Source organism: Equus asinus, chromosome 12 (assembly GCF_041296235.1).
Source record: "Equus asinus isolate D_3611 breed Donkey chromosome 12, EquAss-T2T_v2, whole genome shotgun sequence".
Lineage (NCBI taxonomy): Eukaryota > Metazoa > Chordata > Mammalia > Perissodactyla > Equidae > Equus > Equus asinus.
The window spans coordinates 30,250,142-30,322,230 of NC_091801.1; the positions used below are offsets into that span (position 1 = coordinate 30,250,142).

General features: G+C 38.9%; 1 protein-coding gene and 2 pseudogenes across 2 annotated transcripts; 2 read left to right on the forward strand and 1 right to left on the reverse strand.

The window, feature by feature from the left end:
- The first annotated feature begins 13,932 nt into the window (after positions 1-13,932).
- On the forward strand, positions 13,933-46,199 carry OPRK1 (opioid receptor kappa 1). Of its 2 annotated transcripts, XM_014838770.3 has the most exons (4): positions 13,933-14,218; positions 14,593-14,897; positions 30,772-31,124; positions 42,075-46,199. In XM_014838770.3, exons 2-4 carry the CDS (start codon positions 14,641-14,643, stop codon positions 42,605-42,607), a joined length of 1,143 nt encoding a protein of 380 aa, XP_014694256.1. In that variant the 5' UTR covers positions 13,933-14,218; positions 14,593-14,640; the 3' UTR covers positions 42,608-46,199. The 2 variants fall into 2 exon arrangements, with proteins under 2 accessions (XP_014694256.1, XP_044600083.1); XM_044744148.2 differs by lacking the exon at positions 14,593-14,897 and having other exon boundaries at positions 13,999-14,218; positions 42,075-46,183.
- On the forward strand, positions 23,693-26,224 carry LOC106829586 (glyceraldehyde-3-phosphate dehydrogenase pseudogene; annotated as a pseudogene).
- A 22,579-nt stretch (positions 46,200-68,778) lies between the features above and the next one.
- Positions 68,779-69,805, reverse strand: LOC106829581 (etoposide-induced protein 2.4 homolog pseudogene; annotated as a pseudogene).
- Positions 69,806-72,089: the final 2,284 nt, after the last annotated feature.

Consider the following 72,089-nt stretch of genomic DNA (forward strand, 5'->3'; position numbering starts at 1 on the left):
TTAAATTTTTTCCTTTACTCTTGGTCTGACTGGCTAAATTTTGTCAATTTTTACCTTTTCAAAGTGGCTTTATTGATTTTCTCTGTTGTTTTTAAAGTATATATTTTATTTGTGTTAGCTCTAATCTTTATTATTTCCTTCCCTCTGCTAATTTTGGTAGTTTGCTCTTCTTTTTCTTGTTTCCAAGATGGATATTTAGATTATTGATTTGAGATTTTTTTCTTTTTAAATAAATTCATTAAAAAAATAAATGCATTTAGAGTTATTTGTAATTTAATTCTATTCTTGTTTGAGAACTACTTTGTATGAGCCAACTATGGTTGGGAGTTAAGGGAGCAGGAATGGGCACCATTGCCTGGCTTCCACCATCCTCCTGATAAATGATTTTTGCAGCATGGAGCTATAGAAAATGGGATCTTCTGATTTTCAACGGCTACTCAATCCATCAGAAATTGCTCTTTCACTGCAAGGGTCTGGAGGAGATAGGAACAGCCACTCAGCTGTCAAGCCTGCTGGACCAGCTCTTTCACCAGACAGACACCTGTGTGTGCAGTGGAGGATGGAGAAGAGGAGCACCTGGAGAGGTGGGAGGAAGCAGTCCCTTTTTCAATAGTAGGGTTTTTCCACTATGTCAGACAATGTTTCCTGGTTTATATCTTTAAATATTTCTTCCATAAAACTGTTTTGTTTTTCTTCCTCAGTTGTCCATTTTTACATCTCTTGTCTATATAGCATTTATCTCTAATCTCCTTTTAAATAGATTTTATTTTCCCCTTTAGATTATTCATCAATGACTGATTTTTATTTTCCTGGAGTATCTAGTTGTATAAAATTCTTGTGGTGAAAGGATGATGTCAAGATAACAGTCCATTTTTCAGAAGTCACAGAGTCTCTGCCACAGAGAGAGACTTCTATAATCTGAAATGACATATTTTGTACCAAAAAAATTGGTCTAAAATTGTCAATCTTGAGAAATAGTCAGGGAAATTTATTGGGCTTTAAAAGATAATGAAAAAGTTCTATAGGCAGTTAAGAAAAATGACCAAGTCTTTATGAGAGAAACACAATTAAGCTGGCTTCATTTCTACATGGCAACATTTAATGCCAGAAGACAGTGAAATAATATTTACAAAATACTCAAGAAAAAAGTGTGAACCAAATTTTATATCCAGTCACACTATATTTCATGTATAATAACAAGGACAAATTTATTAGACTACGTAAGAGCTTAGAAAACATTGTTTTCCTGAACCCTTTCCAAGAAAATAATAGAGCGCAAACCTCAAGTAAATAAAAAAAAGTGTGGCTAAGGAAGCCAGAACAAAGGGAACAGGGGTGAGCACTGACAATATCTAATCATAAAACTAAGATGAAAGAAATGTGAGAGTTAATGTGACAGAATAGAATGGAAATTATGTGCGTTGGAAATGGAGAAATGATATGTGTAATAGTAATTGAGAGGAAAGGTAGAAAAAAAGAGGTGAGGTAGGATAACTTTGCTAATTGCTTAATCTGTAATGTCTAAGAATGAAAAGCTATCACATAAAGTTGAAAAATCAAGTTCTTAAATCTTAACCATTTGTCACAATCCAAAGGTGAACACTAAGAAATATAACATTATTAACTAAAACTGGGCAGGAGAAAGAGGAAAGAAACATGCTAACTTTTTTCTTACTTGTATAAGGAACTGTATTAATTTCTTTTGCTGCCGTAGAAAATTTAGTGACAAAACGACACAAATTTGTTCTCTTACAATTCTGGAGGTGAGAACTCCAAATTCAGTTTCACTTGGTTAATGTCAAGGTGTTGGCAGGGTTGCTTGCTTCTGGAGGCTCTGAGGGGAGAATCAATTCCTTTCCTTTCTTAGCTGCTAATGGCTGCCTGTATTCCTTGGCTGATAGTACCTCCTCCATCTTCAAAGCATGTTACTTCACTCTCCTTCTGTTGTCATATTGCTTCTCCTCTGACTTTGACTCCTCCTACCTCCTTCTTAGAAGGGTTCTTGTGATTACTTTGGGCCTACCCAGATAATCTGGGATAATTTCCTACTCAAAACCCTTAACGTAATCATACCTACAAAGTCCCTTTTGACATATAAGGTAATACTCGCAAGTACTAGAGATTAAGACATGGACATATTTGGGGGTCATTACTTAGCTTACCAAAGGAACAAATGCATATTTTATTAAGAAGCAGAAGATTAAGGTGATTTTATAAAATTGAAAATGTACAGTATTGGTCTTTATCTTTAGAAACATTGTTATGGATTGAATTATGTCCCCACAAATTTATAAGATGAAGCTCTAACCTACAGTGTGACTGTATCTGGAGACAGGGTCTTTAAGGAGATAATTAAAGTTGAATGAGGTCATAAGTGGGATCCTAATCCAATAGGACTGGTACACTTATAAGAAAAGAAGGAGATACCAGAGCTTTCTCTCTGTGACATGCATAGAGAAAAGGCCATGGGAGGACACAGCAAGAAAGTGGCCATCTATGAGCCAAAAAGAGATTCCTCACCAGAAACCAGCCCTGGGGCACCTTGATCTTCAGCTTCCCACCTCCAGAACTGTGAGAAAATAAACCTCTGTTGTTTAAGCCACCCCGTCTGTGGTATTTGGTTATGACAGCCCTAGCTGACTTATACAAACATATAACCCATCCTAAATATCAGAGGAATTACATACAAAAAGCAAGGAAAAGAAAGTAGCCTATATTATGAAAAATTGTAAAAGAAAACCGCACAAAAAATAGAAAACACAAAACAATATGACACAATTAAGTCCAAACATATCTAGTTAAAAAATATAAATGGGCCTAATTCACCTATAAATGTAAAAAGATTTTCAAGTTGAATTAAAAGGTAAATCTCAATTCTGTGCTATATATAAAGGACATTCCTAAACCGAAATAATTCAGAAAAGTTGCAAATAGAATGGTGAAAAATTACACTATACAAATGCAAATGAAATAAAAGCAGGAGAAATGATGTTGTGCTACCACAAAGTATTGAATTGTTGAATAGGAGCTACATGAATAATTCAACCAACACAGTATCAAACTTTAGTGATTTCAAAGAGACAAGCAATCAAGTGGCACAATTACAGCATCCAGGTGTCCAGGACATTAGCACATTGCCCAGGTCTTCTTGCACTGGACATACTCTCTGCCTACTCAAAAGGCAATATCTTGAAGTGGGCACATGGTCACCTTACTGGCAAAGGAGGGAGCATTTAAGTTATAAAAAAACCTCCATTTTATCTCAGATTTATGTAATTTATATGATATTTTCCAGAGAGCCATGGCTCATACATCCAAAGATTCTTAAGTTATTGACCACACACAATCCTAGACCAGGAACACTTTGCCAAAAATATTTAATAAATAAGAACATTCCTCCTAGTTGTTTCCATTAGTTTATTTTCTAAGGCATGTATTATGGCATGTTTATAGGTAAGTAGATTGGGTCGCCTGCCTCCTTTATTACCCTGGAGCATCCTCCAAAGCCTGTAACTGAAGAGAAATGGATTGCACGCCAGCTGCTTCACTCCTTCCTTCCTGGATGTTGCTATCAGGAAACATGTAAGGCAGCCCAGAAAGAACTAAGTTAATAATGTTAAAAAGTGAAATCCGCATGGAAAAATGAACAACTGTAATAGCTATGAGCAGCAAATGCATCAAAAAATAGGGCAGTAACATTTATGAAACAAAAATTAACAGAAGACAAAAGGAGAAACACTAAGAAACACAGTTGTGGTAAGGGAATTTAATTCACCTCTCATATAGCACATCAAGTGGACAGTAAATAAGTAAGAATATAAAGGATTAAAATTACGTGATTAAAAAGGTATATATGATTGACATTTACTGAAGTCTTATCCTTAAACTGGAGAAAATCTTTTTTTCCCCAAAAGCTCAAGGAACATTCACATATACCTTCTATTAAATCACAGAGACAAATTTCAATATATTCCAAAAAAGGAGAAAAAGGAGGAAAGATGAAAAAATTCAGACAAATTTACTTTTTATCTTTTAGTCATGACAATATTTAACAAATATTTGGGTAAGTAGTAAAATTTCTTTAAATTCAAAATTGATACGTTTCATTCAAAAATAAAGAAAGCTTCTGGAGCAAAGTTGTTTCACATGATATTTGCACATTATCTAAATATTCTTTGGAATATACTATACAATCTGTTTAAGTTGGGAAGGAGTAGGAAACAAAAAATGCATCCTACTTATATGTTTTATGAGACTATTTTGGCAATCCTCTTGAGGGAAGAAAACTATCTTTTTTCAATTTAATTATTTTTGAGGTATAATTGAACATGAAATTGCAAGATATTTAAAGTCCAGTGCAAGGATATACATGTTCATTGTGAAAGGATTCCACTTCATTGATTTAACACATTCATCACCTCACATTTTTACCTTTTTTTTGATAAGAACATTTAAGTTCTATTCTCTTAGCAAATTTTAATTATACAGCACAGTGTTATCAATATAGCGCCATGTTATACCTTAGACCCTCATATCTCACTCATCTTATAACTGAAAATTTGTACCTTTTTACCAACCTCTTCCTATTTCCCCTCCTCATAGTCCTTGACAACCACTTTTCTACTCTCTGTTTCTATGAGATTAATCTTTTTTTCTAGATTCTACATGTAAGTGTTATTATGCAGTATTTGTCTTTTATGTTTTCTTTATTTTACTTAGCATAACGCTTTCCAGGTTCATCCATGTTGCCACAAATGATAGGATTTCCTTTTTTTTTAAGGCTGAATAATATTCCACTGTATATATATAAACACACCACATTTTCTTTATCTATTCATCCATTCATGGACACTACAGTTTGTTTCCATACCTTGGCTATTGTGAATAATGCTGCAATGAACAAAGGGGTATAGATCATTCTTCAAGATATATATACCCAGAACTGGGATTTCTGTATCATATGGAAATTCTATTTGTAATTTCTTGAGGAACATCCATAATTTTTTCTATTGTGGTTTTACAATTTTACATTCCCGCAAACAGTGCACAGGATTCTTTTTTCTCCACATCAAGTTTAGTTGCAGATATACCTGCACACATGCATGATGACATAGAAACACACTTGCTGCATTGTTTGTGATAGCAGGAGATGAAAACAATTCAAATTTCTTTTTGTGAAAGACTTGTTACACAAACTCTGGTGCATCCATGAAATAGAATGCTCTGAAGAAGTTAAACAATTGTCAAAAGAATGAAAAACTATGTTTGATATAGAAATATCTCCAGTATGTACTCCTATATGAAAAACACATGATGCAGAACAATGAAATTTTTTCATGTAAAAATGTAGAGAAAGCAATGCAATTGTATTTTCATAAAGAAACACCAAAAAAAAATACAATAGAAACTCAAAAAAGTGATTTACTTACATGAGACGAAGGAACAGAATGGATAATACAGAGACAGGACAGGAGGGAGCAAATTTCTCGATACTTTCGTAAATAATTCTGCCTTTTGGTTCATGTGAATGTATTCTCAAAGCAAGTAACAATCTTTTTAAATCAATAAAAATAAATCTTAATCTACTTTGAACTATAAATTATATTTTCTTATGTTTAGCAACTAAACTTGAAAAATTGTACTATATTTATAATCGTGAGTGTTACTTTCACATGTGCTATATAATCCTGTTCATATCAATTATTTTCCTCAACCACATTGCAGGATTCACTTATTCAATATCTTTACATTGACAGTGGCATTGATCTACTTGCTTTAGTTGTATAAATATACCCCTTTTATAGGGGAGTTTAACATGCTAATATTGATGTAATTTTTCTAAATATTTTCCATTGTGACCATTTTTCTGTTTCATAAAATATGTTAACTAGGTCTTGCACAATAGACAATGACTCCACAATTCATACTCCAATATTAAAACAAACACTTGACATTCTTCTCACATTTTAATTTTACTCTTATGACTCATCTCTGCTTTCATTCAAACTAAAAACTTCTGCAATCTGGGGAGGTGAAAAGATCACTGGGTGGGATTCAAAAGAATGGTCCTATTCCTAGTTCTTCCACTTGTTAAATGATCGTGCTTAAGGGCTTCACTCTTTGGAGCCTGTTTTTTAATTATAGAATAGAGATAGTCAAGGTTATTCTGCATAAAGCACAAGGAAGTTATCATGACCAAGTGAGATATTATCACAGGAAGTACTTTGAAAAATTAAAGGCTTGTACAAATTTATACATTGTTATTGCCATCAGCACAAAGAGATGTGTTAATATGCTGCATAAATTTTGAAATCCGAAAGAAATAGTACCTTTGAAATAAAGCTAAGTTCAAGTTTTGCTGTATTATTGAAAATATTTATACGTCAGTTCCATTTTTATTTATTTTGATCTCTGTACAAAAAGGAATATGTTATAGCACCTACTCACTCTTCTGTTCAAATGTCCTTGCTTTCCCATTCTGTTAAAGGGGTGGGAAGAAATTGGGAATAAAATCAACTGAATTCACTTCTATGTCACCTGAAATATTCTTTCTTTCTTAGGGGAGATTATTCAAACATTCTGTATTCTTTTTTTGGCAGTTTGTAAAACTAAACTTTGATCTTATCTTTAAATATTATTCTTTGAGTGCCGTCTAAAGCTTTTAATTTTAATGGCACATGCTGTAAAAATGCTAGAAATTGGAGGAGATCTATATTTTAAAAGATGAAGGCATCAGAGACGTTATTATTGGATGTCATGAGCTATTGTGTCTTCTCCACTCAGAGGATTTTGTTTCTAGACTCTGAGTGGTAACTGAATAATTGTGAAATTTATTGCAAAACAAGCAAGATTTTTTAATTACTTAAATTATTTTAAATTTTTATAAATTTGAGCACATTATTTAAATGTTGATCATGTTTTTAAAATGGCTTTTCTGATTCAATTCCTAGAAATTAGAGATCTGAATTTTCTCCAACTACACTCCAAACTCATGTTTTCGAGTAGAGCAGAGGCAGCAAAGATGGACGTGGAGAAGCCTCCTCCTCCCTCTAGACCTATTTGGGGTGGATTGTATCAGAGATAGAGAAATGGGGTCAGGATATGTTTATGAGAAGGATCCCTAGGGGGGATACCCTTCTTCCTACTAGGCCTCTTCTAAGTCCAAAGAGGGGCACGTAAAGCCGGAGGAGGAAGGCATACTGCCCAGAACAGCAATCTTAGTAACAGTTAATGTAAGGTAATGATTTGTGCTGAGCTGGGAATAGGCAGCCCTATTGGTATGACAAAAACCAAACCAGACAAAGAGAAAGGAAAAAAAAATTTAAAGAATCTCTTAAAATTCTAATGTTTCTGCAAAAGGCTTTAGACAAAAAATTATGTGAAATATGATATCACTAGGAGCCAAATGAAAATTTTCAACTTCCTACAAATAACGCACACAGAGTCTAATTAGCTGAGAAACAATGTGTTTTTGATATGTGTGACCCCACAGCCTGGCAGGGTTGGATCAGCCAGCCATCTCTCTCCACACTAGCTAATGAGGACACTCTTTGGTCAATATCCTGCCTAGTCATGACCTACAGTGTGTGGAATTGACTATGTTTTAACCTCAGTGAACTCTTACTCAATGTTGATGATTAAAAGGGAGAGGGAACTTGTGCTTGGGGGCCTCCGTGTTGATGCTATTTTGTGGCACTGATGAATTGTTTCATCCATGCCAGACAACTCAAAGGCAAGCCCTTCCCCAGAAAATCAAGGCTGGGCAATACAGTATCTTTTTAGGTTCACTTAGGGCATTCAGGAAGATAGATGATCAAATGTAGAAGTGTAATCTTTCAAACTGAGCTTCAAGAAAGTCACTTCCTTCTCTGGGAATGTGGGTTAAGTGTGACCAGAGTGACATATGACTTTCTACTGCCGAGCTCCCTCCTTGTTGTGAGCACAACAGCAAAGATCCAGTATGAATCAGAGAATGTGGGTCCTGAGAGGAGACAGACCAACGCCTTATACGTGAACCTGAGAGAGTTTAAAGAAGGGATATTTCTAAAGTGTGGGAAGAGTTAAGGGAAACAAGCAAAGGACGAATTCAGTACCCCAGCAAGAGAAGCAGGAGGAGGACGTTCTTCTGCCCCTTGGCCTGAAGGGGCAAGAGGAAGGAAGAGTTCTTGGAGTTCTGAGAGGGAATCTGTACAGAGTGGGCTGCTGGGCAGGATCTGTGCCCTTCATCAAGGGATGTAGGCTGACCACCGAGCCCTAGTGGGAGGGCACTGAGACAAAAACAGGGCTTCATTCTCTGCCTGTCCTCAGATCTCTTGTTTGGGTGCCTCTCATACCTGGACCCAACTAGAACTTTCCAGACACAGAGCAGGGTAGAAAAGGTGGAGAGACAATGCACAGAGGCAAACAGAGAATATCCACATGGTTCTGGGGAAACAGGAAAGCTGGTGACCTCATGCCTCAGGACTGAGTCCTTGAGTCCAAAACATCACACAAGCTGAAATCCTGGGTATTTACCCCTCATCCCCAGAGTGCATCCAGACAGGGTAGCCCTTGTGTTTCCACAGTGTGATAAACAATGAGGAATGGCCTCAAGCAAAGCAGAAAAACGCAGACATCTTTCACACTAGCCACCTGACATAGCCCTTTCTCCCAGTGTGAAGAGTTCTTTCAGGAGCAGGCCCCATGGCCAAGTGATTAAGTTCACATGCTCCGCTTTGGTGGCCCAGAGTTTCACCAGTTCGGATCCTTGGTGAGGACATGGCACCACTCATCAGGCCATGCTGAGGCGGCATCCCACATGCCACAGCTGGAAGGACCCACAACTAAAAATATACACCCGTGTGCCAGGGGGCTTTGGGGAGAAAAAGGAAAAACAAAATCTTTAAAAAAAAAAGAGTACTTTCAACAGAGAACTCATATCAAGTGAGTCTTCAGACTTTCGTTATGTTTTATTGTCTGTTCATTTCTGTTCTAATGTACAAATATAAATCATAATTTTAATTACATATAATGCTGGAACCCCAGTGACTTTCTCTTTGTCAAATATCTTATTCTGTTGCATGGATACTGTTGATCACCTCTCCTTCCTGAAATTCTCTCTTCTCTTGATTTCTCTGAGTCTATTTCTCTTTCTCCTCCTTCAATTATGCCTATGATCAGTCTCCTTTGCTGGATCTCCATTAAGTGGTGTGTTTCTGCAGCATTTTCTCATCATCTTGATTTTCTTGCCATTCTTATTGTGGCACCCTTATTTCTTCCATGGCTTCAGCTGCCCTTTGCCTCTCCAACACTGAATCTCCCAGCATTAGATGGTCCTATATCACGTACACAAACAAATGCCTCACTGGTGCCTCAAACACAGCATCGCAAAACCTGAGCTCATTATGTTCTCCCTCCAGTTGCTGTAATTTCTCCTGTATTTCCTATTTCACTTAAAGAACCTTATTTCACTTGGTCACCCAAGCATAAGCCTAAAGTAGTTCTAGGCTCTTCTTCCTCTCTAATTTCCATATTCATTCAAATCACAACTTTTGCCAATTGAATTTCCTAAATGGTTCTCAAAACTATCATCTCCTCTCTATTTCCTCAGCAATTGTTTTGCTTTAGAGTTGAACCATCTCTTACCCAGACCATTACAATAACTTTACCACCGTTCTCTCTCCAAAGGCACCCTCCTCAAAGCCATCAACCACCACGACCACCGACAATCCACCCACAAGCCCAGCACATTCCCTCAGTCTGAGCCCAGTCGACCTTCTGACCCTCCACTTCCATCTCCCTCCGTCCTCCACCTAGCTCTCACCTTAGCACCATCAGTGCTGATAACACTGCAGGTGCAACCCAATGTGTCAGACTTTCCCGCCTTCGCTTCTGTGCTTCCATGACTTTTCTTCCTGGTAAAGTCTTGGTCAAATTTCAATCCCTTCCTTGACGTCTCCTTTTCTCTACTACCAGACATAATTCTGAACTCCTTTGGACTAATTCTGCTCATACGTCTTTAATGCCATTTATTGCTTTGTGTTGCCATAATTTCTCTCACTCTCCAACCTAGTGCCTAGCTTGGATCTGGCAGTGAATTTTCAAATCTGTGGATTCAGTTCAATCAAGGTTTTCAGTATAAGAAGTTTCCGGTTTAAGCCCCAGCTCCACGAGGATGGGAGTCCTCATTTTACTCCTGATTTATATAATAACGGAGCCATGCAACCTACCACAATGCCTTTTAGTGAGAGCGGTTCATCATGCTGATTCAGTATCGAACTCCTCACATCTTCTCTTGTGCCCTCCAATACATTCTACAAATTAGAGATAAGTGTAGTTTCCAAAATCCCAAGTCTGAGCATGCCACTCTCCTTCCTGAGATTCTTCAATCTCTTGACTGACTCTTGGGTTGAAATCCCAAATATTCAACATTTATTTGTTAGGGTTCAGCATGATCTAGGGCTTGACTACCATTTTATCTTGTCCATACTTCCCTTGGGCACCAGGCTCAGGCACCTTGGTCTCCCCTCACTTATACGAATGTGCCTACTCCTGCCCATCCATGTCCTTCATATACACTGTTCCTTGCCTGGAATGGTCCCTTTCTTTCTCTTTACCTGGAGAACTATGATACAGTCTTTAAATGTCAACTCCAATGTCACTTGGTCAGGAAGTACTTTCCTGATGCTTTTGTACTGAGTAAGCTTCCCTGACATCTGGTCTTCAGGCCCCTACAAACACGTGCAGGTTGTGTACCTGCAATAGCTCACAGGATGCCTTCATGCCAAAGACATGAAGGAGACTTGAATATTTATTATGGCAGTTTGTTGAAAGATATTAGTGAAGTGTCTTGAAGAAGGGGAGCCATTTTTTATGGTGCATAAGCTTGCTAAATTGGCTTCCTGCTACTCTGTTTTATTAAACACTTTTCCTACATAACACTTACCAGAGTTAACTGTATTCATTATTAACTATTCATAAGTTTTTTAAAAAATTTAGATTCTGTCACTCACACCAGATTATACATCCCCTTTGGCAAGGGATTGCCTTTACCTTGTTTATTGTTGCAATCTCAAGTCTTGTCTTCTCACTTGCCACTTGGGGACATTCAGCAATATCTGATGAGTGAGGTGATCTGGAGCTGGCTGCATTCTGGTTTTCTTGAGGCTTCATTGGCTGCACCTGGGGTCTTAAGCGAATGTAACCGCTCTCTTCACCTATGCTATATATTCGTTGCAGATTTATGTCTGTCATTAGAGACTTGAGAAAATGAGTTGATCACAATTTGCTGGTGGGTTTTCTGGCCTATATGACAGAAATGCCAAAGCACTCACCACCCAAGATGCTTTGTAGCATTAACCAATAAAAATCCTTGGAAACACATTTTCACTTTAAAAGTGCTTTACCTGTAGTTATAAGCATAGTGTCTGCATTGAGCAGAATGGCAGGTAAAGATGAAGGGCTAGTAAGTTTAACAACATGTGCTTTATATCAGTGTGTAATAGTACAGCACTTTAGTAGTTTATTTTTCCTTCCAATTTTATAGGCTTTTCTTCAATATTATGATAAAATCTCATACCCCTGACAAGCTGGCTCCACATAAGCAGCTTCTCTGGCTGTTTTCAGAGACACAGGCATGTTCCCCTGGCAACCAGAGCCACCTGAAGTCTCCTTAATGCTCTACCCATTCTGGCTTCACTTTATTTTGGTCATTAATTTGGTAAAAAAGAAAAAAATAGGAATACTCAGATAAAACAAAACTACTTTTATCATAATTAGTAATTTCTTGCCTTCAAAAGATTGTCTCAATCAGTAGAGATTTCTTACCAATGATCAGAATAATCATCTTATAGTTGACACATCCCCGGCTGAGTTCTGCATTCTGCTTTTGTTACAGAAGTATTTTCCCAGCAAACCTTTCACACACACTGTAGATATGCGAGAAAGACAGAGCAAGAGTTTGAATTATTGGAATTGTACCAACTTGGAAACTTCTTTAAAATTTTTACCTTTTTAAATCTTTACCTCAATCTTTTCAAGCAACACCTTTTTCTTTCTTCTTTTTTGTCCTTGCTAAATACCCCCTCCTATATTTGTTTTGTCTTCTGGGGGAGAGCAGCTCTACATTTGTTCCCTTACAGGAAATTGTTCTGTTCAATCAGCTTATGGCAAGAGCCAGAAACACCTACGTTTGAACCCAACTCTAACATCACCAGCTGTATGAGCCACATGTGTGCTAAATAAAAAGGTAACCAATGTGGTAGATGAGTGCAAAAGGAGGCTAAATACCGTAAACACCTTTCAAAAGTGTGTAGCACAGGCGCAGTTGTATCTTCAGTGCATGAACTCATAGATAAGCGAGTTCATTCATCTATCTACCTTTAGGTAGGTAATAGAAAGATAGATAGATGAATAATTCTGCACTTGCCAGGTACTTTCCTTTAACATACTGTTTTTACTTTATTTCTGACTTGGATACTGCTCAGTTTTTGTGAACTTCAAACAAAACATCTTGCTGGGCTGGTTGGGTGGTAGCCCGGGATCCCACCTGCAGGAAGTGAGCCCCAGACATCTAGAGAAGATTCCTTTGCCATTCTCCTAACAGAGAGGGGCTCTCATACTCATGGAGGGTCCAGCAGGTCTGATGTTTTGTAAAAGCAGATGTCATCTTCTAATGAAAGTCTGCAATCAGACTTAAAAGAAATATCAGACTTGATGATACTTATTTTCAAAACTCCTAAGGTGCCCAGAGTTGGAGGGATAATGTTGGGCAAAGGGAGCTTCCCTGTTGTTCTTCATATCACTGCTGAAGAGACTTGTGCATTTCCAGGCTCTGGTAAGACTCTTTGGGGGGGGTCACAGTATCTTGGAAGAGGTAGGGGCCTTCTTTTGTTGTCAGTGGATGGATGGAATCAGCTGGTATGGTACTGAGGGGTGGGCATGGATGCGAGCTGTGGAAAGCAGTGGAGGAGCCATATTTGTCTCAAAAAGTCAGTCAGTCCTTAGATAAGGAATCCACTCTGGAAATTCAGGCGGTTGGACTCCTGGCATCTGTCCTCCAATACGCAATTGGGAAAGGGGATCCCTTGCCCCCACCTCGATTGTCCCGCCCCCTCGCCACTCTCCTTCAGGATCTTCGCCTCAGTGGCAGAGTCCTGGCTCTCCTCCTCCAACCCACGTGTGCTTTCCTTCCTTTTCTTCACTGCCCGTGGGTGGATCCCTTTGCCTGAGGTCCTCTTTCACCCAACAGAATCTGACAGAATCCTTGGACAGGCAGAGCTATGCAAAGAGATGATTAAATTTCTCTGTGGGGGTTCAGGTTCTCAGAGGTATCATAGAGAAGGCGCTATGATGAGCGAGAAGTGAAGAGAACATGATGGCTGTAGGGATTATTCTAAGAGAAAGAAGAGATCCTCACCTACTTGGACCAACACCGAGACCTGAGTGTAAGGAGAGAGTTTTTGTTTTTCCACAGGTGATACCATGCAGGACATGTAATACCTGTAAGGTGCACTCTGCGTGTCGCTCCAGTTAGAAGGGACTGAAAGAAAAAGAATGAGCAGAAATATTCTATATATGTATATTAAATCATTAGCATTTTATGACCTGGTCTTATTCTCGTTGGATCATTTTGCTAATTTATTTAGATAGGTCATTCAAATTAACAAAACTACGATTTTTCTCCTCACTTGAAAGATGTGTCTTGAGAATTATGCCTACAAGTTCTAGACATGTTATGCATAAATAATCCAGATGCACAGCACTGAATAGGCACACCCTTCCTTATTACTAAGTCTAAAAAGCACAGGCTCCCTGTCTTCGGCCGTTTGGGAGGCTGCCCGGCCGTCAGAGGGAGGCTGTGCACCGCCTGGGAAGTTCCCGGCGCCGGGCGGCCCCCGCCTCCGCCGGAGGGCCCTTGGAGGGCGGAGGGCGGGGCGCGGCGCGGCGCGGGGCGGAGCGGGCCGACGGGGCTCTCCGCCCGCCCGAGGCTCTCTGGCTCTGGCCGCGTCCCGTCCGGCCAGGCTGAATCGCGGCCAGAAGTGGGAGCAGCGCGCTGAGCGCTGGGGACGGCGGTCGGCTGAAAAGGCACCCTCGGCCAGAGCGCCGGCCCAGGTGTGAGAGCCGGCGGCGCGGGGCTGCGGGAGAGCGGCCACCCCGGCTGAGCGGCACCCGGGAACGCGGTGTTCAGCACCCGCCAGGGCGCTCCTTGGACTACTCCGCGCGTCTCCGGGAGCCAGAGGTGAGCTTTGGGCTTTCGAGGAGCAGTCTTTGGGAGCGAGGGCTCTGTGCTCGAGGAGTCTCTTGTCCCTGTGTGGCTCAGAGCGGCAGTCTGGGGACAGTTCCACCAGGGGACCATGCCTAGGAAAGGGAGAGTGGCGTCTCAGGAGCCTGGGAAAAGGAGCAAGCGCTCTCCGCCCCACGCGGCACCCAGCGGTGCGTCTGCTGGCCAGGGTGGCAGCGAGAGGTCCGTCTTCCCTGTCCCGCTCCCGGGTACCTATGGCCAGGGTGGGCATTAGCGAGGCCTGGGATCCCAGCGTCGCAGGCCTCCGCACACTGGCCTGGGCGTGGGCAAAGTTTGCCTCTCGGGTCCAGCCAGTTCCTTCGCTCCCGCAGCCCTGCAGGTGCCGCCTCTCCTCGCCCTCTAGCTGCAGCCGCCCGACCATGGAGTCGCCGGTTCAGATCTTCCGCGGGGAGCCGGGCCCCACCTGCGCCCCGAGCACCTGCCTGCTCCCCAACGACAGCGGCTGGTTCCCGGGCTGGGCCGAGCCGGACGGCAACAGCAGCGCGGGCTCCGAGGACGCGCCTCTGGAGCCCGCGCACATCTCCCCGGCCATCCCGGTCATCATCACGGCGGTCTACTCCGTGGTGTTCGTCGTGGGCTTAGTGGGCAACTCTCTGGTCATGTTCGTGATCATCCGGTGAGCGCGGGGTCCGGGCGCCGCAGTGGCCAGAGCCGGGAGGGAGGGTCGAGCCCGGCCACCAGGATGGATGGTGGGGCGCCAGCCAGATGGGGGGGACTCTATTCCGTCGTACAGGGCTCCAGAGCTTCTGAGAGGGTGGTATCTTAGAAGAAGTGAAGGATTTCCTGGGAGAGTTTTTGGTGCGGGACTGAGAGATTCACACAGGGGGAATGCGAGCGGCCAGAGGCCACTGAAAACTGCGTGGACCGGGAAAGTGCTAGGGTGTGGAACAAGGTCAGTATCTCCTGGTAAGGAAACTGTCCTTCTGCCTGGCCCTTTGCCTGGTTGCCTGCGCCAGTTTGAGCACTTTGTTTTGCCCTTTGCAAATCTTTCTTAAGATAAAATTTAGGCCCAACGAAAGCACTGAAGATAATTCAGAATTTTCTGTGACTCATAAGATCACTGTTATGGTTTATGAAGCAAAAGCTATTATACTGTTTAGGATTGTTGGTATCTATACATGAGCCTTTTTAGTACTGAAATTCCATTTATTTGTTTAGAATATCAGTGACTTTTGTAAATAAGTCCTCCAATATTTATCCTCTAAAGTATGGGTTATGGAGATTTTCAAAATTGCTTTGCTTTTTACTTTCCACCGTGAGAAACTGCAGGTTTTATTTTATTGTTCTTTTGTGGAATTACATTGAAGTCAACTTCCAATAATAAATATCCAAATATCCACATACACGCTAATTTTCTAGTAAGTGAAGTGATTCTTATTTTGGCCTCTTTCCACAAAGAAAACAAGAGAAGAAAAAAAATCCCAAGGCTTTTTCTGGATGCCCTTTGAGATATATGTGTTTCACCTTCTGGGAGACTTGATGCTTTGGAAATAGACCTCTGAGAGTGAATAAAAAGCTTACCTTCCTTTAAGAAGTCCCTGTGAAATAAAGGATGCAGTCATTCTGTTTAGGAGCATTGAAAGGATGAAGAACTAATTTCTCTCTCTTTTTTAAATCCTGACTTTAGTTTTGAAACAGACTCTTTATTTATGATGAACTTAGAGAACAATATCTACAGTAGCATGACTCTTTCTCTTGGGAAATCATCATCATAAAAATGCCCATTTATTCCTTTTTGTTTGTCTTGGGAATGTCAGGTCTTTCATCTTTATCTGTGCTCTGGAACTGAAAACAATCATTTAAACCTCCGAATACATATTATAAAGCTTATTTCACCTCCCATTCGTGTTTGTAGCTTGATACCCTTGGTTTCCATAATTGCTTATTGCATTTTACAGGAATTCTATCAGTGATGAGTAAAGGCTACAGAAGAGGGGAATGTTTTAAAGGCAAATTTTTTCAAGTCATTAGTAATTTCAGGGCTGCTCTCCATTAGAGAGAAGATTATGGTAACCAAAGGAAAAGAAAAGACAGCTGTGGTCTAAATTATAATTAAGGTTTTTAGGAGATCTTTGGTACATAGGCCATTTTGTAATGAAACATTGTTACACAAAAGGAGGACGTCAAGAAAAAAAAACTCTGTTCCTACTCATATCAAATTTAAATGCTTGAGTAAAACAGATACATCTTACTGTCATTTGAATGAACACCTGAAGTTTTGGGTTTGAGAAGAGCTTCTTATAAATTTTTATACAGCACTACAGACAAGGATTTAAAAGAATGAAGAATCCTAAAATATGTGCAAAGACAACTCCATGGGGAACATTAGATGTGTTAGAAGGAAACAAGAATCATTGTAAGGGCTGGCCCCATGGCCTGGCAGTTAAGTTCGCATGCTTCACGTCTGGCCCAGGTTCACTGGTTTGGATCCGGAGTGCAGACCTACACACCGCTCATCAAGCCATGCTCTGGTGGCATCTCACATAGAAGAACTAGAATGGCTTACAACTAGGATATAAAATCATGTGCTGGGGCTTTGGGGAGGAAAAAAACCAGGAAGATTGGCAACAGATGTTAGTGCTCAGGGCCAATCTTCCTCACCGAAAAAAAAAAGAAAAGAAAAAAATGGAATCATTGTAAATTAACTAGGACTTTTAGTGATAAATTTAAAGAAATGTAAATTAAATATAAATATATGTGACAATTTAAATATAAATATATATATCATAATTGTCTAGGACTAAAGATATCCAGGACTAAAATTTGTTAGCAGGGGATGAATTCAGCTCAAAAAACCAAAAGAAGTTAGTTCACATTGCAGCAGCATCCATCCTCCCACCCTCTTCTCAACTACTTGGAGATTAACTTTGATAATAAATGAAAAGTGAAGAATTATACTGTCATCTTGAAATGCTAACCTACTAAAACAATAGTTCACTTAAAACTATCGCTAAAAGGATTAAGGAGTGTTTAGTGTTTGTTCAGACTTATAGATGGTCAAAGAATTGAGAAATAAAACCTCAGAAGAGAAGTGGATAGCTTTGGGTTTATTTCACTCAGGAGAAGAAAGGACTGAAGATTCGAGAGAGGGTGGCATCAAGAGGGCTATGGTATGCTCACTGGAACTGAGAGCAGACCCAGAGTGTGGAATTCAAATGCAGCTATCATAATTGATGTTGAGGGCTGAGCAACATTGCTTAAAAAATGAGGGTCACTTTTGAGAAGAATCCTATTTTTAAAATATTATACATCAAAAGGATCCTGGTGTACATGGTTCAGTCATTTAGGACATCATTCTGGAGATGGAATTTAGATGTTCGGATGGTGGGGCAGGTGTGGGTATAGGATGGCCAGCTCAGACCTGGGGAGAAAGTGAGAATTGTGGGAAAAGCTTTGACTCTTTAAACCTGCCTTACAAGTAGCTTTTCCTACCTTGGGCACCTGGAATGCTGCCCATATCTTCTGAAGATACTTAAAGTTTCAAGGGTTTTCATCATTTAATGTATACTAACTGCCATAATTCCTGAATATTCACTGTGAAAACCTTAAAATTTAAGCACTCCAATCTTGCCTTTCTCCAGGCTTTGGGGTTTGTGGTCCTTGGGTGGGAAATTCTTACCTCAGCCCCTTGATTCATGTCCCTGGGTCTTAACACCATGGATGTGCCCTTGGGTGTGACACTCAGGGTCCTAACCTGTTCTCTTCACCTCCTCCTGCGCAGGTCGCCTGCAATGAATGCTATGATGCCCACACACGCCCACACCCTAGAGGTTTCCAGACAGTCCTACCTCTGACATCTTAAACACACTTTCTGCCATTCTTGTTACAAATTCCCACACATACGGCTGTCTCTCCTCCTAGCAAAAATGATTAAAATTTAATGAACACTTAATATGTGCCAGGCCAGTAAAACTACCTACTTCCTGTGAATTATTTTATTTAATCTTCACAACCATAGGTATATTAACATACCCATTTAACAGATGATGAAACTAAGTCAAAGAAAGAGTAAACAAATTGACTAAGGTGATACCTTGTTAACTTGTGGGGCCAGGATGGTCCCACCAGCCTGACCCCAGGTCCTGTGCTTTGATCCACTCTGCTATTCATTTTCCACTATATCACTTCCACAGACATTTGGATACCTTCTTACCTGGCGGTCCTTCATTTTCTCCCAGACTCTCTCTTCTTTTCTTACCTAGCCTAGACTCCAGGAACCATCACTTCAGCCTCTGTTGACGATACACTCAACTGTCTTGCCTTCTTGTCTTTCTGCCACTGTCTTCCACCAAAGCTTAACCCTGGATCAAGCCAGTAACCTATCTTCCTTGTTCCTATACCCAGGTAATTGAATGCTGCTTAATAAAATCAATTTTATCTTTGTCAAGGCAAAGTCACTGCCTTCAAGTGTATCTGACACCAATTCTACCTAGTTTTTCTGTGTCTCTCTCCTGTTTCCCAGAAAGAGCCAATTTCTTTTCCCATTTCCCATTAAAAAAACAAAACAAAACAAAACAAAAACCTTAATGTAATCAGTACTAATTCCGAAGCCCTCTACCTGACCATATTCGTCTCATGGTCAGCAATCGTCTTACCCTGTAGTTCACTGTGACACTAGCGTCCAGCTGCTGGGAATGCTCCTTCTCCCACATGCGTGCTTTGGCAGGCACCCTCCCCTTGTTCCATTCCATCTCAGTTGAAGAGCTTCCTTCCTTCTATCCAGGGCAAATCCCTGCTTCTGTGTTTTGAATCTCATCCCCTCCTGCTTTCCTGACGTCTTTGCGGTATCTATCTTCTTTCTACCCTACCTGTAAGCTCTCCCTCTGCACTGCTTTTGTCCCTTAAGCACCTGGGCATACTCAAGTCTCTGTCGTCTTACAGTCAACGTCCACCAACCTTCCATTTTTCTGAGTTCTCTTAGCTAATGTCCTTTCCTTCTCCTGTCTGCCGTAGGTGAGCTTCTTGGAGGAAGAGTCCCTCCTCTTAGTTTCCTTCTCTTCACCTGTTCCCTAGCCCAGTGCACTTTTGTTCCCTCCCTGACGCTGCTTTACCAAAGCTATAACACTCACGTTTCAGATGCTCGTTTTAGGCTGGCTACTTGACTTCTGTGGAGATTTTGCATATTTGACCAATTTTTTGTCCCTCGCTTTCTCCAATAGCACTCTGTCCTTGATTTCCTTCCACTTCCTCTGGGTTTCTCTCCTGTCTCCTTCACTGATTCCTCTTCCTCTGATGTTTCTTAAATGATCATATCCTGAGCCTTCTTAGTTCTCTTCTCTCCTTTTTGTGTACTTTCCATATGAGTCAGGATTCAACCAGCGAAGCAGAGCCAGTAGGAGATGAACATGTTAAGAGATTTATTGCAAGGAATTGGCTAACATGGTTGTGGGCCGGCTAGGCAAGTCTGAAACCCATAGAGCAGGCCTCAGGAAAGACATGCTGCCATCCTAGGTGGAATTTATTTTTCTCAGGGAAGTCTCAGCTCTGCTCTTAAGGCTTTCAACTGATTGGATCAGCCCCACGCAGATTATCTAGGATAATCTCCCTTGTTTAATGTCAACTGATTATGGACTTTAACCCATATACAAAACACCTTCACAGCAGCACCTAGATGAGTGTTTGACTAAATATCTTGGAACTGTAACCCGACCAAGAAGACACATCAGACTGACCATCACACTCTCAGTCCATTTTGTGGCCATAACTTTCAGGGAAATGTTGACCAATCCTAAGTCTATGTATCAGTCTCCAAGTTATTCATCCCTCACTAAAGACTCAGCTGGTCTCCATCCTTCTGGCTTTATGTGACTATCTCATACGTACCTCAGGTTTCTAGAGAAACTGCCTGTATTATTTCACTAGGGCTGCTGTAACAAAGTACCGCAGACTGGGTGGCTTAAACAATAGAAATTTATTTTCTCATACTCCTGGAGGCTAGAAGTCCAAGATCCAGGTGTCAGCAGGGCTGGCTTCTCCTGAGACCTGTCTCCTTGGCTTGCCGATGGTCATCTTCTCTCTGTGTCTTCACATGGTCTTCCCTCTGTGCATGTCTGTGTCCTGATCACCTCTTCTTATAAACATACTAGTTATATTGGATTAGGGGCTGCCCTAATGACTTTATTTTACCTTAATTTTACCTCTTTAAAGTCCCTGTCTTCAGATACAGTCCCATTCTGAGATACTGGAGACCAGGACTTGATCATAAGAATTTCAGGGAACACAAATGAACCCTAAACACTGCCCATCCCCTTTCTGTGCTCCTTAAGAAAACACTCTCCTCCAGCTTCAGTTTCCACAATGATTATGTATATGTTCTCTTTGTTTAATTTAAAGAAATTTTTACTCTTGTAAAGGTATGTTTCTTTGTAAATTAGCAGTTAAGACAAACAAGGAAAAATTTATTAGGAAAAGAATAGCAGAAATCAGAAAATTATTTGGTCCTAGGTCTTACGTTTGTCTGTTCCTCTTTTCACTAGTTTTCATTAATTTGTTGTTACCACAATAAAGACCTCTAGGGATCAGCCTTCTGCTGGCCTTGCCCTGGGAGTAGAAGACTTTTGCTTCCTTATGGTTCAGCCTGGACAGTGTTGAAATTTTCTAAAAGGAGTAACTTTATAAGGGGCTTAGAAAAAAACAAAACCACAAAAATACAGTGAAAGTGGTTCCATTTATTGAACTCAAATTTCTTCTCCATAGGCAAACAACCCACCCAAGCTTGCTAGGCATGGAGGTTATTTCTCACGAAGGTACCTGTTTTCTTGCTCCTAAATAGAGGGACAGAGTGTTTCTCCCACAAGCTGCTGACAGAAGTTCCACATTCTACTCTTTTGAGACCATCTTAGGTTACGTAGCATATACTGACTCCCTCAGGTCTCCCCTGAACCAGTCTGGGCCCCATTGGTGAACTTGTGCCAGTCCTGTCGAAACTGTATGGCTGTCACCAAATTGGGGAAGTACAGGAAGGAATGGGATGACCCAGTCAGAGCGTCTACTACAGTGCCTACCTCTTTTCCGTCCCTGGTCTTCTTCCTCCTCCGTGAAGTGCTCATTGTAATCATTGCAATTGTATGTACACACATATTCCATATTCTCTTAAATGTCAGCATAGCCTTTTTTGCTAGGGCTGGCCAATTTAGTGTTAGTGATGGCCAGTTTTTTTGGAAGTGGGTGGCCAGGTCCTTCTTCCTAGTCTGGCTTAGTCTGCAAGCTCTTCTGAAACCTGTCCACCATGGGTGATCCTGCTGGTGTTTGACACTGGTGGCATTGCTTTAAGCATCACAGCTGTATAGCCTACCTTAGATAATATCACCAAACCACACCTAGACAGGTGTTAAAGAAGAGGCAGAGGTATACTGATATAATTAACCATGTGCTGCTCCCTATCTAACATCAGTCTTACCTGAGGCTTTGATTAAAAAAATATGGTTTAATCTATCCTGAACCCCCTCTTGGAATCAACGTTAAGCATTTCCTTTAAAGCAAGCTTAGCAAAAATAACTTCAGAAATTATTTTCAAAAGAGCCTATCTTACATTTCTCAAAGTACTTTTATTATTTGACAAGCTCTTAAAAGAGAGAATTGGTTTCATTGTAACTGTTTATATGGATTAGCTAAATGCGATTATTTTCTTCCCTGTGGGACATGTGATTGCAGAAGTCCAAATCCTCTTGGAACTACTTCAGAGATCACAGACTAAACAGCTACCCTCCTCCACCCCCAAGAAAAGAAAAAGAGAAAGGAGAAAACAAGAAAGAAAGAAAGAGAAAAAACCCAATTTGATGGTCAGGTATAGAGCTCCTAAACTTGACAGACTCCAGGCAAAATTGTAGTCTTCAAAATCACTTTTTGATTGTGCTGATATTACAGTTTTTCCTATATACTTCTAGGTATCTAGATAGTTGTATACTAAAGTTAGTTTCAGGAGGACCTTCTCGCTGGGAGATGATAGCTCCTCTCCATAAATCATCCAGCAGTATCTCGTGAGCAGCTGCATTTTTGTGTGAATTATGTGGTTGCCACCTCCTTCACTTCAGATCAGCTTGTGGATACACTCAGTTGTCATTTCCTGGGAGGCTCTGTGCTCAGCTAAGAACCTAAAATTGTGAGGCTGCTGGAAAATTGCCTTTCTAAAGTTTGGCTTACATAGTTTCAGTGGTACAAGTAATACAGGTTTAGAACTGTATTAACAAAAGATGGTTTCAGAATAACCTTTATTCCTCAAAAGAAAATCAGTCAATAGTTTTGTTTGTTTGTTTCTTTCTTTGGAGGGGATGCTGGCTTACGTCTTAGATAAGGAAGACTTATGTAAGAAGAATAGATTTCTAAGCATGGGGATAATCTTGTAAAAGGCTTGTATTTCTGTATTTATCCTCTCCACTGGTCAAGCAAGTCAGAATTTAAATGAAAAAAGAGAAAAACATAAAATGTGATGAGTTGAGAGATCCCAAAGGATTGGTCTGAAGGTGGGGAGGGAAGCCTTCAGATTAAGAAGGGCTCCAGTTACGAGCATTTAGAGATCAGCTATAACAATAGGGACGATTTTCTGAGCTCCTGTTGAGTATTAACTCGTTTAACTCACAACAAAACTCTGAGCTCTCTCTGCCTGACTAGGTTGCTTTCCACCTAGTGAAGGGCTCACTTCCTCCAACAGAGGACAGAGGTAGGAGAGTAGTTGTGTGGCACCTCTGCTGGCACCTTGTGTCTTACCTCAGCTAGGTCAGTTTTCTGTATAAAAATAGAAAAATAATTTAAGATATTAAATATTAAATCTGGGTACTTCTAGATATCCAGATAGTTGTACACTAGGAAACAACACATCAGTCATTTGAGATTTGTAGTTTTCTACTGGGTGCTGTTGGGCATGTGTGCATAGCTGAATGCACCAGAACATTCATTCTGAAAGTCAGGGCCATGACTATGGAGAGGATGAACAGTTCCCGAGGCACTGGCTTTGCAGTGAAATCATCACTTCACCCTTCCCCTCCTTCCCCTCTACCCCTACCCTGCCTGGACAGCCTGCTTGGGGTGCAGTGTGTTGCATGTCTGCCATCTGGCTGTGTATCTGCAGTGTAGACAGCGGTAGAACTCAGGCACCGGCTCTACTCCTCCTGTTATCTTTATCACTTTTGCTCTTTGCCTAGGAGGGTAATTTTGGGGAACCAAAGGGGCCTGATGCCTATGTGAATGGGACTCCCTTAGAATACTTCAGATAGAGGCAAATTCAAAGTCAGATCATTGGAGAAACAAAGACTGAATTTCCCTTCTTTCTAAAAAATTAATAAGCTACTGCTCTTTGGTAAAGAACCATAATTTCAATAGTAAATGATCCACAAGGATGTATAGCAAATTAACTTCATTGAGATGAACTGAAGATATCTGGAGAATTTAATGAAGCAAACTCATTATGTTTTCAAAGAGTTCTGAGAATTCACATCGGTACAGCAATTATTATTCCTCATCATTTTAAACATAAACCTAGAATGTTATGTATCTGGAAAACATAAAACATTAGCCCAGTGAGGGGCAGTATGCTGATGTTGTATATCAGTATTCCCTTCTGGACCATACCCTGTGGTCCTCATGTCAATTGTTTTCTCCCCTCATGACACATACTTCACCGCACAATTCAGAATGTTTTTCGATCTTTAGCTGCTGGAAGTGGCAGAATTTGAAGAATCATATTATTTCTCTGATAAAATTTCTGACTCCTCAAGAAGATTTGCATGACAGCCCTGAAGTCCTTTACTTACTAGGTATAGACTCTGAGAACCCCTGGGAATCATCTTCAGAAAAGCACATTAGTGTCTTAAGGGAGTGTAATATGGGTTATTAGGACTGTGGAAGTTAATTAATAATAACAGTAATAATAATAATAACAGCAGCAACAGCAATGGTGACAATGGAGGCTGGCATTAATTGAGCAATTATCAAGTACCAAGTCCTATGCAAAGTAATTTGAGGTATTGTCTCATTTAATCATCATGACAACTTTGCCAGATAATATAAAGTTCCTAAAACAGTGTCTGCCACATAATTAGTCCTCAATAAATGCGGGGTTATCCTCCTTGTGTTCAAGGTCCTCTGTGGCCTGACACCCCTTTTCCCATCACAACCAGCGTTTCATTACCCTGCAACAGGACACCTGATCCTTGAAAAAGACTCTTGCCCCCAAACCTCTCTATCTATCCACATCCTTCTCAAAGTGCAAGATCCTGTCCAGGTTCTCCATTCTTTAAGATCTCTTCCCTACACACTGGTCTTTCCCTTCTGTTTATTCCTCTTGTTCACATTATAATTTTGACTCAATTAGTTTAAAAGATTCTAGGAGCAGGATCTGTTTATTGAATATATTTTTCAGCCATTTTCAATGTCTAGTATACTACTGTGTATGGAGTGGGCACTTAAAAATGTGTTGCAATAATGAAAGGATGAAGACAGGAGAGGGAGCACGAACATAACTAGAGAGAGAAGTGAGGATGTGTGTATGTCAACATGGGGGGCAATTGCAAGTAAAAGCTAAAAATAGCTAAAATCAATAAAACTGAAAACGTGTTTGTGTTTAAGGATATGTGATGCTTAGCTATCAAGATTATGGATTTATCATGTTATCGTAAAGCTAAAAAGGAGCTCCTGATTAAAGAAGCATCATTTAAGTTAAAAAAAGAAGCCACTTGGGGCTCTCTGCTCCTCCTCGTTCGACAGACAGCCGCTTCCCTTCCACACTGCTAGTCGCGTGCCCGCGACGTGATGGTGAAGGTCTGAGTAAACGGATTTGGCCGTATTAGGCGCCTGGTCACCAGGGCTGCTTTTAACTCTGGCAAAGTGGATATTGTCGCCATCAATGACCCCTTCATTGACCTCAACTACATGGTCTACATGTTTCAGTATGATTTCACCCATGGCAAGTTCCATGGCACAGTCAAGGCCGAGCACGGGAAGCTTGTCATCAATGGAAAGGCCATCACCATCTTCCAGGAGCGAGATCCCGCCAACATCAAATGGGGCGATTCTGGTGCTGAATATGTTGTGGAGCCCACTGGTATCTTCACTGCCTTGGAGAAGGCTGGGGCTCACTTGAAGGGTGGAGCCAAAAGGGTCATCATCTCTGCCCCTTCTGCTGATGCCCCAATGTTTGTGATGGGCGTGAACCACGAGAAGTATGACAATTCCCTGAAGATTGTCAGCAGTGCCTCCTGCACCACCAGTTGCTTGGACCCCCTGGCCAAGGTCATCCATGACCACTTTGGCATCGTGGAGGGACTCATGACCACAGTGCATGCCATCACTGCCACCCAGAAGACCATGGATGGCCCCTCTGGGAAGCTGTGGCGCGATGGCCAAGGGGCTGCCCAGAACATCATCCCTGCTTCTACTGGTGCTGCCAAGGCTGTGGGCAAGGTCATCCCTGAGCTGAATGGGAAGCTCACTGGCATGGCCTCCCGTGTCCCCACGCCTAACGTGTCAGTCGTGGATCTGACCTGCCGCCTGGAGAAAGCTGCCAAATACGATGAGATCAAGAAGGTGGTGAAGCAGGCATTAGAGGGCCCCCTCAAGGGCATCCTGGGCTACACTGAGGACCAGGTTGTCTCCTGCGATTTTAACAGTGACACCCACTCTTCCACCTTCGATGCTGGGGCTGGCATTGCCCTCAATGACCACTTTGCCAAGCTCATCTCCTGGTATGACAGTGAATTTGGCTACAGCAATAGGGTGGTGGACCTTATGGCCCACATGGCCTCCAAGGAGTAAGAGCCCCCTGGACCACCAATCACCCAGTGAGAGAAGGAGAAAGGCCCTCAGCTGCTGGGAGTGCTTGCCTCAACTTGATCCCCTAACATATTGAGAGTCTCCTGACCTCCACAGTTTCCATCTCAGACCCCCTGAAGAAGGGGAGGGGTTTGGGGAGCCCTACCTTATCATGTACCATCAATAAAGTACACTATACCCAGCCAAAAAAAAAAAAAGAAGCCACTTGGGCAGTTCATCTCAATAGCAAGAGATGCTAATAATCCAGGAATGGTCTCTTCTACCTGCATATTGTCTGAGCACAGCAAGCACATGGAAAGGACAAGAAGCCCTGAGACCACTGTGTCACAAGGTCACTGTTCCTCCTGCTGGTGCCTCATTTCTTGCATTGAAAGTGCTACACTCTCCCAGAAACCCTGCCTGGTGATACTGGTTCCTGATAGCTCAGCAGAAAACTTTGTTCCCCTTGCCATCACACAGGCATTTATGATTGCTAATTTAGAAGCCACTGCTCAATTCTCTGTCAAGAGAACTACATTGGGAGGGTGTTGAGTTAAGGTGTGATGGCAAACATTTCTACCTCCCAGAGAAACCCTCCGCCATGTTGCCCAGCAGTGACCTTCCTCATGAATACCCTGAGTACCCTATTTGACCCGTCTTCCTGGCTTGCCCTATGCATCCTGCCTAGTACACCGTACTGTTGTTTCTGGATTTGTAACATTGTCAAGTTTGGTGAGGACGGCCCACAGACTTTGCTCTTTTAGTGCCATATGTTCCTACGGTGTGTACCCTAAAAAGTGCAACCACTCGCTGCCAGCCCACCTCCAGCTTCTCCATACAAGCCAAAACTTCCCACCCAGATGGTGCCATTTTACTTGAAATACTTGTGAATTTTTGTAAAGCAGTCTGGATGAAATGGAAAATAATTTCATATCCTATCATAGTAAGAAAGCTTACTTTTTTTTTTTCACCAGTGGATATACAATGACTGAAAGGACTAACTGCTGTTTCACTTTGGCTAAATATGAACAATACCCAAGTGCTCAACCATACTGTCTGAGGGTGAGGGTCTTGTCTTATAATCACGTGTTCACAGGATCCAGTCCAGTGTAGTATAAAACAGACTGTTAGTAAATATTTCTTGAACTCATAGTTTGTTTATTACTTTTAATTATACTTGTTTAGTTCTCCTTTTCAGTGTTGTAGATTTATAAGGTCTTCCAGAACCCTGGAAGAGGGGCCTTGTCCTGCTGCCCCTTCTGGATCCTCCCACTGAGCTCCTGCCTCTGCTGACATTAGATAAATCATTTACTCACCTGAGTCCAACTTTCCTCAGCTATATTAGGGAAAATACATAAATCTCCTGGGTAAGCTCAAAGGGCAGGTGTGAGAATCAAGTAACGTACATGGAAGTCAAAATACTGGGTTTTGTAAATTAAAAAGTGCTGGGGAGATGTAAGAATGCAGGTACTGGGATCAAACCCCTGGGGTTGAATTCTTGTGATGCTTTTTATAACTGTTTTACTTTGAGAAATTTATATAAATCCTGTGATTCTCAGGAGCCTTATCTATTAATAGGGATACTGATGTCTACCACACAGAGTTGCTGTGAGGACTAAAAGTGATAAAGCATGGGGAATGTACAGCAGAGTGCCTGACACAGAGTGTTTTGAAATAAATGCTTGTTATGATTATTGTCATTAACATGAACCATTTCAAGACAGGGGGGTGATGCCATGATATTGGGATGTTGGCAAATCCAGGAGTCTCATGGCAGGAGAGAGCAGACACCTTTCTAGGTCCCTGGTGGATGTCTCCTGAGCCTTGGGGATGGTAGCAGTGGTAGCTCCTATATAAGTGATCTGGGCAGAGCTTGTTTCTCTGGGAGCAGAGACTTTTGCTACAATTAACACAATTTGTAGACATTTTTGTTGTGGGTACTCATCTCTCTTATTCTGAGATCGATGAAAGGATTTGAGTTCTATATAAGTTCAAACCTTAAGCAATTTCTTATATATATTTGTTATAAATAATTTTGAAAAACTAAGAGCAGGTTACAACTCAGCATTTTATGATAAAGATGCATATTATATTTTATTGGAACTCACATATCATTCCATTCATGTTCTTTTAGCATGTAACGTCCCAGGTTTCATTTTTACTCTTGTCTTTTATATTCAAGCTGAATTGGGTAAATACTACCATGGGTGTTAACTAGAAACTACCTTCTTCTCTGCTTCCCACGGCAGCTGGTGGCTTCCACCCATATAAGAGGGAGAAGAGGAGTTGGAGAAGGTGAAATAAGTTAGACATATTCTCCTGATCAGGTGCATTTCATTAATTATCTCAGGAACTCTAAGAAAATATTCATTGCATTTCCCATTTTATGGTTGGGAAACTGAAGCTTAGGATTTTTAGTGACCTCTCCAAAGTCTGTCAGTTGTAGGGAAATATAAGGGCTATAATCCGGGTCTACCTAACTATAAGGCAGAGAACATCAGTCTAACTTCATAAAGAAAAAGGAGAATATCAAAGTCACAAAATATGAGAGTAGAAGTCAAAGATAGTGCCTGCTGAAATCCTTGCTAATATTAGGGATTCGAAGAGAAAATGTTGAAAGAATGGGAGGTTGACTTATAAGAGGCATTTTGAAACATAAGTCCATATTTTTAAAAAGATACTAGTTAAACAGCATTTCAGTCTTGCTCATTAGAAGGATTTGGGGGCCGGCCCCATGGCTGAGTGGTTAAGTTTGTGTGCTCCACTTCAGCAGGCCAGGGTTCACCAGTTCGGATCCTGGGCGCAGACCTACACATTGCTCATCAAGCCATGCTGTGGTGGCATCCCACATAGAAGAACTAGAAGGACTCATAACTCTGATATATAGCTATGTACTGGGGCTTTGGTGGGTGGAGGGGAAGAGGAAGATTGGCAACAGATGTTAGTTTAGGGCCAATCTTCCTCACCAAATAAAAGTATACTTAAAAACAAAAAAGCATTTGGCTTTGTCTTGGTAAGTGTACTTGCTTAGTTATGCGTCTTTATAAAGCCTATGCTTTGAGCATTGGCCATGCACATTCGATCACTTTCTAAAACTTACAGGTCCTTTAATAATATTTGAGTAAAAACTGTAAAGACAAAACATATTTTTAAATAAAGTCCTCATGCTCCAGATTAAAGTACTGTTTAGTTAACAGACATCAGAATGGAAACCAACAGATCCCGACTCCAGTACCAGTCTTTACAATGCCTTCATCAAAACACAGACAAATCTTTTTCTTAACAAGAAGAGAAGAGAGCAGGGGAAAATTGATGTGGGAGGCAGTGGGATGCTGAGAGTGAAGTGCGATTCTGTGTCAGGTATTTTGAGTCAGGTCATCTACTGTCTTTGTCTCATGTACTGCTGGTTCAGTTGTATTATCTTTAACAGGAACTGAAACTCGCAAAAGTCATGTACTGAGTTCAGACTCAGTACTGTTTGACTTCACATTATACCACGCTGCCTCCAAGCGGAGCCAAGGCTGTACTATCATGTCATGTCAGAAGTTTCTCATGTGGAAATTTGTGTATTGAAAGATACCAATGTAATAATCAATAAATACTATTGATATTGATTTTATAGCCAAAGCAGAAGTAGTTTTCCATAAGACAGCTCCTTATAGATGACCTTTAATAAAAGTCAAGGCCGTAGCATTGAAGCTCCTTGAAGGAATATGGCGCATGGCTGAATTAATTGTGATGTGGTCTATAAATATGAGGTGTGTAGAATGTATTAACATATGAATTTTTCTAACATATCTTAGCAGTTGACTCTGAAAAGCTGGGGATATAGTTTGAAACGTTTCATGCCCCGTAGATCCTTGAGGAAGCGTTCTCTAAATAAAACAATCCTCTTCAGTTTTAGTTGAAAATGCAGTTGTTCTAAACTTCATGTTATAATGCAAAGAATAATTTTGGCTTAAAGGCAATCTTTCTGACTTTGAAAATTACTATCCCCTCATTGAAAGATGAAACAAATTATGTGCTTTAAAAGTCTCTCAAGATAAGAGTAAAGAAGAAAACAATTATTTCTCACCTATTATACCAGATTACATTTAGTGCTATGACATGTATAAGGCAAGAACACAGCCTGCTTTATCTATGTAAGGCATTTAAAATGAAAAACTAGTGGCACATTGCAAACAACAATCAACAAACTTTACTGTGTTTTAGTCATTGAAATTGAATATATTTAAAAAATGAAAACTATTTTGCATCTTCAAAAGACGTTGTAATTACAATGATTGATTTCTCAAAGTCACCGTGAAGAGAACTGAATGTGTTTTGTCTTTGTTTTACATAGTGAAAGAAAAAGAATAAAGTATTTAGAAAAAATGCTTAAAGCCAAGCAACTCGGGGTAGGATTAAAATGAATTTTCAACCACAAAATAAAGACCTGTATTATATGCAAATCTGTTGAAAAGATGTATATGTGTATTTATCTATTTATGTATCTATGCTGTTTTCATTTTTATTTAAATATTTTTTGAGCAAAGCACTAGAAAAAAAACCTAAATAAAGTCAGAGATTTTTGCCCATTTTTCTTCTACCCCTTGTGTCTAGAACAGTCCTTTCATATATTAGACACTCAATAAATGTGTGAAGAATATGTGAATGAAAAACAGTCCAAAGGCTGTCACAAACACATTCACCTCATGGATTTGACTTGAAGATGGAGAGAACTGATCTTATTTCTTGTCTTTTAGATACACGAAGATGAAGACAGCAACTAACATTTATATATTTAACCTGGCTTTGGCAGATGCTTTGGTTACTACAACCATGCCCTTCCAGAGCACGGTCTATCTGATGAATTCCTGGCCATTTGGGGATGTGCTGTGCAAGATAGTCATTTCCATTGACTACTATAACATGTTTACCAGCATATTCACCTTGACCATGATGAGTGTGGACCGATACATTGCTGTGTGCCACCCTGTCAAGGCTTTGGACTTCCGCACACCCTTGAAGGCAAAGATCATCAATATCTGCATTTGGCTTCTGTCTTCATCTGTTGGCATATCTGCAATAGTTCTTGGAGGAACCAAAGTCAGGGAAGGTAAGGGTAGTCATTTTCATTCCATTTTTTAAAACTTCTGATTATACAAACTCTTAATTTGGGAGTGAGTAGGACACACCTCTAAGGGAAAAGCCAAAAGTCAATAAAAATAAAATGCCTAAATCCATGGAAGATGAGAAATAAAACACTTTTGTGTTCCTTTCCACATCTAAACAAAGAATGGGATAATGACGTTACCCAAAACAGACACCTGACCTATCTCCTATTCTGGAAATCCTTGTCAGAATCTAGAGGGATGTGGATGAAGTAAAGAACCACAGGCATGTGGATTTTTAAAATACACTTCCTGGCAATTCCAAGATACACCTCCTCGTACCTCTTCTTTCTCCCTGAATTATTAGAGACATATGCTGGCTCGTTACTCTTTTTCCCTTAGGGGTTAATCTCCATGTCTCAATCATAACAACTTCATTTGGCTGGAGGCCCTTCAAAATTGGGTTCACAGATGCATGGTAGTACAGATGAGCAAAGCTGTCAGAGTTTGGACATATTCCTTCTTACCCCATGCAAACAGAAACTTGATGTTTTCCCTGTATTTCTAAGACATCGATTCTCATACTGGCCCGCATATGGAAATCACCCTGGTGCTTTAGAAAATACTGCTGCCTGGGTGCCACCCCTGGAGTGTCTGGTTTAATTGACCTGAGGCAAAATCTGTGTGTCAAGATTTTTAAGATCTTCCCAGGTAACTCTGACCTGCAGCCAAGGTTCTTGGAGTTTTGCTTACTGGTAAAAGATAAAGCTGTGAAAATATCCTTGGTCTTAATAGAAATTTATGAGGGGGGAGGAGGAGAGTGGTCACTTTGGACTTTATAAATGCTATTTATTGCTTTAGCAGTTGTCTGAATGCTCCAGTTTATTAGGGAAGTTCATGATACTGTCAGTGCAGATCATTGAATACGGGTAGCAGGGACTTTCCAGGTTATAGTGCCAGGGCAGTTGCTAAAATCGTAGCTTATCTTGCATGGTACTCTTTTTTTAATGAAGCATAATCTTTTTCCTCTGAAACTGTAAAATGAGTTTCCAGCATAGGCACTGCAGGTGTTAAGCTATAATACTTGGTAAATTTTACAAAATGTCAAACTTTATCAGAGAACCATTTTTTTAAAAGGATTACTTACACATAGGATTTTGTTTCTTCAAGCACACAATAAATGGGAATAAAATTGCAAGAGCTCTTCTGAGCCTTAGGTGTTTGTGCATAATAACTCGGATTCAAGAGGAGATGCTGCATATACATTATGAGACTAAGAAGAATGGGCTAAATAATAGAGGAAGATGGATGATTCTTCCCAGGACAAATAAAGGATTGATTTTTATATTTCATGCTACACTTATAAACTTAACCACTACATTCCTCTAATCATTGTCAGACAATGACATCCTAAAAGAAATGGATTTCAATTAGGTTTTTCAAAGAGGGAATCAAGATACATGTGAATTTCCAGGAGGGAGTTGCTGTGGATCAATGTGTGCAGAGGCAATGGAATAAAAGATCCACCAGTGTTGGCAGAAGATTAATTTGTGCAGCAAATAGAGGGGGAAAATGGAATAAAATTAAAATAGTCTTGTTGGAGGGCTCCATTCTTTCTTTGGGTCTCTTATATTCTAAAGCAGTTTTTTTTTATGTGATGAAAGATTGTCTCCAGACCATCTAGTGTGCTCAATTTTGAAGTCACATCATGCTGCATGTCAAGACCCTTGGCCGACCAAGACCAGTATCATAGATAATCACTATACAATGAATCAGAGCTGAATGACATTGGTAGATCATAGTCTCATGTTTGTGGAGGATGCTCACTGAAAGGAATCAGGTGTCAATTGCGTTAGAACACATCTACCTGGACAAGAAATCTCAGCTAATGCTTCTGAGTTTGCAATATTTCTTTTTGGTTAAGAGCATGGATCTGGAAGCAAACTGCCTGGGGTTGAATCCTGATTTTACCACTTATGGGCAGTGTCATTTTGGAGACATTACTTAGATCTCTCTGCTTCAGTGTCTTCATCTGTAAAATAATGGTGCCTGCTCTAGAAGGTGTCTTCCACGTCTACTGAATCAGTGCATGGAAAGCTGGTGAAGCAGTGCCCGTTGTGTCGTAAGCACTTGATAAATCTTAGCTGGCATCATCATCTGACAGTGATTTTAACAGATCCTGCCTTATTGCTTATGTTTATCCACATCTATCAGGTATTTACTTAATATCAAGGCCTCTTGTATATAGCAAAATTTTCACTTTATAGGCACAAGATGTTAAATATAACATTTTACATATTATACATGTATACAATATTTTGGGGGATAATTCATAGCCTGTCTGTTAATATTATTATGATAGCTAAGAATTACTATAATAATACGAACAGAAACAGAAGTATTCTTAACAAAAAGAATATACACAAGGAAAGCTTTAGTTTAGATATTAGAACTAACTCTATAATTACAACAGCATGAGACATTGGAACATGTGCCCAAGAAAGCTATGACCCTCTAATATTAATGTGAAAGGAAAAGAAAGACTACTTTAAAAAAATTACTTTGTTGAGTAATGATTGGCATGTAAAAGCTGTACATTTTTAATGTATACAACTTGAGTTTGGGGCTAAGTATACACATTTGAAACTATCACCCGATCAAGGCCATAGACATATCTATCACTTCTCAAAGTTTGTTCCTGCCCCTTTTATTATTATTTTTGTGTGTGTGGTAAGAACATTTAACATAAAATCTATCCTCTTAGTGAATTTTAAGTGTACAGTACAGTATTGTTAGCTATAGGACCTATGCTGCATAGTAGATCTCCAGAAATTATTTACTCATAACTGAAACTTTGTGTCCTTTGACCATCACCTTCCATTTCCGCCTTCCCACCAGCCCCTGGAAACCAGCATTCTACTCTCCTATGATTTTGACTATTTTAAATTATACATGTAAGTGAGATTGTCCTGTATTTGTCTTTCTGTGTCTGGCTTATTTCACTCAGCATAATGTTCACCAGGTCCATCCAGGTTATCGCAAATGGCAAGATTTCCTTCTTTTTAAAAGCTGAGTAATATTCCATTATGTATACCACATTTTCTTTATCCATTCATCCATTGATGGACATTTAGCTGGCTTCCATATCTTGGCTATTGTGATGCAATATGCAAAATATATGCTGCAGTGAATGTGAGAATGCAGGTATCTTTTGTGATCCTGATTTCAATTCTTTTGGATAAATACCTGGAAGTGGCATTGCTAGATCATATAGTAGTTTTATTTTTACTTTTTTGGAGAGCCTTCATACTGTTTTCCATAGTGGCTGTACCAATTTCCATTTCCACCAGCAGTGTATCAGGGCTCCCTTTTCTCCACATCCTTGCCAATATTTATCTTTGGGGTTTTTTGATAATAGCCACCCTAGTAGGTGTGAGGTGATATCTCATTGTGGTTTTGATTTGCATTTCCCTGATGACTAGTGATGTTGAGCACATTTTCATATACCTGTTGGCCATTTGTGTGTCTTTTTTGGAGAAATGACCAGCCCTGGTGGTCTAGTGGTTAAAATTCAGCACTCTCGTTGTGGCAGCCTGGGTTCATTTCCCGGTCAGGGAACCACACCACCCATCTGTTGGTTGTCATACTGTGGCAGCTGCTTGTTGCTGTGATGCTGAAAGCTATAACACTAGTATTTCAAATACCAGCAGGGTCACTCATGGCGGACAGGTTTCAGCAGAGCTTCCAAACTAAGACAGACCACAAAGAAGGAACTGGCCACCCACTTCCAAAAAATTGGCCATGAAAATCCTATAAATAGCAGCAGAGCATTGTCTGATACAGCACTGGAAGTTGAGAAGATGGCACGAAAAGACTGAGCAGTATTCTGCTCTCCTGTACACAGGATCACTAGGAGTCAGAATTGACTCACTGTCACTAACAACAACTTTGGAGAAATGTCTATTCAGGTCCTTCACCTATTTTCTAATCAAGTTGTTTGCTTTTCTGCTGTTGAGTTGTACATATATTGAGTTCCTTATATATTTTAGATATTAACCTCGTATGAGATACATGATTGGCAAATATTTTCTCCCATTCTGTAGGTTGCCTTTTCATTTTGTTGATTCTGTCCTTTGCTGTGCAGAAAGTTTTTTAGTTTGGATTAGTTTGATGTAATCTCACTTCTTTATTTTTGTCTTTATTGTTGCCTGTGCTTTATGTGTCATATCCAAAAAAATCATGCCAAGGTCAACATCAAAGAGATTTTTTTCTTATGTTTTCTTCCAGGAATTTTAAGGTTTCAGATCTTACTTTTAAGTCTTTGATCCATTTTGAGTTGATTTTTGTGTATCGTGTAAGATAAGTGTCCAATTTCATTCTTTGGCATGTGAGTGTTTAGTTTTCCCAGCACCATTTATTGAAGAGACTTTCCTTTTACCATTCTGTCTTCTTGGAATTTTTATTGAAGATTTTTTGACCATATATTTGTGAGTTTATTCCTGGGCTGTCTATTCCATTTCATTAATCTATGTGTCTGTTTTTATGCCAGTACTACACTGTTTTTATTACAATAGCTTTGTAATATAATTTGAAATCAGAAAGTGTGATACTTCTAGCTTTGTTCTTGCTCAAAATTGCTTTGGCTGTTTAAGGTCTTTTGTGGTTCCATATAAGTTTTAGGATTGTTTTTTTCTATTGCTGAGAAAAATGCCATTGGTTTTTTATAGGGACTGCATTGAATCTGTAGATTGTTTTGTGTAATATGGACATTTTAACAATATTAATTCTTCTGATCCATGAACACAGGATGGATTTCCATTTATTTGTGTCTTCAATTTCTTTCACTAATGTTTTATAGTTACCAGTGTACAGATCTTTCACCTCTCTGGTTAAATTTCTTCCTAAGTATTTTATTTTATTTTTTTGATGCTATTGTAAATAGGATTATTTTCTTATTTTTTTTCAGATAGCTCATTGTTAGTGTATAGAAATGCAATAGATTTTTGTGTATTGATTTTGTATCCCGCAACTTTACTGTATTCATTTATTAGTTCTCCCAGAATTTTGGTGGAGTCTAGAGTTTTCTATTTATAGGACCGTGCCATCTGTGAACAGAGATAATTTTACTTCTTCCTTTCTTATTTGGATGCCTTTTATTTCTTTTTCTTGTCTGATTGCTCTTGCCAGTATTTCCAGTACTGTTTTGAATAAAATTAGCAAGAATGGGCATCCTTGCTTTGTACTAGATCTTAGAGGAAAAGATTTCTGTTTTTCCCCACTGATTATGATGTGAGCTTTGGACTTGTCATATATGGCCTTTATTATGTTGAGGTACATTCCTTTTATACCTAAGATGCTGAGAATTATTTTCATGAAAGGATGCTGAGTTTTTCAAGTGCTTTTTGTACATCTATGGAGATGATCATATGATTTTTATATTTTATTCTATTTATATGGTGTATCACATTTATTGATTTGTGTGTGTTGAGTCATCCTTGCATCCCAGGGATAAATCTCACTTGATCATGGTATATGGTCCTTTCGATGTGCTATTGAATTCAGTTTTTTAGTGTTTTGTAGGATTTTTGCATCTATGTTCATCAGGAATATTGATCTCTAATTTTCTTTTCTTGTGGTGTCCTTATCTGGCTTTGGTATCAGGGTAACGTTGGCCTACATTGTAAAATGAGTTCAGAAGTGTTCTCTCCTCTTCAATTTTTTGGGAAAGTTTGAGGTGGATTCATATTAATTCTTCTTTAATGTTTGGTAGAACTCAGCAGTAAATCCATCTGGTACTTGGCTTTTCTTTGTTAGAAGGTTATTGATTCACTCTCAGTCTCCTTATTCATTATTGGTCTGTTCATATTTTCTACTTTGTTATGATTCAGTCTTGGTAGGTTGTATGTGTCTAGGAATTTAGCCATTTCTTCTAGGTTATCTAATTTGTTGACATATAATTTTTCATAGGAGTCTCTTATGATCCTTTGTATTTCTGTTATCAGTTGTAATGTCTCTTCTTTCATTTATAATTTTATTTATTTGAGTATTTTTTTTCCTTAGGTAGTCTAACTAAGAGTTAGTCTATTTTTTATGTTTTCAAAAAACCAAGTCTTTGTTAATTGTTTTTTTCTAGTTTATATTTCATTTATTTTTGTCCTAATCTTTATTATTTTCTTCCATCTGCTAACTTTGAGCTTAGTTTGTTCTTCTTTTTCTAGTTCCTTGAGGTTTAAAGTTAGGTTGTTTATTTTAAGTCTTTCTTTTTTCTTAATGTAGGTATTTATTGCTATAAACATACCTCTTAGAACTGCTTTTCATGCATTTCATCAGCTTTGGTATATGTGTTTCTATTTTCATTTACCTGAAGAGATTTTTTGATTTCCCTTTTGATTACTTCTTTGACCCATTGGTTGTTCAGGAGTGTGTTGTTTAATTTCTACATATTTGTAAATTTTCTAATTTTCCTACTGTTATTGATTTCTATTTTCATGTGGTTAGAAAAGATACTTGATGTGATTTCAGTCTTCTTAAATTTCTTAAGGCTTGTTTTGTGGCCTTCATTTGATCTATCTTGGAGAATGATCTGTGTGTGCTTGAGAAGAATGTGCATACTCCTGCTGTTGGATGGAATGTTTTGTATATGCTTGTTAGGTCCATTTTACTTATAGTATTGTTCAAGTCTGCTATTGCTTTATGGATTTACTATCTGGATAATATATCTATTGTTGAAAGTGGGCTTTTGAATTCCTTACTATTATTGTATTGCTATCTATGTCTTACTTCAATTCTGTTAATATTTGCTGTATATGTTTAGGTGCTCCAATGTTGGGTGTATATATGTTTACAACTATCTCCTCTTGATGAATTGACCCTTCTATAATTATATAATGACATTCTTTGCCTCTTGTGACAATTTTTAACTTAAAGTCTATTTTGTCTGTTAGAAATTTAGCTACCCTCATTTTCTTTTGTTTACCATTTGTATGGACCCTCTTTTTCTATTCGTTTGCTTCCAACCTCTCTGTGTCCTTAAAGCTAAAGATGGACTCATTTTCCTGAAAGAGAACACTTAATAAAAATGGTCTGCTCAGACTTGAATTTCTTCGATAATTGCTTCAGTACTCTCCCTTTCTCTTTGATGGTATAAATTCAACTTCATTGACATTACTGGAGGACATTTCCAATGCTATAGTTGGATGCTTTCCAAAGTCTTGTAAAAGTATCTGTAGGTGATTATTTTACCCACTCATCAAATACTTGTTGAGCTCCTACTACATGCAAGACAATTTGTTCAAGAGGAAGCTTATTCTCAGAGTTAAAAGATGTATCCAAATTAAACATCAGCCCTTGTGTTGCCTTGCTTATCTTAGCAGGTTAATCTTCCATAATAACTACTGTAATCAGTCTATATTGTCAAGGACTTCCATGTGGTAGTCTTGTGTTCATTTATTTAACATCTTATTCTTCATAATTCTTCTTAAGCACCGTATGTTCCTGCCACTCTACGTGGCAAGGATTAAATATTGAATAAGGCAGGCTGGGTACCTAGCCTAGTGTAGTTTATACTCTAGATGGAGAGAAAAATGTTAGGAAAGGTAACACATTGTTACAGAAGAGTTTCTGTCTAGGAAATAAATAGGGTGAATATGATATATAAAGAGAATATAAGTTGCAGGGGAGAAGACTATTCATATATAACAGTCTCTATATAAATGTTTCTGAAGTGGCATTTAACCTGAGGTCAACCACAAGAAAGAGACAATATCAGAATACACAATTGTTAAACAGAAAAAAAAAACCTTTCCCTACGTTCAAGGAAGCTAGCGTCAACAGACAAATCAAACCTAGAATAGGATATTTTTTAAAATCAAATTTTTGCAATCTGCCAGCCATCAAAAGTTGTTTTATCAATATCAAAAAAATGTTTTTTGATGATAATAGTGATGATTTTAAAAACTGATTTTAACTGTTGTCATTTCCATAAACACTAAAGCAAAAATTAAAAGAGATGCTCGTTCATTTCTAATAGTCTTCATAGTAATAGTACTTTGGACAATGATTTTTTTAGAGAATCAAAAAACAAGTTACTTTGGGAGCTTTCATTCACTACTCAAAGGTTTGATCTGGTATTTAATTGATAAAAGGTATGTCTCTAAGATAGTCACATTTATTAATTGACCAAAATGATTATAGTTTTATATTTTAAAGTATGTCTAATTGAAATTCTAAGAAGATAACATTTTGTTTTACTAAAGGGTGTTTGATTAAGACCACATTTAAAATATTTTAGAAAACATTATTAATAGAGAAGTTTCATTTTTTAACTTTTTATTGAGATTATGATAGTTTACCAACTTGTGAAATTTCAGTTATACATTATTGTTTGTCAGTTGTGTTGTAGGTGCACCACCTCCCACTTTGTGCCGACCTCCAACCACCTTTCCCCTGGTAACCACTAATCAGTTGTCTTTGTCTACATGTTTAACCTCTACATATGAGTGGAGTCATACAGAGATTGTCTTTCTCTATCTGGCTTATTTCACTTAACATAATACCCTCAAGGTCCATCCACGTTGTTGTGAATGGGATGATTTTATCCCTTTTTAAGGCTGAGTAGTATTCCATTGTGAATATACCATATCTTCTTTATCCAATCATCAGTTGATGGGCACTTAGGTTGCTTCCATGTCTTGGCTATTGTAAACAATGCTGCAATGAACATAGGGGTGCGTGGGACTTTTGGAATTGCTGATTTCAAGTTCTTTGCATAGATACCCAGTAGTGGGATGGCTGGGTCATATGGTATTTCTATTTCTAGTTTTTTGAGAAATTTCCATACTGTTTTCCGTAGTGGCTGCACCAGTTTGCATTCCCACCAGCAGTTTATGAGGGTTCCTTTTTCTCTACAACCTCTCCAACATTTGTTACTTTTTGTTTTGGTTATTTTTGCCATTCTAACAGGTGTAAGGTGATATCTTAGTGTAGTTTTGATTTGCATTTCCCTGATGATCAGTGATGATGAGCATCTTTTCATGTGTCTATTGGCCATCCTTATATCTTCTTTGGAGAAATGTCTGTTCATGTTTCCTGCCCATTTTTTGATCAGGTTGTTTGATTTTTTGTTGTTGAGCTGTGTGAGTTCTTTATATAGTATGGAGGTTAACCCTTTGTCAGATATATGATTTGCAAATATTTTTTCCCAGTTGGTGAGTTGTTCTTTTGTTTCAATCCTATTTGCCCTTTCCTTGAAGAAGCTCTTTAGTCTGATGAAGTTCCATTTGTTTATTCTTTCTATTGTTTCCCTTGTCCGAGAAGACATGGTGTCTGAAAAGATCCTTCTAATACTGATGTCAAAGAGTGTACTGCCTACATTTTCTTCTAGAAGCCTCATGGTTTCAGGTCTTACCTTTAGGTCTTTGATCCATTTTGACTTTATTTTTGCAAATTGTGAAAAAGAATGGTCAATTTTCATTCTTTTACATGTGGCTGTCCAGTTTTTCCAGCACCAATTGTTGAAAAGACTTTCTTTTCTCCATTGCATGCCCTCAGCTCCTTTGTCGAAGATTAGCTGTCCATAGATGTGTGGTTTTATTTCTGGGCTTTCAATTCTGTTCCATTGATCTGTGCATCTGTTTTTGTACCAGTTCCATGCTGTTTTGATTACTGTAGCTTAGTAGTATGTTTTTAAGTCAGGGATTGTGATGCCTCCAGCTTTGTTCTTTTTTCTCAGGATTGCTTTAGCAATTCGAGGTCTTTTGTTGCCCCATATGAGAGCAGTTTCATTATTTTAAAAAATATTCCTATGCTATTTTTGAAGCAGATTTTTCCAATATCAGAAGAAAATATTTTTATTATAAAAATTACATTCATAGTATTGTTCATGATTACTTTTTGTGTAAGGAAGGATCAGGACAAAGAGAGTTTTGCCTACTCTGTGCTCAATGACTGATCAGAGGCAAGGAGAAAAAGTTGATGCTTGGGGAAAAGGGGATCCATGGAGGGGTAAGCAGGCCCCCAGTGAATGTATTATAAAAGGTATTTATCCTGGGTCTTTCCTCTTTCTGGCCTCTGCTCTTTCTAATATTATGGTCACTACAAAGAGATACTATCCAGCAAAGAGAAGCAGAGCAAATAAGCAGTTTTCTATGTAATCATATAAAAATATTTATTTTATCTGAATTACGTAATCAATGTTGGCAAAAAATTTAAAATGTGCCTGATTTTTTTAATTTCCTTGATGATGATGATGATTCTCTTCTTCCTCCTCCTCCTTTTATTTTCTTTCTTCTCCTCCTCTTCCTTCTCCCTCTTCTCCAAAAGTTTTACTCATGTTTCAGCAATGCCCTTAATCATAATGTTCACCATTGGTTCCGTTCAATCACAATACCTAGGTCATATTTAGACAAATTTTATATAAATTTTTATCGACCTGCATAATGATTTCTTGTAAGCCAGTTAATGTTTTTCAGACAAGTTGGCTTTTGTCAAATTGAATGACTAGATCTAAAATACTTAGTCATTTATTACAAATAGATACAACCTTTTATTAGGTCTGGGAGAACTGTTAATAAATGGAAATGCAAGTAAGTGCCCATGCTGTAAATTAGCAATTTAGCTCTTCTGGAAGCTCCATCAACTTCTTCTTCATCAATTTCAAATGAGTTTCCACAACTAGATAATTCACGTTGCTAGCTAATCTTACTCATTCTATGGCCTCGTGTATGTTACCAATAAATGGTGACTCTCTCCCTTCATTGTTTTATGCACAAAAATAAGATGGTTAATAAATGTGGCATTCATTCCTGATTTGGTGATCTGCTTTAGGTAATATCATCTTATACTATAATTGGACCTTCGCAACCAAAGGTGTTAAAATTTACATTTAAAACTCTTTGCAGCCACAGTAATATGAGTAGATTTTCTTCTTCTGGTTTTGTTTTGTTCACCTTTTCCAGACGTGGATGTCATCGAGTGCTCCTTGCAGTTCCCGGATGATGATTACTCCTGGTGGGACCTCTTCATGAAGATCTGCGTCTTCATCTTTGCCTTCGTGATTCCTGTCCTCATCATCATTATCTGCTACACCCTGATGATCCTGCGCTTAAAGAGCGTCCGACTCCTTTCTGGCTCCCGAGAGAAAGATCGCAACCTCCGTCGGATCACCAGGCTTGTCCTTGTGGTGGTGGCAGTCTTCATCATCTGTTGGACTCCCATTCACATTTTTATTCTTGTGGAGGCTCTGGGGAGTACCTCCCACAGCACGGCTGCCCTCTCCAGCTATTACTTCTGCATCGCCTTAGGTTACACCAACAGCAGCCTGAACCCCATTCTTTATGCCTTTCTTGATGAAAACTTCAAGCGGTGTTTCAGGGACTTCTGCTTTCCCATTAAGATGAGGATGGAGCGACAGAGCACTAGTAGAGTCAGAAATACACTTCAGGATCCTGCTTACATGAAGGATGTTGATGGGATAAATAAACCAGTATGACTAGTCATGGAGATGTCTCATAGTTCTCTAGGAAGAGAAGAGTTCAATGATCTAGGTTTAACTCAGATTACTACTGCAGTCTGAGATGGAAAGGGAAAATTTTTAACAAACTTTTAGAAATCTCATGGTTTAAAGTCATAAGATACAGGTTGCATTAGTGACCCAGGTCAGTGGAAGCATCAAGGTTGTAGGGATGGAATACAAAAGACCTGAGCAAGCAAATACAACCCCTCTCTAGGGCAGGGAAGCAAAGTTGACTCCCAGTTCCTTTGATGGTCAAAGAAACAAGCCTTTTTCTTCTGGTTACCCAGGTTTAGTTCAGGAGCCATCTGCTGTGGCCTTCCTATGCAATGTGGTTTGAAAAACTCTGTTTAGAAAACAGGAAAAGAAAAAACAAAACATAGGTTTCAGAGCTTAGTGGGCATCCAATTCAGATGCTTGACATCGACAGCAACAACCTCAGTAAGAACAAGTACCATTTCCAGGGCCCATGCCCAGCTCACTTTATAGTATTTGGACACACTTTTCATGTGGCTATGTGGTGAGGATTCCAACTTAAGTATGACATGGACCCACGCCTGGGATGTGTGATGTTTATAGTAGAAATTATCTTGATATTTATGAAGTTACTTAAACTTGCAAAAGGTGGTTTCCAACATAGTTTAGTTTCTTGAAAACTATATTTTGTTTTTTTACCATGCTATTCAGATAAATAATCTCATGATAAAGTGTGTCTTGATGTTAAGAAACATAAGGTAGTTTAGATACCACCTAAAGTATATATAGTTTCATCTGTAAATAATGGTATATGTACACATTGGGAATCAGCTTGCCTTCCAGCCAGGCAGTTTCCCAAGGGCACACTAAGGATGTACTAAATATTTGAGTTATTTAGAGTTGATGCTGAAACATTTCGCTGCAACGTAAACTTCTCTGGGAATCAGTCATGGCACCATATCTTTCAGACTCCCTGAGCACCGTTTAGTTCTTTAACAGTGCTCATAACTCATGTGTTAATGAATCACGAAATATTTAACTTGCTTCCAGGTTGTAGCCTTGGCAGAATCTAGTTTCTATACCGCATCTCTTTATGAATATATAGCTATTACTAGATTCTTTCTATTCATGGAGGGAGGGCATTTTGCTCATGTAGATCTTGAGATATTATTTAGTAGCATTCAGCAGGAAGTACAATTGTTCCTAATTGTGGGCTGAAGGAGGACATTATGTCATTTGTGTTGCTTGGACATATCTTGCACTGTGTTTATGAAAAGCATACCTGCTGAGGATAATGCCATGAGCAGCACATTTAGGGTAATTTTCTTAAAACTTCTAGATGATATATAAATTCCCTCTTCTTTCTCCTGAAACTTAGTTTTCAGAGGTAATGGCTTTTTCTTTCATTTGCCTGGGCAGAAGAAAGGGATAATTTAGAAATAACACCCATCTCTTCTTTAAGCCTATATGTTATTAGGGTAGCACTTTCTGGAATTTAGTAGGAAAATCAGTTGTAAAGATCTAAATAACTATAGACATGACTACGTCTGTAAGTTCTGTTCACTGTGTGCTCTCTCTTGTGTATATATTCTCTCCTTTTGGAAACAGACCTTGCATTAAAGATTTTATATGTGGCTTCAGAATTTTACTGTGATGACGTTTAGCTAAATTCCATATTTTCTTGACATCTAACACAGATGACTTAAGTCAGCAAGGCAAGGGTTTTCCTAATGAAAATGAAGTTCTCCTTTGAGCATTTCTTAAATTTCATTGATTTTTTTTAGGTGTCCCTGTATTCTTATAGATAAATGTGTATAGGAATGGCTTAAATATTTGTTGACATTCACCCCATGGTTAAAAATCTTGACTGTCATAAGAGGGATATCTATATAGGGAACAGTTCTAGGAACAAACCCTACTGAAATGGGAACTATAAAAACCTCTTTATGGAACCGTAAAACCTCAGAGATTTTCTTGGAGGATTCTTACGCAGTGCAAAAATATAACAGAGATACAATCATGGGATGAAATTATAGTAATGTATTCTCCTTAAATTAGCACCCCACATATTCTCATAGGATCCACTGCCATTATTGGAGTCTGATCTTTAGCCTGATTACCTTGCATCTCTTCATATGTAATTTGGCAGCCCAAGGAGAGAGAGAACTAGCTCTAAGTGACCGTGAGGGATGTTCCAAATTTCTCCATTATGATTAACACCAGTTTCCCCAAATTCAAAGAGAAAAGAGGATAGATATGTAATTTCAGGGCACATTTTAAAGAGTAGCAAAGTGAATCATGTATGGTAGGAAAAATAACACACAAATGTGTTTCTTTATCAGCAGTGTATATGTGCACATGTATCTGTGTTTGTAAGTGTGCATGTGTGTGTGATAGTTGTGTGAGTCAGTGTGTGTGCCTTCATGCACGTGTGTGTGTGAAGGTGTGAGTGTACTGCTGTGAAGCAGTGGTTATATTGCCATTCCTTCATTGTTCCAGACAATGCATTTGTGCAAGTGCCACTGCCTCTCAGATATGTCCCATCTCTCTCTCTTTTTTTTTTTTTTTTGCTGACGAATAGTTGCCCTGAGCTAAAATCTATTGCCAATCTTCCTCTTTTTTTTTTCCTTTTTGTATGTGAGCCACTGCCACAGCATGGCCACTGATGAGTGGTGTATGTCTGCACCCTGGAATTTAACCTGGGCCACCAAAGCAGAGTGCACCAAACTTAACCACTAGGCCACCAGATATGTCCCATCTCTTGATATTCCTGTTCTCCCGTCACAGTAAGGAGAGCATTGTCCATTCTGTCTCTTTGGGACCAGAACTGCATGCATCTAACCTTGAGATCAACTCTCTACATTAACTCCATTTTCCTGCTCTGGTAACAACTTCTGGAAGATAGGATCTAGTGAGAGGTCAGAAAAAAATGCAGAAATAAAACAGCCATGCAGGAGGAAGCAATGAAGATGAAAAACCATAATTCTAGCTAAGAGGAGAGTGGAAGTACTGTTAGTGTCTCAGACTACTCTTATGAGCCTAGGAGCATCCCTTATGCAAAGAGTTTAACTCAAAACGCCAGGCTGAAAACTAAAAAGGAAGCATAGTTTAAAAAGATAGTTTTGAAAAAAATCAAGGAGTATTCACATAAATCTTAAGAAAATTATTCCATTCCATAATGTATAGCTGAGAAATAAAAGTTCTTAAATTATAACCGTTGTCAGACCATTTATAAATGTTTCGTCTAGTATTGGGACATAAGATAACTGGAATAAAAGGAATACATTTACTGGCTTTAAATTAGAGTTTTGTAAAAAGAAAACTGTGACAAGGTTGTATGTCCATTCAATGAGATTTATTTTCTAAGCAAGAGCTGGATTCAGCATAAATATGAAAATTCCATCCTCAAAGGGCATACACCTGCTTGGTCTATATCAGTTTTCTTCCCTGAAACAAAAGTATATTCATATATTCTTTACTATGACATATATTATTTATATCTTGTTCTTTGAGAAAGTGATAATTATGCATTGTATTTATGATTGTGAGCCTTGCAACAAAATAAAAATTGTACCTGCTAAAAATCACACCAGTCAATTACTGTGGTGAATCACCTTTCTTTAATGGCTTCAATGATGCTGCACTTCAACAGAATGGTGTTAACTGTTTCTCAAACTATAAACAGTTGCTTTGAGTTTCCATCCAAGACATTGTTGTGGATAATTAATACAAAGGAGCAAAACATGTAGGTTCTAAACTATGATCTTAAATTCCCAAACCCATCAATCACTTAGGAAAATTCACCTGTTGCCACGGTAGTGCTGTCAAAATCCCAGAATTAATGTTACACACTGCCCTCTCCATGAAAAAACACTTTTTAACTACGAAAACTATGCAAAATTCAAAATCAAACTGTCCCACCAATAAGAACATAAAGAAACCAAACTCTCCCAGAAACACAAGCAGCCTTCTGCTCTGCTCCCAATACACTATAACCACATCACTCCGTGAATGACTGTTTCTAAACTTCATGGTATCTGTACACACAAAAAGCAAGTAAAAAACCAGGATCTTGACAAAAGGAAGTTTTTTTTTTTCAGTAGAAGTAAAAACTTAGAGAATGAAAGAAAAAAGTGGAGTCCTCTTGCAACTGGGAACAACCCACTAGCGGGTCCTATTCTCATTTAAAACAGCAGATTTCTATTACTGTTTATCTTCGATAATTCAATTTCCTTAGTAATTGGAGCTCAAGTGTGTTATAAGCATCCATGTTTGGTGGATTCTTTGGCTTGTTTAGTAAAATAGGGACAAAAATAAATTGGAAAATGTCCAAGGAAGCAAATAGTTATTCATTTGAAACAAGACCCTTCCCTTGAGCTGGATGCTATATATTTGGTTATAAAAATATCTGAATATGTTGAATGTGATTAGAAATTTATTTTCTAAGGAAATTGTTAATATATTTGACTAAAGAGAACACAATATACAGCAGGTGTTAGGCATTGCGATATCTTTTCTCTCTGGTTAAGTTGCAGCACTTACACGTTCCTGTGGATGGTCTCCAGGTTTATGGAAACAAGTGATAACAGTAACAAATAAAAAAACATTATAATTGATTTTTTCAATAAATGGTACTTGAGAGCATGTTCACTCATATTTATGCTGGTAACTATGCTAGATTCTGGATATATAGATATATAGGTAAACAAAACACACAAACTTTTGATGCTTACAGTTTAAGAAAAATGAGCAAAATTAAGGAAGGAAATACTTGCAATGTATTGCAATAGGGAACAAGTTAGTGGAATGCAACTTATCCTAAAAGGTCTATATCCATTTATCTAGATGTATTTTTAAAGTTGCTTTATCTATGTCTTTATGTTATACTTGAAGCTACTAGAAAAGTTAAAATATCAGTATTCCAATATTTGTAGATAGCTAAAATGGCAACCTTGACTAAGTGAATTATTTGAGTTTGAATTAATGAAGCCAATATGTTGAAAGCCAAACAATTTAAGAACAACATAGTCTTGAAATTATACCAGAAGGTGAGACTGATAATTATGAGCTATGCTATAAAGTTGTGTGTAAAACATAGACCAAACTAAAGGGTGCAGTGTAGTCACTTAATATTTTTTTAATGCGTCTGGGGAGGAGAGTTAAAATAGCTGTTCTGCAACCAATTAACTCCCCTTGTGGAGGATCCCCCTCAATCAGGTGGGAAGAGGAAAGAAAACAGGTTACAATCTAATATCTTTCCTCATTGGACCTCTGATAGACAATGATTTTTGCTACATGGAAGAGACCTTATCCACAGGATGCCCTTAGTTTGATATTCCTGGCTAGATTATTACATGTAACGAACCTGTAATCTATAGGTTTATGGTTTGGAGGGTATAAAATGGATATGTTTCATAACTGAAATGCTCTCTTTGTTGTTTGAGGTGACCGACAGCTTCATCAGAAGCCTCAGCTGTAATTTAGGGGAAGAGAGTCCACAGCTATTGTGGGAAAGAAGGACCAGGGAACCACCCTTGAAGTCTCTGATATCTCTCTACTTTATCTAAGCTGTAACTTTTCCGTGTCCTTGAAATTACCAAAAGACTTGATATTTCTATGTCAATGTGTCTCAAGTTCTATATGTCCTGAGTTAGTGCTCTCCAGAAGCCTATGAGTTAGTTGAATGAAATGGAGATGTCGATTAAATTTTTCAGTGCCACATAGTAAGTGGCAGAGGTGGAAAAAGTGTGATTATTACATTCAAAATGATGGGACTTCTCAGGGTCAGTGTTCATGGGAGGATGGTGAGTTGCAATGGGTGAGATTAGGAGGATCAAAACTAGTGTGGACTGGGAGGTAGACTGCCTGGCTTTAAATCCCAGCTCCAGCTAGGATTTGTGTGGTCTTGTGCAGGACGTTATCTTTTCTGCACTACAGTCTCTCTGGAAAATAGTGATGAAAAGAATATCTACCACATAAGGTTGTTGGGCTCATACAACTATTGTCAATACTCAATAGAGTTAGTTAACATAAGAATTATTATTCTTAATTCGCCTCACTGCAAAAACATTGGATTCTGTTACTCCAAGATTTCTCTCAATTCTAAAAGCTCACAACTCTGAGATTCCTTGTGGGCTGCTTCACATTGCCGTCTGACACATCACAGACACATGAGATCTAGGGGGTAGTGAGGATACAACTCATTTCTACTGTCACCTCTTTCCCAACAGTAGTTGCAAAATAAAGTTTGGACGCTACTATGCCCTGGGAAGAGAGTCCGAGTATCCTAGCATGATGAAACACAGGTCTTTGGTCTTCTGGCATAGTGAGAAGCTGGGCTTTGTTTTCTTCTCCAAACCTAAAAATTATTCATTCCTGACAGAGACTGCCTTATCATCACTGACTTGTCCCTCCTGTAAGTGAGGGTTTGTACTGGGTAAGGAAAGGACTGACCTTATTGCTTTCTCATCCGAAGGGGAGCACCCAGATGCTGGCTCATAAGGAGTGGGGGCTTCATCTGTAGTGCAGCTGAGGGACACTGAGCATCTCAGATGATAGATATGGATTCAGTGCTCAAATGATGATGTCAGGGCTCTGTTTCTCTCTTTATTCCTTTGTTCTAGTGCCTTCTGTGTTGTCTTCATTTTCAAGCAATCTCTCTCTAAGTGTGGTGTTGGGAGCTCCAGGCTCATGTGGTCCATACAAAGGAACAGTGAGGCCGTCTCATTCCAGCACTCTTGTATCCAAGGAAGAGATTCTAATTGCCCTGATCCTGAATCACTCATTAATACTGGGGATGCAGTACTCCTGAGGGCCAGGCCTAGGTTATGGACTCCTTCTTGCCCCATGTGTGTATTAACGGGGGAGTGGGGAAGGGTTAGTTTTCCTGGAACCTCATTAAACGGATTTCCATGGAAAAAGGGACTCTATCACCAGAGAAGGGAAAAGAGACTCTGGAAAGAGAAATACAACAGTCATCTACCACAGCATCCAGCTACTCAAACTTCCACCACTTCCTCAATGGCTCTACAGGAAGAAAGGGGAAAAATCTGGTGGGAATAGGAAAGTGGGGACAGCAGCTGTGAAAGGAATGTACGTGTAAAAGGTATTTGCAGGAGAAGGGGAAGGGTGAGCTGAGGTATGAGATGAGCAGAGAATGAGAGCGGCAGTATTCTTAGCATAGGCTACACAGGATTGAGTGACATGGCGTTCTGACAACCCGTGTCACTTCTCTCCTTCTGTTCTTGGAACTGGCCTCTAGATTTATAGATTGCCAAGAAGAAAACCCATGCTAAAAATATTTATATTCCTGAGTATTAATTCTAAACAGGAATTAGTATCCAAATTTATAATTTTTTATTAATATAATGGAGTAGTCTTAAAATTAGTGAGTAAAATTTAACACATAAACCACAGAGTGAGTAGTGTTTCTGAAGAGTTCTAACACTGACAGTATTTTGTAAATAATACAAGGTGACATCTGTTAGAAAAAAATGAATATTTGCAGATGTTAGAAATAAAACTAAAAATGGCACTGCTAATATAAGACACAATGTGCAACTGATTATCTGCTGACTACATTAACGATTTTCTTATACCTTCCATATCTTATACATTTTTATATCTTCCATAAAAATCAGACTTTATCATATCGTGGCTTTTTATACCGAAGTTGAAATATCAGTTCTAAATGAGACACCACTTTAAGGAGGATGGGTCCAGGTATTTTATTGGCTTGGAGAAAAGATTATGATGCAGGGACAGTGAGAAGAAAAGACACAAAACAATGTGTCTTCAATCTGTATACAGAGAAGAGAGTTCTGCCATTCTTTCTTGTAACCCCACACAAAACTGTGACATATGCCAGCTGGAGTGTGCTTCCATTTGAGTGATAATTAAGAATGTTTGTATTCTGAGATAATTTGAGGAATAGTGCACCAATAAACACTGAATAGATTTTTTTTTTTTGGTGAATTAGAAGACATTTTTCATAGACTGTTTTCATTTTGGAGTTTTGCTGAGATGAACACACAATGATAAGATGACCCTCTCAAGGTCCTTTCACAGTTATGCTTTATTCTGTGATATTTTCCCCCTTCATTATTTTCACATTTAAAAACAGGCCTCAGTGTTCCTCCAAGTCATATTTTGAAATCCTTCCTCTGTATACATTTGTTTCTAAGGACTATTTTTTAAAAAAATGGAGGGTATTTCCATTTAGATCAACACTCAGACAAAATTTATTTGACTTACAGAAAATTTCTTGATGAAGCCATTCAAATATTAGTTCAAGTGTAATTAAACAATATCACCTCCTTTCCAAAAACACACAAACGTTTTGTCAGGGAATAAAAAGAAATTGTGAGGGGCTGGCCCGGTGGCACAGTGGTTAAGTGTGTACATTCTGCTTCAGTGGCCTGGGGTTCGCCAGTTTGGATCCTGGGTTGCAGACATGGCACTGCTTGGCAAGCCATGCTGTGGTAGGCATCCCACATATAAAGTAGAAGAAGATGGGCACGGATATTAGCTCAGGGCCAGTCTTCCTCAGCAAAAAGAGGAGGATTGGCAGCAGATGGTAGCTCAGGGCTGATCTTCCTCAAAAAAACCCCAGAAATTGTGAGCCAACATTGTCTTTATTATTGAACTGTTTTGGCCAAGGTTTTTTGGCATGGCTAGGCTTTCATGTCTTCTGATTCAGCGCATGTTGAACTGAGTTTTTCCTGCCACATCTACTTGAGCAGGCTTTGCTAGTGTCTTTCTCACCATTATCATGAAACAAATTCTAATGGTTGGCAATCAATGGGTGAAGTATCAGCTAGCTACCTTACATCATACTTTCTATATCAGAGGAAAACAAAGATCTAGTCATAAAGAATGGATATGCAGTCAAGTTTCATTGGTCTCTAGGGAGAGGCCCATAACGGTATGAATAGTTTAATTGGCAAATAGACCCAGATCAATGATGCTTTTCATACTCCTGCCATTGAAAAACCACATAGCTTATAAAGTATTAAAGGTATATTTTAAAGATCTGACTCACCGTGGCAGACTGTGTTTTCCAAAATGGCATGACGGTATCTTTCATTCCAAGTAACCTTCATGTGATGTGATCTTGGCATTTTTATTGTCTAGTTCTGGGTCTATGTCCTTCCTTTGAAGCTGGATAAGTCAGTGTTACTGTATCAATCGGTATGAGACATGGTGGAAGACATGAGTATGGAGGAAATGATTCCATGTGACTTCTGAGACTAAATCACAGCACACCACATACTTCTGCCTTTCTCTCTGGGTATGGATGCCATCTCTCTTGGAACCAGATGCCGTCTTGTGAGGAAGCCCAAACAAACCCCTGCAGAGCGGCCACATAAAGAGGCTATGGGTAAGTGTAAGAGCCCAGGCAGGGGCCCCAGCCAACAGATGGCATCAGCCACCAGACAAGTGAGTGAAGACACCTACCTGTGATTCCAGTCCCTAGATGTAAAGTCACTCCCAGCTGAGAACCCAGACACAGTGAAGCAGAGCAAGCCATCCTACTGTCTCCAAATTCCTCAGCCACAGAAGTAAGGAGTATAATAAAACGGTAGTTTTACACCACTATGTTCTGTGGCACTTCGTTTGTCATGTAGTGACAATAACTCGAAAACACACGCACAGAAGCAGTCAGATTTTACTGCCTTGCTCCACTCAAAACCTCCCTGTTCACCTCTCTATGCTGCAGATGAGAAAAACTACTCCTCTTAGTAATAAAAAGAAGAATCCTAAGCAGATTTAGCCTTTTTTCCAAATCTTGTGAGCTCAGCAACTCACATCCTTTCTGAGGAGCAGGAATATATAAAATGCTAAGGCTTCTGAGGTACTCACATAGGATCCTCTTCCCTCCAGCTACCACTGGACCATCGACAACAGATAATGGACACAACCAAAAAGACAGTTCGGTAGTGGCAGATAATTCTGCAATGAATTTATTAACAGTGGAAATAAGCAATGAATGTAGAAGTTTTATAATAACACAAACTAAGTTTCTCTTAGATTTGGATCGTTTCCCTATCATAATATTTTGTAGTAAAAAGTAACTTTATCGTTTCTTATTATCTCAGATTCCTAAACACTATTGTATCAAATTATACAAATGTTATCACTGACAGCATTGAGGGAAAGTTGAAAGATCATGTTTTTGGGACCCAGAGAAATTTGGATTTGTAATCACCTCCATTTACTGGCTTTGTGACTTTGAACGTGTTATTTAACAGTTCTCAATCCTAGTTTCTTTATGAACTAAAAAAAGAAAGATAAAAATATCTACTTTGAGGGGGCAGTGGGAGGGTGAAAGGGGTAAAGGGGCACATGTGTACGGTGACGGATGGAAACCAGACTTTTGGCAAGTAACACGGTGTAGGCAATACAGAAGGCAAAATATAATGATGTACATCTGAGACTTACACAATGTTATAAATCATTGTTACCTCAATAAAAAAGGAATTTCCTCTCCAAAAAAATCATACGTATGAACAAAATAAAATTCTTGTGAGATAATCTCCCCCCACACGCACTCACACAAATCTACTTTGTTCTGTTATCAAAGTACAACAGATCAGGTAATTTGTTATCAAATCATATTGTTTGAAATTTTGGGTTAGAAATCAGGAATACAAATAGATATGTACTTTTTTGATGCAGTGTTGAGTATATTTCCCGAGGCAAGATAAAGTTTAAGAGGCTGAACAAAGCATCAAAGAGCCTGTAATTATTTGCTCTCAGAGTAATGGCAATTTATTCTATCTGAAAATATGGCAGGTGGGAATTTTAGATTATATGACTAGTTATAGGGAAGGTTCATTAAAGCTTCACACAATAACTAGGCCAGGGGGGTTTAAAGTCAGCTCTTTAAAACCCAAAATATTTGGAGTGTAGTTTACGGTGACTTTCCTTTAAGATTGAGAATAGATTTTCAGGCAAAACTATGGTAGAGTGGGGGGAGCCTTTTAGCTCCATTATTTTCTACAAAAGAGAGGCTATAACTGACTTAAATGCATAGAATCATTATTTTCATTATCTAATATACACATACGTGTTATCTCTATGCACACGTACACACACACATACACAGAAACTGTGGCCCTGGTTTGGAGGCACAAACTGCAAATCCTTCCAAGCCATTTGGCTAAGAGCAGAGGTGGGTGGCATCCGCAGCAGAGGCTGTGAGCAGGCACAAATGCATAGAGATGGAGGTGGCAGCAGAGGCATTGGGGATGGCAGCAGGGGCACTCCCCCCTGCAAGGCCTCAGTTGGCAGGGCCAGTGGAAGAGGCAGCAGGCCAGCGGCATTGATGGAGCACCATGGGCAGGGGCAGAGGGCCTGTGGCAGACCCTGGGACTGAGAAGTAGACTCTCACCCCAAGCCATTCTTTCACTGCAACTAAGCATGCACAGGAAAACCAGTGATCAGCAAGCAACGCAATGGATTATGTGGAAAAGAAATTCTAAACTCAATAAATGACTTGGAAATGATGAAAATGACTTGAACTTACATTGCTTGAAAAGTAGTTTCATGATACACACACACACACAAAAGCACATAGAGTTTTGTTTATTTAGAAAAGAAAAAATACAAAGTTTTTAATTTTTTGCTTTGGAAATTGAATTTGCATATTAATTTACATTACTTTACTTTTATTAAATGTTTCTCAATAACACCCTATATGTATGTATATGCATCTATATGTATACATATATATAGGTACATATGCATACATATATATATATCTCTGTCTGTCTATCTATCTATGAGAGAGAACAACCTCCATGAAATACTAATACTCCCATCTGATTGGTAGCATTGTCCGGTTTTTAGGTAACTATCAAGCTTAATTTTAATAATGGGGCATGTAACATGGTAACTTATAGTTACTTCTCTATACCAACGAATACTTGATTTATAAAGTTCCTCTTTCAAATGAAATTGAGACTACTGTTGGAATTTAAAGGCTTTTATTGAGAAATATAAGTCCACATGTTTGACATTGCTCAATTGTGGGAATCTTAACCTTATTGATCACTCCCACAGGAAATACATTCTTTATCTTCAGTGTGTCTGTGATACTTTTCTGTTTAATTCAGATGATGCTTATATTAAACTATCTTTTTCTAGAAACGTCTAGGAACATGTTCCAATCCCCTTTCCATTAACCACCTTGATACATTACAAGCTCTTTGAGTCCAGCTGCAGAGTCTTATGGATAATTTGTATTTTCTCAAGGTCTGGCATGGTGCCTTATATACTGTAGAATCATTTAAGCATTTGGAACAGATATGTAAATGTTTCCATTTTCTACATGTAAGCTAAAGAATCCTTAACAATATGTAGTAACCTTAGATTAGGAACCTGGAGCTAGGCTCTGCTGTTAACTAGCTAGCTATCGTGGTCTTACCTTCCACAGTTCTTTATTTTCACTATAAAACAGGAAAGTGTAAACGATAATTGCAAATATTTTATTCTTTGAGTAAGCCTAATTTTACCTCTCAGATTTACTGTGACCAAATTGGTGGGGGGATGAGAGGAGAGGAAAGTGTGTCATGAGGGATATTTCTTCTGGAGGAATTAGTCCTTGTGATAACAGATATTTTTGTCACTCCAAAGCTTAGTTGAAAACGATGTTGCAGGAAATGGTGTTAAAGCCCTGACTGGGAGAACTGGCAGTTGTCCTACTGGGCCCCTCTGAGTGCTTTCTTAAAAAAAATATTATTCCCTGAGAGGCACTTTTTTATAAAAGTTTTCTGTTACGCTTCTGGGAAAATCCAGTCTACACTAAATTTGTGATAAATGTTAATTTGAAAACTGAGAGTAAAAAATGAAAGTACATGTTACAGGCTGAATTACGTCCCCTAAAATTTCATATGTTGAAGTCCTAACCTCAGGATATGACTATATTTGGAGATAGGGTCTTTACAGAGGTAATTAAGCTAAAATGAGTTTATGAAGATGGGTCCTAATCCAATAAACTGGTGTCCTTATAAGAAGAGGAGATTAGGACACAGACACACACTGAGTAAAGACATGTGAAGATCCAGGGAGAAGCTGGTCATCTGCAAGCCAAGGAGAGAGACCCTAGAAGAAACCAACCTTACTGACCCCTTGATCTCAGATTTCTAGCCTGCAAAATCATAAGAAAATACATTTCTGTTGTTTAAGTCACTCAGTCTGTGGTACTTTGTTATGGTAGCCCTAGCAAACTAATACAGTACATAATAAATTTGAAAATATTTCACTTGTAGACAATATTCTTTAATTAGAATTTACACAGGAGTACACAATCAAACTAAGGGATTTTTAGAAAATTCCTCATTTTCTAAATCAGGTTTATTTACAACAAAATGTCTCATTTTTTCCAAATTTTATTGAGGTATAATTGACATATTGTGTAACCTTAAGGTGTACAACATGTTGATTTGATGTACTTCTATTGCAATATTGTTACCATTGTAGTATTAACTAACACCTCCATCACATCACATGATTATCACTATATTTTTTGTGGGTAGAAAAATTAAGATCTACTATCTTAGCAACTTCAAGTATATAGTACAATATTGTTACCTATAATCAATCTTAAGAGTCAAACTGCATTTTGCCAAAGAGTTCATAAACCACTAGGCTGATGCCATGTGACTATATATGATACTGAGATATATGATGTGAACATATCTCACTGCATGCTGGAGATAGGCCAATGAATATGCCCAGAAACATTGGAAAAGAAAACGACTTCTTAATGGCTATCACCATTAAAACACATTGATTTATCTGAGATCCCTAAGGTGGTAATCACACAGATCAGCACCTGTTTTGCTATGTGAATTTATTGTTAATCCCAAATGAGCCAGCTGAGATAAAGTATTAATTCACTGAGAAGAACACACTGGGGGAAAAATTGGTGCTGATATGGTATGCTTTTTTATTTTCACTATCCTCACATTCGTATTTTGTATTTTATCACTATTAACCACTGCTATAGAATGAAGCTACTGCCATATTCTGGCAGGATCATAAAACATTGGTACTGGAAGTGATTTTAAAAATAGTCCCTCTCCTTTATTACAAAGATAAACATAGTATTGCCATGCAATCCAGCAACTGTGCTTCTAGATATTTATCCAACTGATTTAAAAACTTATGTCTACACAAAAATCTGTACATCAGTGTTTATAGATTTATTGATGATTGACAAAAACTGGAAGCAATCAAGATATTGCTCAGTAGTTGAATTCATAAACATACTGTGATATTTACAACATATAGTAGCATACTATTAAATGATAAAAAAAGAGAACTATCAAGCCACAAAAAGACATAGATGAACCTTAAATACATATTTCTAAGTGAGTGCCTCAAAAGGCTATATACTGGATGATTCCAATTATATGATATTCTGGAAAACACAAAACTATAGAGAAGATAAAAAAAATCAATAGTTGCCAGTAGTTCCAGGGAAAGGAGAGAAGGTTGAATAGGTGAAGCAGAAGGGGGTTTTAGGGCAGTGAAACAATTTCTTGATACTGCAATGGTGGATGCATGACAATACATGTTTGTCAAAACCCTTAGAACTTTATAGTACAGAGTAAGCCTTAATGTATATAAATTTAGAAAATAATTTAGGAGGTTGAGGGATCCCAGGAAGGAATGCAGATCATTTGTAACTGTGTTATAAATATATGAAACAAGTTCACTGAAGGGGTGGAGGAAAAGGTGCCGACCTACATAACTTTGGAAATGAGGGAAGTCTATAAGATTAAAGGCAAAAGGAACTGCATATAAGCATTGTACTCTAGTTGATCAAGTTGTTTCCCATGAGGGTAAGGGTTAATAATGCTGATGCTGCTATACATGTATATTTGAATTGAGCAATTAAGTAAACAGATGGCAGATGGTGTAAACCAGCTTTTCCAGTTGGAGTGGGAATTTACAGACAAGCAAGGGGAGGAAGCTAGAATAATCCATGAAGAAATGGATTAGAATTTGAGATCTCAGTGTAACCCTGTGTTTACTTTAATATAGATACAGATGGTTACATATAGAAAAATTTATAGATATGTGTGTATACTTGAGTTTTTATATAAATATGTATTTCTTTTCTCTGTCAACTGACAGAGTCTAAAAGAAACAATGCCCTAGTAGCGATGAGCATACCTAGTGCCCAGATCATGGTGTCTAATACTATTCTCCAATACAAGTCACAAAGGATGATTTTAGGACTGAGACAGGTAGCATACAAGATGAGCACTGAACATCTTATAGTGCCAGAAAGTAAGGATGTGCTCAAATAAATAAGTGTACCCCTAATTCTATGGAGATGTCAAAGGGACACACGAGCCAGCTGAAGATCTCCCAATGTCCAAAGCTGGAACAGTTTGAGCTTTTAAAAACTTTTAAAAAATAGTATTGAATTATAACCCAGAGTGTAAAATAAATATCCATGAATCCATACTCCTAGATAAATGAGTATAAATAAATAATGGAATAAATAAATAAATGTGGGAAAAGGGGCAAACTCCAAATATTTTATATAGATAGTCCTCCCTCTACCTCCAGAAGGTATTGCATAAGTCCCCATTCTTAAGTGCAGGCTGTGCGTGGCGATTGCCTTCCAAAGAGTCTAGTATGGACAGGGAGGACAAAGTAACTTTATAGTGGAAAAACCTGACACACACTGCCTTAGCTAGGTTGACCAAAGGCAACATCAGCGTTGCGTCGTGTTGAAAGTATGTACCCTTGATGATGTGATGAAAATGGCACTTTGTCTTGGTCTTGCTCCTAAAAAACCATAACTCAAATCTACATCAAGGTAAAAACACCAGAAAAATCCCAACCAGAATAGTGCTCCTCAAAATTATTGACATCATCAAAAATAAGGAAAGTCTGAGCAACTGTCACAGTCAAGAGGAGCCCAAGGAAACAGGACAACTAAATGTAACGTGTATCCTAGATGGGACACCAGAACAGAAATAGAAGAATAGGAAAAAACTAAGTAAATCTAAATAAAATATGGACTTATTGAATACTTACTCATCAATATTTACTAATTGTAACACATGTACTATATTAATGCAAGATGTTAATAAAAGGGAAGCTGGATGAAGAATACATGGGAAATTCTGTACTATCTTCTCAATTTTACTGTAAATCTAAATCTGTTCTAAAAAATAAAGTCTATTTAAAAAAAAATAATCCCCCCACTGTTCTTGCAGATTTGGTTTTGTTTCTTTTCCCCATTATTTTTTTATCTTTGCTTTTTAATTTGGGAAGTTTCTACTAACAAATCTTAAAGTTCTCTGATTCTTTCCTTAGCCATGTCCGGTCTACTAATGAGCTCATCAAAGGCATTCCTCATTTCTGTTACAGTGTTTTTGATTTCTAGCGTTTCCTTTTCATTTTTTCTTAGAGTTTCCATCTCTCTGCTTACACTACTCATTTGTTACAGCATGTTGCCCACTTTTCTGTTTTTCTGTCCACTTTAAAGTCCTTAGCATATTATTCATAGTTATTTTAAATTCCTGATAAAGTCTGATAATTCCAAAATCTCTGCCACATCAGAGTTCTGATGCTTGGTGTGCCTCTTCAGTCTGTGTTTTTGTCTTTTAGTTGTGTTGTGGTTTTTGTTATTGTTGAAAGCCAGACATAATATACTGGGTAAGAAGAACTAAGGTAAATACGCCTTTAGTGTGAGGTCTCATATTTATCTGGTGAGGAGCCAAGCTGTGTTTACCATTTGCTGTAGCTGTACCTGTCAGAGGCTGACATTTCTTCTAGTGTCTTTGTTTTTTGTCTCCTCTGTTGTCTTTAGGTTTTCCTAGAGACTCCTAAAATAGAGTCTGAGCCTTGCAGTTCTTTTTAGCTGTAGTTCTCTGTTATTACAAAGGAGTCTTTTTGCTATCTGGTAAGGTTTGGGGGAGGGAGATGCATTCTATATTCCTATGATTAGGTGTCAACTCATGCCCCTAGGCATGACCTTCACAAGTGCCTCTCAGCTTTTTTTCCACCCTCTTTTTTTTCTTTTTTTTTTAAGATTTTATTTTTCGTTTTTCTCCCCAAAGCCCCCCGGTACATAGTTTTATATATACTTTTAGTTGTGGGTCCTTCTAGTTGTGGCACGCGGGATGCTGCCTCAGCGTGGCCTGATGAGCGGTGTCATGTCTGTGCCCAGGATCCCAATTGGTGAAACCCTGGGCCACGAATTAGGCTGTGGGAACTTAACCACTCGGCCACAGGGCAGGACCCTTTTTCCACCCTCTTAAGTGAGATAAGAATGCTAGCTGGGCTGGAGTTGGGGGTTTCCCTTCTCCCTTGTTGGTTAGACTCTGGTAAAACCAAAGCTAGTTAGGCTCTGGTAAAATAGGTTCCCTTGAGGGTAGGCCTTTGCTAATGAGAACAGAATGCTCTGGGTATATTTCACAGCCCCACCTACTGCTTGAAGCAGGCGGGGATTGTTCTCTGATCTTCTCCTTGAGAACCTATTGGTGTTCTTGGAAGTAAAATTCACAAAAGTATGGGGGAACCCTTAAGACTGGGCCTGCAGTGGTGCTGATAATTATGTCCTCTTCTTGCTTCCTGCCTCCCCCTGCTTTCCCCAGACACTGTGTACCTTGCACCTTCCAGCTGGCGGAAATGGCCTAACTGACATGGGACAGTATTGGCTGACCAGCATGCTCAGTCCTTATTAAGAAAAGTCTGCTCCTGAGAATACAAATTTGTGTTTTGAAAGATGATCCCCTGCCACTGAGTTATATCACTGGCTTGAAGGAAAGACAAACAAATAATTATCTTATATCTGTACCCCCAAGGAAGAAAGAGGCAGAATAGTGTAATGCTTAGGAGTCTAGACTCTGGAGCCAAACTGCCTAGGTTTGAATCCCAGGGCTGCTGCTGAGCTGTCTGACTTCAGGACTGTGTCCTTACACGCTAAATAAGGATACTAATAGTATCTATTGTCGACGAAAATAATCCATGAAAATTTGGGAGAGTTTATTCTGAGCTGAAATCTGAGGACCATGGCCCGGGACCTTTCTTCCCGAAGGAAGAAAGGGCACCAAAGACGTGGGTTGCACAGAGTGGTTATATACCCTTAAAGAGGATGTTTCACATATGATTGAAATGTCCCTTTTACAATAGTCGCGAGACTGCTCTGTCGGCACAGGGATTGACGGAAATAGCAAGTAGGTCTGCTGTCTCAGTGAACACAGCACAGTGGCAGTCTGTTATCTAGAACAGGGTGGTCACAGGTGAGCTGGGTGGTCAAAGGTGAGTGCAGCAATCAGCTCCTAGCCTAAGGAAAGATGCTTAATCTTTAAGGAAATGCCAAGGTTGGGAGGGAGAGGGAAGTTGCACCTTTATCTCAAGGGCCTTTGTTCTTGCCATAGGAAATGTATATACAATGCATGCTCAATGGCCACAGTCAGGCCCTTTTGGAAAAAACAAAGTCAGGCCGAATTAGGTTTATACCAAATGGCTTCCTCATATACTCCAATATATCCTATTGCTTGCCATTTTTATTTGTCACTATCATGTAGAATTATGTACAAGTTAGAGTGGCAGTAGCTACCATAATAGATAAAATCACAAATTTCTATGGTTTAACTAGGAGAAGTGTATTTCTAGCTCATAGGGAGTCCTAGACAGATATTTCTGAGAGGCAAGCATTGCTCCTTCAGCAAGTCAGGGCCTCACCATGCTGCAGTTCCACCACCTTCAACCAAGATTATAGCATTTCCATCCAATCTCAGATGGGAAAGGTTTTTCCAGGCCCGGGCTGATAAGGTGCACATCACTTCTACTCCCATTCCATTGGTCAGACCTCAGTCATGTGACCACATTTAAGCACATGCTTGATTAGAAAATAGCTGTGTGATCAGGAAGAAGAAGATGTAAGTTTGGTGGACAGCTAACCTCTCCTTGTCACAAAATTTATGCAAAATAAATGAGTTAACATGTATAAAGGACTTGGAGTAATAGTAGGTACCTTAAACATCACAGACAGGCTTTAAAATTTTTGCCTAACATTTAATTATGTAAATTTCCAAATATATAAAAAATTTGAACCAATTTTATAGTGAATAACCACATACGCACCACCCAGAGTCTGCATTAATACTTATCCTATTTGCTTTATTATATTTCTGTCTATCCATCTTATTCTCCATCCATTAATCTACTTCGTTTGTTCAAAGCAAGTTGCTCAGTACATTTTCCCCTTAAATACTTCGATACATACATCATCAATTAGAATTCAATATCTGTTTATGGTTTTTGCTTTTGAAGTAAATGTTACATATAACCAAATGCACAAATCTTAAATGTTGCATGTTGTGAGTTTTGATAAGTGCGTTCAGCAGTGTAGTCAAACCTCTGTTAATAAGTAGAATATTGCTATCACCATAGAAAGTTTCCCCTTGGCTTTTCCAAACTACCAGCCCACTCAAGGCAATCACTGTTCTGATTATTTCACACCATAAATACTTTTGCCTGTTCTAGAACTTAATATAAATAGGATGATACAGTATGCAATTTTTTGTGTAATGCTTCTTTCATTTAGTATAATGTTTTTGAGATTTACTCATGTCGTGTGTGTATCAGTAATTTATTCCTTTTACTTCTGAGTGGTATTCCATTGTAAGAGTATATCAGAGGGCTTTTTTCTGTATTTCTTTTGTTGGACACATGAACTATTATTAATCAAATATCATAAATATTCTTGTACATGTCCTTTTGTGGACATATGTATTCATTTGCTTTGAGTAACTACCTAGAAGTAAAATTGCTGGGCCGTGGGGTAGGTGTACATTTAGTTTTATGAGAAAATGCATATAAATGATCCTTTAAAAAAAAAAGGTTATAAGCAAAAGAATTTCCATGAGGTTAGTGATTCTTTTCACTGACTAGGTATCAGAATCCTCCATGAGGCATAAAAATAATAGATACCAAGCCCTGTTCTAAACCACCACTGAGGGGCACGGTGGGAGGTCCTTGTATTTCTAAAGCACCACAGAACATTCTCCAGTGGAGCAGCTGTTAATAACCAAGGCTCTGGGTCTTAATGAGCTGAATGACAAAAGGAGGTTTTACCTGTCTGTGTATCCTCAAAGACTAGAGTAAGGTGGAATTCATAAAGCATGTGTGACAAGTACTTGTTGAACTGAGATGTTAAACTTTGAGGCTTGAATATTAAATGTGATTATTTTGCCCTAATGAATACCTCAAATATTGGGTATAGGAATCTAAAGGCTCAGGCAAATTCAGTTAAGAATCTTATGTTACACAAGTACTTCACATTTACATTTTCAGGGTTAACACGTATAATTAAAAACTGAGGTCATATTCATCTTTATTTCTCCATAGAACCTGGCAAAGCACCTTGCACTTGCAGGTGCTCAAAAAAGACTTTTCTAATAAGTAAACAAATGAAATAAAATGGAATGGTTTTTACAATCATTTTAGTATGGAGAATGAACGCAAATTTTGAAAACCAACAGTTCTTCTGGAACATTACTGTGGTTTTAATTTTAAACATATTAAAATCACAAACAAAAAAAAGTCCATGCCTCATTATATTAGCTCCTGTGAGTCTAAAAGATCATGGAGAAATTTCAAAGGTCCAACCAACTAAAAGTCCATGAGTTCAATGTTGAATTAAACTCTAGAGAGTCAGCTACCTGTCTATGTTAACCATATATCCTGAACTTTTCCATGATTGCCTCCATTTTAAATTTCAGATTAGGTATCATTCTTATAGATTCACAGAAGGTGGTCTCTCTTCCCAACCAGACCTGGATCCTGGTAGAAAAAAATCTCTGTGAAACTGCAGAGACTCAGATGCTCTCTACTTGCCTGACTCCTGCTCTTTCCTTCACGTGGTCTTCTCTCCAAATTTCTTAGTTCCTAGGACTCTTATGAGTCCATCTCCCACCTCAAATCACCTTAGGAATCCAGAAAATATTGCATAACGTTAACTTATATTTATTTCCGTTCTATTTTTTAGTAAAACCAGTCCTAGAACTATAATGCCATACATACAGCCTATCATTTAGTTTTCTAGAGATATTAGGGGTCATTTTTCGAGGATTATGACTAAGAAAATTCAAACTATTTATACAGAAGAGGCTCATATACTTGTGACCAAGACATGCCTCCTGGTATTCATTTTTTTTTTTTGCACTCAATAAATATTTGCTGAATAAATGAATGTACTATGTGAAGTAGAAAATGCATGGTGCTATGGCAGCAGCAGACCTATATTCTGAACCATTGACTAATCAAACAAGCTTAAGTTAGTCATGTTTTTCTTACCTTGAAAATGAAAATATCTAACTCAGGATGGTTATACAGAGATGATGAGATGAAATGATTTGTAAATGATCAAGCTCTACACAAAAACGAGTCATTATTAACCTGCTAAATAATGATCTATGGGTTAGCAACCAAAAAACTTTCCTGAATACCAAAATTAAGACTCTCTATTGTCTTTGTTTAATGGTAAATTCAGGAGTCTGTCTTGGGCCAATTACCGCCTTCCTGGAAGGAAATTAAGCTCAAAACTAAAGTCTTTGTGACCTAAGGGAAGAAGTAAGTTCAGAAACTAACTCACAATACTGAGCTACGTCTGGCTGGGTCTGTATGTCAGATATACTTGGTAAAGGTTAAATCAAAATCCAGAGTGATTTTCTGGGCTGGAATTCAAAGTGTTTTTGTTAAGTTCAAGGTTCTCATTCTCAGACACAAAACGTTTTCTTAATAACATCATCATCTATGAAAAAGCAATCTTCTTTTTCTGAGAAAATCTTTCTTTGAAGATACACTCTGTTCGTTGTTAAAGAGCCAAGTCCACTAAATAATTTGAATGCTTATCTGCTGAGAGGTTTTTTCCTAAACTATTTTCCTTTAAATGTGCTTTCATGTATTGTAGAGCCCTTAGACTGAGGTTAGTTTTGCCTAGAACAATTTTATAGTGAAGTAGATCACTATAACAAAGACACAGTTGGTTTTGTCATTGCCAATACACCACAACAGTTCTAGGCTTCCGCTGCTCAATTAAACTTCATTTCATCTTTAGGTCCATGAACATGAAGTCTCAAGCACACTTTACATATAGAAACAGTTGCCTACTGAACCTACTGGTGGTGAGAAACAAGCTTCATGCTATACAATGTACAAGGTTAATAGAGTATATGGATGTGAGAATGTAATTTTGTGACTAGCCCCTGGCAAATTAAGCAGATAACTATAACCTAAGATATTTGAATATATACTTATATTCTCCAAAAAGGGCTTCCTTGTTTTCCGTGGGTCTCAATGATCCTGGCTTTTGATCTCTCCAGGCTTTGGTGGATTCAATTCAATTTGTAAGAACCAGAATGTTTCACATGGACTATCTGCGAGAAAGTACATCCTTCATAGGATTCTTTTGCTGAATTTACTCTATTGCGCCCATTATTAAAGCCTGTTCTACTTTTCCACTGGAACACAGAGTGGTCCTGTGCACCTATGGTTACTGAATCATCTTTCTTTGACCTTGCTAGTCCTTGAAGCTATTACATAAGTTCCTTTCACCTTAAAAATTCTGAAAAACACTGTGTTTGCTCACTGCATCCTTTTTAAAAAACTGTGTCTATTTCACATAGCCTGGTTTCTGTCTCACCGCTCTGGTTCTGCACAGCATTTCACAAGAGGAAGGACCAAAGAGATCACCTATTAACCCCCTTTTCACCACAGAGGAAAGTTAAGGCCTGAATAGGGCTGTTTCTTCCACATGTGGTTGATGTGTATGATCAGTACCTGGCATCTATCCTCCTGCCTAGTGGAGGGTTCTTCCAGAAGGTCCTCCCACTTCTTACAGGCTTGATAGTGCTGCTGTTTAGCACTTCCTTGGTTTCCAGCGCACTCCACGCCACTGGAGCTCCACCCTCTCCAGCCCCAAGTTTGCTCTCCCTTGATGTATTCTCTCCCTCCCCATCGCACCCCCTCTGTGGGCCTCCTCTCGGCCCCACGCTGTGACCTCACTGTCTCTCTCAGCTCTTTTTGGATGGATCTCAAAACTCCACCTGGTGCTTTGACTTACTCTCTACATTTTAGTTTCAAATCCCAATATCTCTGACTCAGTCTCCTCTTCTTCCTAAACCCTCTCTCCCTGGCAAACTTCCTATTTCTGTCACAGTTATCATAATTATCCCGGTCAGCTCTGCGGCAGCTTTGGCAGGGCCGTGGTTTCTCCACAGCCACTCACCAAGACCTATTACCCTGTCCTTTATCATGTGACTTAAAACTCTCTCTTCATTTCCACCTCCGTAGTTCACCGTTCTCATTTCCGATTTGTCTTCTCACCTTAGATCTCTCTTCCCCCACAACCCCCCTAATTCTACAGCCACTGCCAGCTCATGGTAACAACACAGTCCTTTTGAGCATTTTCTAACTCTTCTGAGTGGTTCTTTATTATGAGGTATACACATCTTACTTGATATAATCCTAACAGAAACCCTGTGAGGTAGATGCTATTATTTTGATCCCAATCTTACAGGTAGAAAGTTAAGGCTCACAGAGGCTAAGTTTACACAAGTGTGAGTGTCAAAGCTGAACTGAGAACAGGTCACCTGCCTGTGGAGCACACGGGCTTGTCTCCCACACAAGAGTGGCTTGGAATCTGGGGTCCTGGTGTCGACTCCTGGATGTGTACATGCTAGAATTCAGCTTTCCCCCTTGACCTCATTTAGTAGGAAGGACCCCAGACTTGTTATCTCATGTATGCTCTAGTTCCCAGTAACTGGGAGAGCCCCCCAGATCTGAACCCCACCTCCTTGTCTGGGACCCTGTTGACCTGTGTAATTCCTGTTACTTCTATCTTCCCTCCCCATGACACACACCTAAGAATTGCCCAGCTGCTATTTGTCCTCAATGCTGTTACCTGCCTGAGATGCCTGCTCTTATGGCTCTTGGAGTTCTGTATATAAACCTGGAGGGAGCTTTTGGTACACTGTAATCTGAACTTACAACAGCTCTCCTAAGGACCTTTTAACTCTCCAGCACCGCTTTGCCAGTGCTGATATTACCCTGGCTAGTAGTTAAGACTAGTTGATTGAGACATTGTCTTCCTCTCTAGTCTTATCCTAATTAAAATTCACACTGCCTAAGCCTGACTTCCTGAGCAGGCCAGGTCTGGTCCAGCCCAGAACTGCTTTCATTTCTTCTCTCCTTTCCGTTTTCATGCTCTTCCAGGGATCTCTCCACATCTCCACAGCCCTCCACTCTCTTGTGCACAATTATAGCAGTGCATTGTTTTCACCAAGGCAAAGGAAGTGCTGCATTAGATCAGAGATTTTCAAGCTTGGCTGCGCATCACAATCACCTGAGAACATTCAAAATACAGATGACAAGGCTGTGCTGCAGGCCTACTAAACTCTGAACCACCAACCAAGCCTTCTTTGAATCCTAAATGCTTATGCATATAATAAACAATAATTATTCCTGATGATCCTAGTTTCTTTTTTTAATTCTTCAATGAACTCATAAATTACGTAGGATATGTAAACCACCTGGCCCAAAGCCTGGCACCTAATAGGCATTCAGTAAATGCTAATTATTTCTTCTACTTTCTATTTTAGTCATCACAAGTTTTATAGCCTTTATTTGTTTAAATAAATATTTTAATAGATTTATATTTCCTATATTTCTTCCTGTTCTGTATATTTATAGCTTCTTCAGTCAAAGGCTCTCTGACTTCCTCTAGATCTTCAATTATTCCTTTCAGACTCTTTCTTTGACATTTTAATATTAACTCATTTGTTAGTCTGCATGTTTCTCAAACTTCTGCACAATTATATATTCTACCACCTACTCTTTTTTCTATTTTTAGCTTTGATCCTTGCTTCTTTATTTTTTGCTGTAATTTTCTTCCAGAAAGTAATGAAGAAGACCTTGAAATCTCAGAGCCATTGATTTGATGTGTTTTTACAATACTTTAACTTATTTAAATTACCTTTGTTGAACATTATTGGAAGACCTTGGAACTTCTTAAAACTGCAGTTTTCTGTCTGATTGGAGCAGCCTTCAGAAGTAGAAAAGGTAGAAGATAATTTCAAAGCTAAAAGAGATCTTGGATATTATCAATTCACCTGCTTCCTTTTATACATGAAGCAGCTGAGACACAGAGAGAAAGTCAGTTACCAAAGGTTACATTGCTAATTAGTGACAGACTCACTTTTAGCAATGGGGGACTGGAGGAGAGACCAGCTCAGGTTTAACTGTGAAATTTTAACATTGTACAATTGTTTTGATTTCTGCACCCCATGCCTCCATATTTAATTTCTTAAAATGACAGAAAAACATTAACCAGTTAGAGATTTTGGGTTTAATAAGTTTACTCCTTCAGCTCCTATTTGCAGCACCCAATATTCCTTTGCAATACCAGATAGACCTGGCAGCGGCCAATCGTGAATTTCTGGTCTCCAGTGTGAGAAAAGTTCAGGTTCTCTGAGTATTCTGTGTCACAGTGTCACTTGTTCAGAACTGGTACTTCCCCAGAATTGAGGAACTTTAAATGTACCAGTGAGAAAAGCTTTTTCTTCTTCAAGGAGAAGAAGGAAAATTACCCCTTAAAACCCAGGAGATCTGTTTGTAACGAGGTTTCTTCTCCTATCTCATCTCTTCAGGCTGATTTTTTTTATCAGTGGAGCAAAAGAGACCAAAAGCTATGCTGAGTTACAAGAAACAAGACAGTGGTGGCTGTGAAGGGAGTGATGTGGCGCAACTGATATACTCCTTCACCCTCTCATCCAATGTGTGTTCTTCACAGAAAACAACAAAAATAACAAATCCATAAAATATAAACAGCTAAAATTACCAAATCCATTCATCCGAGGGTGGTGGAGGGCAGGAAGGGGAGTGGGGGTAAATGGCACAGAGCAGAAAAGTATCAAATCAGTGCTGGCCCGGGGATGGCAAACGCTCAAGAGCTGTAGAAAAACCTGTGGTCCTTCCCGGCTGACTGGTGTGAAAAATCAACATACTCGTGTCAGGAAAATTCTGCCTTACATGCACCAGGGACAAAAATCCCAATTCCTCCAAGAATATGCAGAGGGCTGTTGGCAGAACGGATCCTGCCTCCTGTTCTGGGGAGAGGTGAACAGGGAAAAGAGCAGTCACACCTCCTTCCACTGCTGCCCATCCCCTCTGCAGCAGCCTCCAGTTAACAAGAGATGCTGTGAAGGGAACTCCTCTGAGCGGCTCAGGACAGACAGCAGGCAGACAGTCTTGTAGAAGAGTCTGTTGCTTAAGAGACTACCAAGAAGAGGTACAACTGGCTCTTTGCCATTCATTAAGCTGACAATGAATAAAGGAAAAAGGGTAGAGAAGAGGCAGCCACTGTTAATGTATGAGGACTGCACTGTTGTGAGGAAAGTCAGGGGCAAACCAAATCCAAGATAGTAAGGTCAATTCTTTTCTTTGTTTGACAACCGTTGTGTGTTTCAATTTCTTTATTGAACTAGTGATATTTGAAGCAGTATAATGAGTAGAGAGAGACATATGCAGTAGACTAACCAGCTGACCAACAAGATGGATGGGAAGGAAACTTAAAAACATCCCCTGGGGGAAGAAAAGAGCCTGCAGCCAACCATTGAAGAGCATGTAAACAATTGTTCGCTGACACTAGGGAATGGATGAGGCTTCCTCCTTGATGCCTCAAAGGCCAGATCAGCTCCATCTTGAAAACAAAAGGCATTGACAACTTTGCTAAACACAGACTGGGGAGCACCCAATGAGCACTGGATGTAATGGAAGGAAGAATTCCAGCCACAGCCAAACATCTCCATGTAGTGATGGGTCACCGGTAACTTGTGCTATTACTGGCTGAAGCACAGTAATAAATACTCAATGAAACAAGAAGAGACCTAATCAGAATGCTCTGCCATTCTAAGCATAGCACTGGAAACTTCCAGAAATAACTTGTGGCTCATTCTCTCGCTTCTTCTCCATATCCCACTCTCTCCACCTTGCCAGGGCACTACTTGTTCTTCTTCAATGCTGCTTTTCTCCTTTCTCCTGGATTCAAGCATCTAGTTTTGAGATAGTACAAATACCCCAGATGGAGTCTTTCATTCCCATGGCAAGGTCCTGGAGATAGGTTTTCACATTGTCAGCCATCTCTTCACCACCCAAAATATCAACTACACAGTGTGAAGGGAAGGACCTCCAAATCTCTCATTATGAAGGACCTGGCAGCCCTGGAAGGACCATCACCCACCACAGGCTGCTTGCCTTCTCCTTACCTGGTTGCCCCTAATACCGGTGTTCCCAGAGCCACATTCCCTTTCCATGATGGAGTGCTCTGGGCTGGTTATTGGACTTCCTCCCTTTTCTAGCCACTCTTGTTCTCCTAGTGATCACATAGAGTGCTATAGAGTGCACTGGTACCGTATATACTGATCGATCCCAATTATTTCTTCAGCACAGACCTCTCTCCTCAACCCCAGAGAATATACATCTAACTACCTACTAAACATCTCCATTTGATTAGTTAACGGCTATCTCATAATTAACATATCCAACATGAGCTTTCCCCCAAAACGTTCTTCTCCCACAGACTCCCACCTCAGTTGAGGATATCTCCATCCTTCCAGATTCTCAGCATGAAAATGTAGGAAACATACTTGACTCTTATTTTCTCTCAATATTACATACAATCCATCAGAAAATAATGCTGATTCTAACTTTAAAATATTCCCAAAACTCAATTTCTACTTCTACTAGAGTGAATGGAATAAGATTTATCTCCTCACTATAAATAACTATAAAACTGGCCAAAATATGTAAAACAATTGTTTCAAGACGTTGGAAACCAGACAGCACAGGACTATGATCCTTCAGAGGAGAGAAACGAATGAGATAAACCCTGCAGTTGGTGATGATTTCTGCCTGGAGGCTTATGTCTGGACCACAGAATAAGGAGGGCATCCCAAGCAGAGCACAGTCGTCTTGCTGATTTGAGGAGACAGATGGGAGCTCAGGGAGGTGGACATGCCTGAAGCAATCAGGACAAATCACTAGACAGGAGGGAAATAGAAAAAGTTGTCCAGAAATTTGCAAAGGTGTCCCCTCGAGCCTTTGTGGAGTATGAATCCATGAATGTGAAAGGTGAAACTCGACAAGTCCATGCAAAGAACTGTTACTGGGAGCTATAAGGTGAACAATTCTTACAGTTCACAAGCATTTGAATTCTGTCCAGCCAGAGCACAAAGAACCTGTTCAAAATTAGAGGAAATCAGTAAAGATATTAGAAGGACTAAATTATCTCTAGAGATAAGGAGACTCTAGGATTGCCTTAACAAAGTTTTAAAATAATCCCCAAAAAGTATCAACATAATCCAGAGGAAATGTAATTGCTGCCCCAAAAGAAAACTAACATTTTTAAAGTAAAATAACAAGATCTAAACATTTGACAATATAACATATACCATGTCTGGCATCCAATGAAAAAAATGCTGGACATATAAAGAATTAGCAAAATATGACCCATAAGCAGCTGGAAAATTAGTCAGAAATGATGGACTCAAGCAAGAACTTCAAAACTAAAATTATACCTCTTATAATTGTGCTCAAGGATTTATAGTAAAACCCTAACATATTGAGGATATATATGTGTATATGTATATAAATTAAACTTCTAGAAGTGAAAAATGGAATGTACGAGTAAAATACTCAGTGGACAAGATTAACAGATTCAACACCGCAGAAGGAAAAAATCAGTGAATTTAGAAGGTAGCAATAGAAACTATATAACATTAAGCTCAGAGGCAAAAAAAAAGACTATAAAATAATGAAAAAGCCTCAGTGACCTGTAGAACAGTATCAGGTGGCCTGACATATGTTTAATTAATGTCCCAGAAGGAAAGAGGTGGCAGAAAGGGAGGGACAGAAAAAGTACTTGAAGAAATAATGGTTGGAAACTTTTCAAACTTCAGGAAAACTATAATTCACAGAATCAAGAAACCTAAATGGAATACACACAAAGAAAAAAATTAACTATTAATCTAGAACTCAATATCCTGCAAAAATATTTTTCAACAATGTGAAGGTAGAACAAAAACTTTTCCACACAAACAAAAGCTGAGAGAATATGTTAATAAAGGATCTGTACAACAAAAAATGTTAAGAAAATTCTTAAGGTGGAAGGCAAATGATACCAAATGGAGATTAGGATCTACATCAAGTTATGGAGAACAGTGTAAATGGCATGCGTTTGGATAAATATAAAAGATTTTCTTATATATATTTTCATGTCTTATTGAATGCTCTGCAAATTATAGCTCAAGGGAGCTGTTAAAAAATTTAGAGATAAGTGACTACTAAAAAAATAATAATGTATTGTGGGATTTAAAACATATGTAGAAATAAATATACGGGAATGATAAGTCAAAAGATGAGAGGGAAGAGGTGGAAGTACGGTTTTAGA

Excerpts from the sequence above, each read along its gene's own strand:
- OPRK1 (XM_014838770.3), top strand. The coding sequence starts at position 14,641 with ATGGAGTCGCCGGTTCAGATCTTCCGCGGGGAGCCGGGCCCCACCTGC. Across the intron at positions 14,898-30,771 it reads GTCATGTTCGTGATCATCCG|ATACACGAAGATGAAGACAG; the intron begins GTGAGCGCGGGG and ends CTTGTCTTTTAG. Across the intron at positions 31,125-42,074 it reads AGGAACCAAAGTCAGGGAAG|ACGTGGATGTCATCGAGTGC; the intron begins GTAAGGGTAGTC and ends CACCTTTTCCAG.